Source organism: Gymnoscopelus braueri (assembly GCF_963280865.1).
Source record: "Gymnoscopelus braueri genome assembly, chromosome: 5".
Taxonomy (NCBI): domain Eukaryota; kingdom Metazoa; phylum Chordata; class Actinopteri; order Myctophiformes; family Myctophidae; genus Gymnoscopelus; species Gymnoscopelus braueri.
The window spans coordinates 47,293,890-47,365,978 of NC_137606.1; the positions used below are offsets into that span (position 1 = coordinate 47,293,890).

Here is a 72,089-nt window from a genome sequence, read left to right on the forward strand (position 1 = left end):
TAGGCTCGGTTAGCTGGTAATTTCACTAGAAACCCCCACAATGGGCTATCAGGCCAGACTCACTCCTGGAATCAAATAGAAATGAGATTTCCGGAGGGAGGGTTTACCAGGCTAAGTTTGACTCGGTTCCACAGATAAACATTGTGAAAATGGCCGATCTGCAAGCTCACAGTGCCTCACACCGCAAGGCGTTGTGAGCTTGTAGAAAGAGGCAAACATTTTCATATTGTTTGCTTCTTGCTTACGTTAATATTTGACAATTTGGCAGCCTATTAAAAAGGTCTTAAAAGTCATTCAATTGTAACTTTAAAAATGCAGATACCCTGTATACACTGTTGGTTTGTTTACTGTTGAGTGAGAAAAAAATGTTGCACATTAAGCTAATCATCTGGGGACCCCCCAACCTCAGGGATATTCAACTAGATTAGGCAGGGGGCCACAATTCTTCATACTGCATTCATGCATTTTGATGTTTGATAGGAACATTTCTGTGTCAGTTCTTGGTGCACAGGCTAAGATTTTGATATGAAGAAAATAGGAAGTAGATATTTCAGTGTGTTCTGTGCACGGGTCCCTGACATAGAAGCGTTTCGTATTAATGAAAGTGTTTTTCATTCGTTTTGAGCACCCAGGTGATAAGAGCACAAGCTCTTATGATGTGTTTGAAGTGGATGAAGATGGAGAAGATGGAAGCTGGACAAAATCCACACAAAACTAATCAACATAAAGGAACACAACAGGGGTTTTGAGTGCAGTTCATCCATCACGGACCATTCATTTGTAACTATTTAGAGTGGAGTTTAGAGTGGATGTTGTTAATAACACCAAATAAATGATTCTCCTGCATCCATTAGCGTGTATGCTTTAGTTTTGTGTGGACTTTGTCCAGCTTCCATCTTCATCCACTTCAAACTATCATCAACTTCAAACTATGAGTTGTGCACAAGCTCATCATATGAGCTTGTATGAGCACAACTCATAGTTCTCTTATTACCCGGGTGCTCAAAACTAATGGAAAAAAACTTTCATTCATATGAGACGCTTCCATGACAAGCAAAATTCAAAATGTTCATCCTGTACAACCAACATGCATTTAATTTTACATTGGAACATGGAATATGTGCAGGCACCACAGGAAAGCTCCGCTGGGGCCGCATTTGGCCCGCGGGCCACCACTTGAATAACACTGCCCTACCTCGTAGGGTGGGGGGGCTACAACATATATATAATTATGTATAAAATTGTGTTTCATGTATAAACATACCATGTTATTGTGCATTTAATACTAAGCTATTAAAATAATACAGATTAATATATTCATGCTTTTATTTTAAACATACATGTACAAGGTACAGTGAGTAGGGTGTCCGTACCAATGCCATTTATAAACATACCTTGTTATTAACAGAGAACCAATGTCAATACTATCAACAATCTGTCAATTGCACAATAATCATGTATAGAAGCTATTCAAAATGGACAGAATCATGATTTATTTTAAACATAAATATTTAAAGACAAATGGACATTTTTGAAAAAATTAAAAAGATATAATTGTTTTAAATAAATCTAATCTAACAACAATTTCACGGACCCCCTGCAGTACCTCCACGGACCCCCTAGGGGTCGCGGACCCCCTGTTGAAGACCTCTGATAAAGTATAAAGTAGGCCTATTGAAAAATAGACACTCAAGTAAAGTAAAAGCACCTAAAAATGTTACTTAAGTACAGTACATGAGTAAATGTGTAAAGTTACTTTCCACCACTGGTGAGGATGACAGTGGATGAACTGTGGGTGAACAATTACAATCTGCAAATGGCAATTAAGGCAATTTGGCAGACACTTTTATAGAGAGTGACTTACAAACCGCATGATCGGAGTAAATGGCATGGACCCTAGCCAACAAACGACTCATTAGAGTGCAAAGAAAAACAACGTAGTGCTTTAAAGTAACTAGGATACCAGGTACACATCAATGTACGGTATCTCTCCAAACAACAGGCTATCTAAAGAACATTATTAGCATTTGTGTTCAAACTAACAATATGTATTATATAAATAGCATAACATAGTATAACATCTATCAAATAAGCAACAGAAGTGATGCAAGGAGAGAGGAGTAAGATGAGGTAGATTATGAAGAGGTGAGTTTTCAGACCGTGGCTGTAAATGGTTGGGAGAGAGAGAGGCTGCAGTTCTGACTGAGGTGGGAGGTCATTCTACAGATTGGGAGTCGAGGAGAAGAGGGTGGTGATGCTGTCTGTGAAAGGAGGACTCGGATATTGAGTGAGCTGCCTGACGCAAATGTGAACGGTGAGGGGGAGGTGGGGTAAGGTGCCAAAGCACGGTGAGTGTGGGAGTTATTGAATGTGAAAGTGGAGGGTTGGGTGAGACGGCAGACGGGGGAACCAGCACAGACTGCTATAGAGGGTAATGGCGTGCGGGATAGAGAGAGACAAGATGGGTTTTTCATTTGCGGGTAGGGAGAATGATTAATGAATGAGATGCCAAACCTGGAACTGAATGTTAGAATGGTTACTGTATAGTGTGGGGTATGATGGAAAATGTGTTATTGTTGATGGTGGATGGAAGTGGCACCTCATTATTACTGTGATAGTTAGGTCAGCAAAGGGTGAGAGACTAAGGTCTACTGAAAAGGGAACGCTGACACCAAAGGATTAGAGACATTAGGGACTAAAATCTTACAATACATCAGACTGCATGTGTTGCACTTTAAAGGTCAGATACTGTGAAATATATCACCAACACTTGCAGAGTAGAGTAGGCCACGAAAAAAAAAAAAATTAACCAATTAAAGGAGTAGTTCATCCCCAAAAAAAGAAAGTCTATCAATTACCCACGCCATGAATCCTTGAATCCATGGAGATTTTTTATTTTTTTTCACAATCCTAAGCCAATAATTTAATGAAAATTCCTAAGACAATAATTCTGCTCAGTAGGAGACTCTTTGAATATATGTATATATGATTCAATTGTCTTAACCACTGAAGTCCTACAGTATATAATTGTGATAACATTATCAAACACGAATATCAAACTTCTAAGAAACAAGCAGGTGCTCTTCCTCTGGATGCCTTTTTGGTTAGACAGTGGGTGCTCAGCTATAGATGCAACTAAGTAAAAAATAAAAACATCACCGAAGTGGATAAAAGCGGCACTCCAAAATAACAAATGCAAGACAGGCTCAGATGCACATTCTTCTATTTATTGAGAACGCTAACGCGTCCTCAGAGCAGATTAGGTTAGATGTAGGGAGGAGCACTTTTTAATCTGCTCCTCTGAGGAAGGCTGAGGCCCAAAACGCGTTAGCATTCTCAATAAATAGAAGAATGTGCATCTGAGCCTGTCTTGCATCTGTTGTTTTGGAGTGCTGCTTTTTTTCCCACTTTAGTGGTGTTTTTCTAACTTATGAATATCAAACATATCAAAAGCAACTACTGTACACTTTAGAAACAAGTCTAAAAAACACAACCACCAATATTTACAAGCAACGTTGGAGAAAAACAAGCCCAAAGTTGCTTATGCTCCTGAAGAGCAAGTCGGTTGGTGCCTTTCATGGTCGCCCCCACCGTCGGTGTGTGAATGTGTGTGTGTGAACTGTGAATGGGTGAATGACAAAGCACATGGTCAAGCACTTTTGGATATAAAAGCTCTTTAGAAATGCAGACCACGCTATTGACCACAAAATGGGCTGTTGGAGGACTGAGGACCTTGAGTGAATGGGAAAAGATGAGTCACATAATAAAATGTATGGTAAGAAGGTGGAAAGACTTCCCTCGGTGGAGCATGGGTAAAGAGCTGCAACTATCCCTTAGTATTGATGAATGTGTTTTTCAGAAGAATAGTATGCTTTCAATAAAGTTAGACAAAAGCAACATAGAGTCAGGCGAGTGTTAACACTATATTCTCAAACCTTCAGAGTGGTCCTCTTAGTGTACAAGAAAAAAAGGCAATTACTTTCAGCCTAAACAACCTCTATTCATCATGATGATTCATGTTTCTTCTCCTATGACTGTTTGTGTAAGCCATCTGTGGACACTTCCACAGATGGAAAACGAGCATTCAGAGGGTAAACTGCATTATTGCACTTAAAACTGCAATCTGTTAGCCTGACACTCAGCCTGAATTTATTTCGTTTCACTCCATTATTGTCTCCGCCAGGCCGAAAGGCATGGCGAGAGAGTATGTTTTACCCCCTGTCCGTCCGTCCGTGTGTCCGTCCGTCCGTCCGTCCATCTGTCTGCGAGCGGCTAATCTCCGGCACTGTTGGCCCGGCCGCTGCGAAACTGCGCACACATACTCCCTGGATGCCAATTCAGAACCTCTGGCCCAAATATTTCAGATTGGCCTGTTATAGCGCCACCAGGAGGCCGATTTGTGCAAAATCATTTTTTTGATATTACTCTTTGACTTTGATTTTATCCATACATCACGCAAATCATTACACAGTATCTCTATAGTCATGTGATCAACACGGATCTGTCTGATTTTCCATATTCCATCCTGATTGGCTAAGGTTGGCTTCCAAAGTTTGCAGGATTGGTCCATTTTTAACTAAATGCCTCAAATCATGAACGCAGCTTGCGATTTCCGTGAAATTTCACACGCACATTCCCACTAGGCCGAGGAAGAAATGCCACTTGAACATTTTCAAATCAGCCTCATGGTGGCGCTATAAAAGGCCAAATTGCGTTCTTAACTGTAACTGCACCGATCTGAAACTTTGCACGCATACTCCCTAGAGGCCAAGGAAAAACATCTGCCCTGCATTTTTCACATTAGCCTTTTATAGCGCCACCAGGAGGCCGACTTATGTAAAATACATATTTTGAGATTAAGCCTTCAGATTTTATCCAAATGTCACGCAAATCGGTACACATGATCTCTATAGTCATGTGATCAAGATGGATCTGTTTGATTTTTCATATTCCATCCTGATTGGCTAACATTGACATCTAAAGTTTGCAGGAGTGGCCCGTTTTGAACAAAATGCCGCAAATCATGAACGCAGCGTCCGATTGCGGTGGAACTTTGCACGTACATTCGCACTACGTTGAAGAACAAATGCCACCCTTTTAACATTTCCCTATTATAGCGCCACCAGGAGGCCGATTTTTTTTTTATATTACTCCTACACATTTTGTCCAAACATCATGCAAATCAGTACACATTATCTCTATAGTCAAGTGATCAAGATGTTTACGTACGATTTTTTATGTTCCATCCTGACTGGCAAATTCTGAACATTGCTGGCCCACAATAACCTACCTGACCTGGCGGAGACCAGTGCTCCGAGGAGCACTTTTTCTAGTTCAGTCTGAAAGCCCTCTCAGTGCAGCCGTTTTCTGAGATGGGGGCGTAGCTAAAGTTGGACTCTTTGGCGATTGGTTCATACTGGATTATCCCGATCCCGATTCGGCGTACAGATTTTCAACCGAGAAAACCCTGCCTTCGACAGCGTCACCAGACGCTAAATGCAAGGCTAACGATTCAGGGGGTGGAGCCAGGCTAGCAATCTGTAAGATTGATGTCCAAAAATGGACTCCAGATAGTTGTGCTATATGATGTGCTATTACTACGTGTCTACCAGTCCTACCCAAGAGACCAGGGTGTAATGGAAGAGTATAGGGAGTCCACCTCCAGCCGCTGCAAATGTACTAGTAAGTGGTGGTAGTACTCAATCTTTTTACTTAAGTAAAAGTATCAATACTGCAATGTAGAAACACTCTGGCCCTCATTTATCAACGTGGTGTAGACCAAATAATGGACGTAAGGCGAGATCACCGCATCAGCATTTATCAATCTATCGTGACTTTGACTTCAGCGTACGGCCCGCTCAGATCTCACGGCAGGTCTGAGGGCGTGTAGACTTTGGCTACACCTGTTTGTTCCATCTTAGACCTGCGGAGCAGCATTGTCTGACCATCTGACAGGCATCTAAACATATGTATTCACTCCAAAAATGTATATAAAACTAATAAATAATAAATTTGTAAAGGCATACATCAACGATGTGTCAAATGAAATTGGTAATTTGGTAGGATATTTCCAAGTGTACAAGCAATTAAAATCGCGCAATTAAAACAATATAACATATTTGCAATGTTACAAGTTAGATGCTGTGTTAAGACATATGAGTGCATATATGCGAGAGGATTTTGGGGACAGCTCCGCTGGAATATTTCCATAGAGAAGTCTACCCACTGCCCAGCACAAGAGATCTTCATTGTAGATTTTGGCCACGGGAGCACAGCGGGAGATCGGAGTTAACCAGCCCACCACACACCAGCCTTCATCCGTTAATGTTTACGCATTCCTATATCACTCCATAAACATAGCACAGCCCCATGCAGGCTATCTACAGTATCTCTCATAAACATGGTGTGACGGCCACGGATCTTTATGGCTAAAATAAAAAAAAGATGCAGCTTTTTCTCTTTTTTCTTCCTCAGACCACATTCTTCTGACATACATAGTGTGACATATAGTTGACTGGACTTGCGCTTTTACGAATGCGGTTGTATATTTGTGTTATATTTTCTTATTGGATGTGTCTGTGTCAGGTATTGGATCTGTGCCCTGTGTATGCAAATAGCATGTGCCATTCGCCCATTCCCACGCATATGATAGGTGTGTGTGCTGTGTATCTGTGTGTGAATCCACGGAGATGATTGGTGGGGTAACTTCACATGTTGGAGAAGTTCTTCTTCTCGGCCGTATTCCGCTTCTTCATGTAGAAAAATAGGTGTGGCGGGGCTCTGCCACATTTATCAACAGCGGACAAATCTCACGCTCGAATTTACAGGGTAAACCAATTTGATATATCTCACGTGAACGTAGGCGTAAGCTAATTCCTGGGCTAAAATTTAAGCTGGTTTGTACACTCCATTGATAAATGAGGGCCTCTGTTAGTACAAGTAAAAGTCTGATATTAAAAATTTACTTGAGTAAAAGTACTAAAGTATCGGCAAAATAGCAGATCTACAAGCTCACAATGTGTCGCATCGCTTCGCATTGTGAGGTTGTAGATCAGCTATTTTCAAATGGCCGGAATATATGATTACTGCATGTTTTGTGATAATCAAAATCTACAAAATTAACTAGTAACTAAATGTTTTCAAAACTGTAGTGGAGTAAAAGTACAATATTTGCCTCTGAGAGGTAGTGGAGTAGAAGTAAAAGGACTGAAAATTGGAAATACTCCAGTAGTAAGTAAAAATAAAGTAAAAATAACTCAAAATTGTACTTAAGTACAGTACTTGGGTAAATGTACTTTACACCACTGGTACTAGTTTTATTCATATAATTATTGTATTAAAATTGTATAGGTCCATAACCGGGGATGTGTGCACTCTGCACTCTGCACGTCAGTCTGTGGCAAAAAGGCTTATGTAAACATTTTGGAACAACCACTTAAGGTTAAGTGCCCTGTGCTGCAGCACCTAAAGCCCTTCCATTAAGCCGGCACTGTTCTTGACCACACATATGTACATGTACATGAACAACAACACAGCATTGATATTGGTGTTCCAAGTCTACTGTATATAGCTCAGAATTGCTTGGTCTGTTAATCTTGGCATGCAAGGTCCTTTATCACGCTGCTCCGTTGAGGTACTATAAATTGCTCAAACTATCTATGCTGGAGTTCCCTCTGCCATGCGTGCGTAGCCCTGAGGTCAGCTCCACTCTACTACATAGGAGAGCGCAATTAGATAATTGGAAACACCTGCCGATCAATTAAGCCTGGAACAGCAGAGCCCAAATCACTCACCCCTACTACACTCACCCTGACAATAACGAGCAACCAATAACATCATGGACAGGCTATTGGACAATGACTACAGATCCCATAGTGACAAAGATGCTAACAAAGATGGTTAATTTTAGGAAGATCACAACGCTTCGCCACTCGATGCTAAATGGTACACAAATAATGGTATCCTCTCTCCAACGTCCTATCATTATTGTTGCTAGTTGCTACTAACGTTGCTGGGACAGAGAAAGGTCACCGCACATGTACTAGAAAGTTGAAAGTTGATTTTCTCCTGATTTGTCTCTCTGAAAAAAAGCCACTTTATTGTCAGAATGTTCGGAAGATATGTGGCTTGTGAAGAATGAGTCCGATGATTAGTTCAGTGACCATGGGGCTAAATAATTGGTCAGAAGCTTCACTCTCCCATTAATAGATCTCACTCTTCTTCTGCACTCCTAAAGAGGTGGCCACCGTCACACAGATACGGGAAGTAAAGCAGAGATGGTGTGTCTTGCTTTTCTCATATTTGTCTCAATCCCTTCTACAGTATATACCAATGGTCAATGCACATGTGCATGTTCAGGTCATTTGGTCAACCCAGTGTGGAGAATAATGCACGCGGGCAGAGACGGAAGTATAGTAGGATTAACATAGCAATACAGATTGGTTTAAAAAATGATGTCTTGTTCATTAAAATAATGTATGGATTGCAGCTTTACACTGCAACCCCAACCGATGCATTTCATAATACCCAGCAGAATCAGCCTTCTTCAAAAATCTGATTAGTTGGTTAATTATCTACGCTACAGCAATGTCTGACACACTCTTTTTTTTTTTTGCAGTGTCTACAGCAGAGACGTCCCTTTAACTCAGACAGTCCTGACACCATCGTCACTAATCTCAGGAATCGCATCTCATTTGGTCCCATGCTGAAAGAAGCAGGGAACTCTACCATACTGGAGAAGATAGGTAATCAATTGCACCTCCAAACTAATTAGATCAATCTGTGCTAATGAGATGTGCTAATGCTATCAGAGAGGACATGACAGCAGATGAGCATGTAATGTACAGTAATACTGTGTGGCTAAGTGGCAGGGTGTGTGTCTCTCTCCCTCTCTGTGCGTGTGTGTGTGTGTGTGTGTGTGTGTGTGTGTGTGTGTGTGTGTGTGTGTGTGTGTGTGTGTGTGTGTGTGTGTGTGTGTGTGAGAGAGATTGAGAGGGAGAGGGAGAGAGAGAGAGAGAGAGAGAGAGAGAGAGAGAGAGAGAGAGCTGCACTCACTAGCAGTGACAAAGTGACAGGCTACAAGTAATTTTAAATGGAAGCCAGCGACATGAACATACAAACGGACTTGACAAGTTACAAAAAGTTGAGCTGGTTTAAACTTTTTCCAGCGCTCCAATGGCACAGTGAGGCGTCAATCAATCATATACATATTGTTCACCCCTTCTCTCTCCACACAAGTTCTGCTTGTTATGGGGGGAAAAAAACTACCTACTGCATTCTTTACAGGTTTAAAACAGTGGGTGTTTTTTCTTTTTCTTTATGTTTTTCTTTCCCGTCGCTCCCAAACACAGATGCACGCTTGATGACGTCAATGAGCAGCACTTCAGCAGTGACTCTGCAGAAATGTAGCTGGCAATTTTGTAGCTTTTGTCACCGCTAGTGAGAACACAGAATTTTGAAAGTTACTCACCAATTCAGCAGTGTTTTGTGAGATAATAAAAGTACTGTACATCAATATAGATATGCCAGTAATTTTGTATTGTGACTGATGATGATAATATCATTTGCTTTCTTTCTGTCTTTTCTTGCTATTTTATTAATTTATGCCATTTTACGATATTATCGTATCCATATCCAAATTCCCAGACGAAAATAGAATATGTATCATATTTTAGCGACCCCAGTGAAGACCCGACCGTAACTCACTCCCCCAAGTCAGCTGGTTCGCACAGGCGGTTGCCTGCGCTTGTTCTGCTGAGACGGAGGTTGTGGGTTTGATTCCCAGCTCAGGGCACTGGTCTCAACAATATTGATATATTGCCCAGCCCTAATTTCTAAAGACCAAGTGACAACTGCTATACCTAAACCCTTGGTTCTCACAGGGTCCTTGAGGGGGACACCAGCTAAATGTGTTAACACAGCCGTGTAATCACAATCACATCATTTTAACCCATTTTATCCATATTTTATACGTTGGCTATTCATTCATTCGTGCCGCGCTGCGAGCTTGTGCATCTGCAATTTTTGAGAATTTTTGAAATATATCAAACAATTGGGACAACTGAATAATTTGGAATTTTTCTTTTACATACTGTAAATCTTCTGTTCCGGGGGTTCCTGGCACAAAACATTTTCAGATGGGGGTCTCAGCGGCCAAATATATATATATATATATATATATATATATATATATATATATATATATATATATAAATTCGGGGGTCCTTGGCACAAAAAAGTTTGAGAACTACATACCTAAACAATGACTGTAACTATGTGCTTCTGTGTGAGTTTCAGACCCGTCAGAAGAACTGGACCTGGTTCTGATCGTCCTCAGCCTGGTGGCCGGCTGCTCTGTGGTCACCGTGACGCTGCTGCTGGTGTGGCTGGCCTACCGGCGGCGGGCCTCATGGCTGGTCCCGTCCGGAGCGCCGCCGCTGACCTGCTGCTTTCCCCCCTACACCGGCTGCATGCACAGAGGAGGAGACATGATCCTCCCCTGAGTGGAGCCACCCACTATACCCCAGAAGTTATCACCTATAGCGCAGTGGTTTTCAACCCTTTTTCATATCAAGGTCCATTATGTATTGGGCATTTATTTGAGCCACGGACCACCATTTGCTGAGATTTCGCCTCTCAGACGCAAAAAAAAGAATATTTTGTTATCGTTGTTATCAATTTTGTCCACAATTCCATGTTGGTACCATAGGAGAGATGACAGGCACACGTTGATCACAATAACAATTCTTTAATTAAGTAATTCAGATGTTTAACAATAATTTAACTCTTGAGAGTGTTAAATTAAACCAAATGGACCCTTACGGGTCCATTTGGTTTAATTTTACACTCTCAAGAGCTAAAGATCTAATAAGGGTCCATTTGGTTGCCAACTCTCCATCCTTTAGCTGGGGACCACCTGGAACCCCCTCAAGGACCACTGGTGGTCCCCGGACCACTGGTTGAGAACCACTGACCTACCGTTGCGCAGTGATTTCCACCTGTGAGCCAAGGACCACTGGTGGGTTGCAAAGGTATTGCAAGCGTGCCCCAAAATAATTGATATTGATAATTAATATGAATTTATAAAGAAAATACACAACAAATATGTAAAAGAAATGACGTGGCATTTTTTTCCTTCAAAACCTTGAAAAATGGCTTTTCATTGTGATGGCGATAGGAATACTGTGTTAGTTTCGTCCCAAGCCAGAACACAATCGCTTTTGAGATTTTCAACATATAGCCCTGAGCCAGAAAAGGTTGCCCTCTGGCTGAACCACTGGCCTTTTGAGTCAGAAGTATAGTGACAGACAATTGCATTATTTGCATAATTCATCCTCTGTCGCACAATGGCGTCACGTGCCAAAAATAGCAGACCTACAGTATCCACGCTTTCAGGTCGGCTATTTTCAGCACGCGACATCGTCGTGCGAGGAAGCAGGAATCTGGCTACAGACAGCAGGCTGCGGAGCATATTAACCACAGCAAGGCGTGGCCACTAAGATCAGCTGGTGTTGATCAGACAAGACCATATTGTCGTTGTCGGGCAGAAACCTCCTATCTCCATATTCTCAGCTTTAGTTTTTTCGTAAATTAACGCCCTACTTGATCACACTACAGCGTCACACAAAAGCGTCCGAAGTAGCAGATCTACAAGCTTGAAACGCTGCGCAAAGCGACACGTTTTGAGCTCGTCGATCTGCTACTCGTGATGCTTTTGAATTTGACAGAGACGATATGCTATTGACATCTATCCAGCTTGCGGCTCTTCAGTTCTTGTGTCACATCTGCTGCACTCAAATGACACGCAACCAAATGCAATGTATTGTCATTTGTCTCGAGAAACAATAAACCGCTGTCAACTTTATTGTCACATCATAGCGCGATTTCAGATGTGAAAGAGTGCACGTGTGAAATTCTTTTTCGTACAAGATCTTCCCAACATGTTGCAGTTTCAAGGAAGCTAGAAGTTATAACGGAGAAGGAATTGGAACAAAGATCAAGTCAAATAGCAGGAGGGCAGAGGAGCTCGGGTGGTGCAGTGGCAATTAGTACCTGCGCACCACCGCGGAGTGTTAAGGGTTCAAATCCCCCCATGGTGTATCTGGATCTATACCGACACAATTGGCTAGTGTTCGGGGCAGGGAAGTCGAGCATATACTCACTGCACGACGTGCTCCTATACGAGCTGGAGGGGTCCGCTCATAATTTCTGACCTCCCATTATTCCGACGTCCCAATAGCCTGACGAAAACGTTAAGTTAGGGTGAGGTTAGGATTAGGTATAGGGTTAGATATAATGGGGCCAGTCAGTCCAACGGGACGTCGGGAATAATGGGCTGTCGGAATATAATGACATTGGCACCGAGCTGGAGCGGCACATGTCAGTGAGGAATGTTGAACTGGAGGAGTAGGACGGAGGGCTATACGTCCTCCCTGTGGGCGCTCCTCACTGAAAGGTGAGTCAGTGGGGTACAGCAGCAGTGGCAAGCACTCAGGGTTGCCAGATCTGCTTATTATAATTTCCCCGCAATATATTATTTGAAAATAGCCGATCTACAAGCTCACAACGCGTCGCATCGCGACGCGTTGTGAGCTTGTAGATCTGCTATTTTCAAATAGCTGATGTACAAGTTAAAGTACTCATGTGGCCCATAGTCGCTTCTTTTGGGCTGGTTTTCCTAGACCTGGTTGCTTGTTTCTCTCACAGAATCTGGCAACACTGGAAGCAGTGCGAGGAATTAGGGGGAAGGGGGGGGGGGATTATTGGCTGCTCTAAATAATAAAGTCACATCAAATGTACTATATCCACTGTACATAGATCGGTTATTTTAGCCGAATTTTTGCCTATAATAATAATATTATTCACTTATTGATATGCCCAGAATGGGGATGCTAGGTTTTAAGGGATTAAAAGCTTAAGGTCACTGTATTATCTGCCACCAATGGTGCCATTTTACAATTTTGTGATGATGTGTTTTTGCAATAATACAGTACATCACATCGGGATACAAAATGAATAATAAGTGTTTTTGTGCAAAGGAAAACTATAGATAAAGGACTCGTTCATTCTGAAACATGAGAAGTAATTTATGTTCTGCTATGAAACACAAACACTAGCATTTTGTCTCTGTCAAAAAAACTGTGTTCTAATGGATCCAATGTAGTTATTATTTTGTGACAAGCTCTTGTTAATACTTTTCATTGGTTAAATATTTATAGAACCCACAGACAGACCACTTTCACTGAAGGAGTAATCTCTCAAAACAGATCCTGCGGTTCTGTCAGCACCACTGCCCTCAACATGTAGTGTTGTTAGTAGGAACAAACACAGCAACACCCGGGAGGAGGTGGACTAAGAAAGGGGAGGAGCCAAATCAAGTTCCTGTTTCTGAAAGGGGGGAGTTTCCCCGGTAGGACGTAGCGGGTGGAAGGAACACGTTATTCCAACCAGTTCCTTTCCCCTACATCAGGCGCCCACGCTGTCATGGGGGAGGCGGTATAGCGACCACGATTACGTTTTTGTGAGGGTATTAACTACCCTAGGAGACACGGGGAGAACATGCAAACTCCACACAGAGTAGGCCCTTTTGCCAACCCCACCTAGGGTATGGACGCTGATGACGCGAAGGAGAAGACACGCCCCCAGCGCCCACAGCGTTCCCGGCGGGAATCGAACCCAGGACCTTATAGCTGTGAGGCAACAGCGCTACCGACTGCGCCACCGTGCCCCTAAGGGCATTCATTTTTAAATATGAAACATGGAGATACAAGTTTTGCTGCCTGGCAGCAATGACTTGTAACAATCTACAACAATATGTTGCAGATTATGCATTAGAATATGTAGCAGATTATGCATTAGAATTTCCCTCGAGACCCCCCCCCCCCCACACCCACCCCTCAGGTAGCCTATCAGGAATGTGATGGTGAGCAGCGTCTCGCTGGCACAACAAGCCATGATGTGTATTAAATGATAGAGTTAATGAAGCATGAAACCATGGCTGTCAATGAACAATGTGGGCTGTCTGTGTGTGTGTGTGTGTGTGTGTGTGTGTGTGTGTGTGTGTGTGTGTGTGTGTGTGTGTGTGTGTGTGTGTGTGTGTGTGTGTGTGTGTGTGTGTGTGTGTGTGTGTGTGTGTGTGTGCGTGCGTGCACTGTATTTGTATTACTATATGTAAATGTAATTGTGAGGACCAAAATGTCCGCCACACATTGTGGGAGACAATTTTCCTGGTCCTAACAAGATAAGTTGAAATTTTTATGGTTAAAACCGTTGTGTGTGTGTGTGTGTGTGTGTGTGTGTGTGTGTGTGTGTGTGTGTGTGTGGGGGGGGGGGTTTAGGGGAGGAAGGAACTAGTAGTGCTGAAGTGAAGGCATTCTGAGTCTACAGTCCATTGAAAAACATTATTGATGAGCAACAGATCCTGTACTATTAACATCTGAGGTCTGGGCTTTCAGTTGACCTGAATACTATGGACATCAAATGAACAACCACGCTCACAAGTTTAGATGCCTCTAATGTGCCACACCAGCGGTCAAGGAGCAACGGCCGGCTTATTATAGTATTACTAGAATTGAAGAAAAAAATGTTTTTTTAGTTAACTGTAGATCTGCTGTTTCTGCTGGCCTTGTTGTATCTGGCCCCTGACTAATACATATTACAAAACTAAACTAAAAACTAAAACCTAACACTAAAACTAATAAAAAACTAAACCAAGAGGCGTGAAAAATAGACCCGAGGTGGATTCTAAAAACACCTTCTAAATCCTGACCTAAACTAAATCTTTCTTCAACTTCAACTCTTCAAAAACATGTATATTGCTATATACTGCATTACTGCATAGCAACAACTAAAGTGGCACAGAGGTGTTCCTGGCAGGAAAGGTATAACAACGTATAGGTGTAATAGGCCTAAATGGGTTAACTAAACTGAACTTGAAAACAAAAAATCAAAACAAAATATATTTTTTCAAAACTAATGAAAATGAAAACTATAATAACCAGCGTTACTACAGGTGTCTGATGAAGGCCAGTATAGGTCAGTGTTGCCATGTCCAAAAAATAAAAATAGAAATTCACTTTTTTGTGAGCTTGTAGATCTGCTATTTTCAAAAGCCAATGTATAATGTTTAAACGCGTTGTGAGCTTGTAGATCTGCTGTGCACATGTGGCCTAGTTGCTTCTTTTGGGCTTGTTTTCATAGACCTCGTTGCTTATTTCTCTCACAAAATCTGGCAACAGTGGTATAGGTCAAAACAGGTCCGTTGTCTAGTAGGCCTATTGTTTGGAATGTGCACCTGACAGTGTTCAAAGACAAGTTGTTTTTAGTTGAGTGCCCCAAGTACATTTAAATATGTCACCACTGTATAATGATGAACGTCTTTTATCCATGTCTTGCTATGCTTGTGTCTTGTGTGTGTCTGTACATGCTTTTTGCATTTCACAGGAGAAATCCCAGAGGACACAGGGTATTTTTTTCCCACACTATTTCCTCACATCATAACAATGGGAGTTCCGTTCAAAATGAGTTCCTATCCCATGTTTCCCATTATGTAAAGCCTCACAGTTATTGGCCCTCATTTATCAACGTGGTGTAGACCAAATAATGGGCGTTGGCAAGAATTTTCGGCATTTATCAATCTATCTTGACTTTGACTTCAGCGTATGGCCCGCTCAGATCTCATGTCAGGTCTGAGGGGGTGTAGCCTGGTAAACCCTCCCTCCGGAAATCTCATTTCTATTTGATTCCTGGAGTGAGTCTGGCCTGATCCGCCTTTCTGCAATATTGGCTGTGTACGCCAAACGGACGAGCCTATCAGCGTCGTCGCTCATTGTTCTGTGATTGACAGCTTACGTTGGCCAATCAGGTGGCGAGTTCGAGTGAGCCCAAAACACGAACGGCAGCCATCTTTTTCTTGTCCGCTATATTCTCCGCTATTTTTTTACTTCAAAAAGCTCTCTAACTTCTATTTTGAGGCACGGAATTTACTTATAAGATATCGTTTGGATAGAATTTAGTTGTTTAACTTCATATTTAAAAATAAAAGCCTATTTAAAAATAAAAATTTAGAGAACCGGTAGGGGCGGGCAGTGACACCCATGTATCCGAATAAGGCAACCCATTTTGGGCATGGCTGTCTCAAAAGTCCCGTTGCGTCACATTAAGACTGGTGAACTGCTGATTGGCTGAAGGGGAAAAATTATCATTGGCTGAAGGGGTTGTCAGTCAACGGTATTACTCCCGCCCAACTCCATCACTCCAGGAATCAAATAGAAATGAGATTTCCGGAGGGAGGGTTTACCAGGCTAGAGGGGGTGTAGACTTTGACTACACCTGTTTGTTCCATCCTAGACCAGCGTTGTCTGACCATCTGACAGGCATCTATTATGTATTCACTCCAAAAATGTATAGCTATAAAACTAATAATTAATACATGTGAAACTTTTTTTTTTTGTAAAGGCATACATCAACGATGTGTCATATGAAATTGGTAATTTGGTAGGATATTTCCAAGTGTACAAGCAATTAAAATCACGCAAATAAACAATATAACATATTTACAATGTTACAAGTTAGATGCTTAGTCATTCAGCCATTTAAACAGTGCTTTACTGGCTCTGTGTTAAGACATATGAGCGTACAGTATATGCGAGAGGATTTTGGGGAGAGCTCGGCTGGAATATTCCCATGGAGAAGTCTACCCACTGCCCAGCGCAAGAGATCTTCATTGTAGATTTTGGCCACGGGAGTGCAGCGGGAGATCGGAGGCAATCAGGGAACCCATCGTCAAATAAAAAGGAAAAACAGCGCCCCCAGCGTTTTTCACTTTTGCATTTGACTCTGGGGGGAGTGATTAAATGGACCTACGCAGACTGGAAACCGGGGTTTGGTCCATGCCCTCAGCCCTCCACTTCCGGTGGTGCACCTATGTTTTCATTCCAACTAGATAACATTTCTTCCACCATGGAACACTATGGGTTCCGTGACACTATGCCGTTGGGGCCAGGCAGTGGCAACCAAAAAATGTGACTCTGTTATGCTGAGGCTGAGGCACACAAACTGATTTAGCTCTGTTCATAAACAATGTACTTAGGAATTATGTTCAATATGAGCGGGTGGCTTAAAAGAGCCATTTTGTCTGTTTTTGTCAGTCCGAGAGAGAGAGGAGTTAAATTGAGATCGCGATGTAACGTTACCGTTACCGACGGAGACGCCGGTTAGATCATTCTCACAGACAACCACACCAGTTACGAAAGGTTGCCACGATGGAGAAAAACTGTATTTATAAACATACTTGTGTGGATTACGGAGACATTTTAATTAAATCTCGACGTACGCTGTGCACTATTTGTGTCAGTCCGGGCTGCTCAAATTCAAATTATGCTGTCAGCCCCAGGCTATCTATCTCTCATAAACGTGGTGTGACGGGCCGGCCCCGGACTGACGGACCACAGGACTGCTCTATTTAGCTAAACAGCGGTGTGCGTGTCTCCACTCAGCTGCTCGCTGCTTGGGGGTTAAATTAATACCCAAACGTATTAATCATGACAATGAGATTGGTGTCATTCGACAACATAGGCCTACGGCAAACAGACAACGCATAGGGTATTTATTATTTAAAGGGGTAGTTCACCCCCCAAATAACGTTTTTTCTATTGATTACTCACCCCATGGAGCCTTGAATTCATGGATATTTATTTGTTTTTGTCGCATTCCTTCCTTTATTATTTGATTATAATAAATTTAGCCCCATTGATTCCGGTAGGAGACACAAATGCATTTGTGTCTCCTACCGGAATCAATGGGGACACATTTATTATAATCAAATTATTGGCTTAGGAATGTGACAAAAACAAAAAAATATCTATGAATTCAAGGCTCCAGATGGTCAGTAATCAATAGAAAAAAAGTTATTTGGGGGGTGAACTACCCCTTTAATTCATGATTCAGGTTTTCGTTTAGGATACATACACACACACACACATACACACACACACTATACTTCTGAGGACAGCAATATCTTAGGACAGTGATTTTAAGAATGCCTTTTTTGCAAAAACAATTAAGCCGTTTTAACCACATAACACAGTTCTTATATGACGTGATCTAAGATTTCCCTATGGGGATATCAACACAAAAAATAAAGCCAAGACCCAGGGGGACAGCGCCCTCTAGCGGCAGTGATGTCAGACCTCGGGGTGCTCTCGGTAAACTATGTTGTTAGCTTGGGTAATCTTGCATTCAAGAGGAATTTCATCATAATCATTTTGTTAATAATGTGTCAGTGTCATACAGTAATTGAAAAGCTGAACAAAGCTGCAACTGGGAGTGCAGAAAAAACAATTGTCCATTATTCTGCACTGAAATACTATTCCCCCTTCGGACACATTTTAAAGTATGAAAAAAATACTCTGCTATGATTAATATGCAGTTTAAAATAGTTTTCCCACATAAAAAGTAAAACAAAACAAAAGTGAAAATGGGATGGAAGCACATCTGCTCTTTCTCTTTCATTGTGAAATTCTGGAGCCATGAATATTAAAATATGTAAATATCACAGGCATCACACCCCGCCCACCACCTCTGCTCAAAGCAAAGTGCATTCAGGTTTCAGCAAATGGCTAATTTGCATATTATACTATGATGTTTTGGGGGATTATTTAGGGAGTACAGAGAAGCTCCCGTGCACCTCCAGTGAATGTGAAAACTGCGCTCTGGTGTCAAATGCTGCACGTAATTATAACAATTTGTATATAAAGTAACTACTTACACACAGTACATTTACTGAAGTACTACTTAAGTTCAACTTAAGTAGTCCTTCTCTATACTACTCCATTACATCTCAAAGGGAAATATTGTACTTTTTAATCCACTACAGTTATTTGATAGCTTTAGTTACTAGTTACTTTACATATTATTAACCAATATAAGCCCTATTTTATACTTGGGCTTGGAAAAGCAAATGCACACCTGATAAGCTCAGGGGCGGGTGTGTTGGTATTAAAGCCTTAATAGAAGTTGACCTTATTGTGCAAGTGAAGACGGTGTGCATGCTATTTCATTTTATTCTATACTTATTCCATAGCCCATCTACGAGCTCACAACGCATCATATCTGTTTTCGAAAAGGGTTGAGTACTTTCACTTTGGTACGGTAAGTATATTTTGATGCCAATACTTTTGTACCGTTACTCAAGCAGAGCATGTGAGCGGAGCTGAGCGGGACGATTTTTAACGTAGCGGGGAGCGGGTTCATAAAGAGGTTGGAGCGCTACTCGGAGCGAGGACCGCCTGCCTCTCCGACATCCAGAAGTGCACAGCGCACGTCCTTGATCAAGATTTCATTAATATTTCAACTTTTTTTTTCCTTCTTTTTTTCCGCTGCTGAGCGGCCCGGTCTGAGCGGAGTGCGGAGCGAGAGGTGCGCAAATCAACGTGAGCGACGGAGCGCGGAGCGGCGGGGGAATCAACATGAGCGGATAGCGAGCGTGACAACAGCCCCCTGGAGCGACGAGCAGCATTTCCCCCCCGCTCTGCTCCGCTCACATGCTCTGTACTCAAGTCAAATTATGAATACATGACTTGTCCTTGTAAAGGAGTATTTTGTGGTATTTCCATAGACTGTATAAAATGAATGGACAACGTGACGCCATTGGTCTCTACAGACCATACATGAAGCCGATTGTTCAGGAATCTGTAATCCACCATCTTTAATATATGCCAAAGAGCACGTCGGGAACAGGAACCGGAAAACAATCCCCAAATAATGCTATTGGTTGGGTAGCTTGTCAATCAAGAGCGGGGGCGGGGAATGAATGCTATTGGTTGTGTAGCTTGTCAATCAAATCATCCCGCCCCTCCTAGAGCATAGCCTACTTTATCGTATTTTTTTAAATAAATGAGACCATAATTTAGCAAAACGCATATCATGATGATTGAAAGGAGACTTTAAACTAGCGACTGGAAGCATATAATATTTATGACAATGTTTATTAAGGTAAGAAAATTAAGTCTAAAGTTCGTCAAAAACCCATCCGCTTACAATGAGAGAATATTCTTTCTGACGGCAGCAGGGGTAAAACAGCGAAACTACAGGATATTCATATCAACTGTCTCTTCCGTATTGGAGTCAATGTAAACATCTCAAGCTGGCCCCATGGGTACTTCACATTGTGGTACTGCTACTTTTATTTAAGTAAAACATTTTATTTTTGTAATTCTTCCACCACTGTGTAGTCAAAGTCATACCTCAAAGAGGAGTTCAGCGTAGAAAAAACTAAACCGGTTTATGAGTGGGGACTTTAACAGAGACGAGAGACGGGAGGCACTCTGTGAACCGGTGAACTGTGTGAACTCCCAGTAGGAGACGTGCTAAATCTCTATGTGCTATATGCTGGGAATGAAAGGCTTTAAGGGAGATGTTCCAAATATTTATAGAACTGCCAGACCTAATAGTGGCCCTCACAGTGATTAATGCACGTGTGTGTGTGTGTGTGTGTGTGTGTGTGTGTGTGTGTGTGTGTGTGTGTGTGTGTGTGTGTGTGTGTGTGTGTGTGTGTGTGTGTGTGTGTGTGTGTGTGTGATTTGTATGCACAAGCGTGTGTGCATGTCTAGGTGCACGGTTCATTATTTTTACTGAGCAAGGATTTATTTACTCCAAAAAAAAATAACACTTTTCGGTTTTCCAAGACGAACGCTTATGGCTTTTAACAGTCTCTGTGGAAGAGTCACACGGCTGACAAATGAACAGAGAAGAGATGAGACGAGTAGGAGGACAAATGGAGGAGAGGAGGGCGCTTTAACTTCCTTCATGAATTTCGTGACACCCCTCTGGGATCCTTCAGATTGCTTCTCACTTTTTCCTCATAAATGTATCTCTGCTTTAATGACGCAGGGATATTTGATGAAGGCCGTGACTCCGAGTCAGGAAACTAAAGATAGAGAGAGTATTGCAAAGCTGGTGCTTTATAACCCTCGACAGATACTGATATTTAACCCATTAAGACCGGGAACGCATCTGTGTCATTTTCAGATTTCTTTGGCTATTCAAAAATAGCAGATCTACAAGCTCATAGCACGGCACAGAGTGCTTGTAGATCTGTTGAAAAATCGTGAAAATGTGTGCAAATCTTTGAATATATGTATCTCTGCTGTCCGGCAGAAACTCCAAAATGTTCATTTTTCAGGAAATTACAAAAACAAAACAAAAAGTGGAGTTAGGAGGTCATTGATAAGAACAGCTAAATGGACCTCCAAGCTCACAATGAGGTTGGAGGTCAAAAAGGGGTGGAGCCTGGAGTCAGCAAAACCAGCTAACTCCACCCCCCTTTGGTAGAGTTAGCTGGTTTAGTAGAAAGTTTGAGGATCCAATGGAGTTAGCTGGTTTTGTCAGAAGAGCTTTTTAATACATTTCATTGGTTCAATATGTTTTTAATCAACACACAGACGTAAAGGGTGTTCAATAGCACTGATTTATGGAAAAAAATGCAAAAGTGGAAACATGCGTTCCCCGGTTTTAATGAATTAAGAGCTTGTGCGCAGTCATCACCAGGGCCTTTTGCCAACCCCCAGGACTCCCTGCACTATCAGCCTGCCAATGATGACAATCAATTAGTTTTGCGTCACATTTCCAACACACACACACACACACACACACACACACACAGCACAGCACTGCAGTCTGCAGAGTTAGCAGAAACTTATCGTTGCTGTCGGGCAGAATCCTCATACATGTTATCTCTCCATATTCCAATAGGCCTTACTACTTCATTGTACAAGTGTCGCACAAAAGTAGTGAAAATGGCAGATCTGCAAGCTCACAACGCGTTGCGAGCTTGTAAATCGGCTATTTTCACTATATTAAAATGTTTTTAAAATAATAGTAAAATATAATATATGGATATTGCTGTCGGGCAGAAACCTCTTATCTCCATATTCTAACTTTGTGTGTTTTTTTTGTAAATTAACGCCCCGCTTGATCATACTACAGCGTCACACAAAAGCATCAAAAGTAGCAGATCTACAATCTCTAAACGTGTCGCTTCGCGCCACAACGAGCTTGCAGATCTGCTACTTTTGCTATTTTTGAATTTGAATCCAGAAAATTAACAGTTTTGGACAGGTTTCCATCCAACAGAGACGAGATGCAAGGTTTCCACCCGACAGTGACCATAATTATGCAAAAACCCACCATCAGCTCAGAATAGTGTAGGCTGTAAGAAGAACAATGAGCAAGACAGTCTGTGCATGATAAATGTAATGGGGCCAGTGATTAATAATTACATTTCAGGCATTTAAGTAGATGCTCTTATCAAAAGTGACTTACAAGTGTGAGAACGGAGTAATGTAATGACATGTCTATTCAGTCTATTCAACAAATGACAAATGACATACTTCGGCCATTCAAAAATAGTCGATCTACAAGCCGATCTATTTTCGAGCATTTCTTAAATAACTCTTACACAATTGTGGACAATTCATCTGTCTAAACATCACGCTAAATAACTTTCTTAGCATCTGTGGTCAAGCCAACAGCAGATCCTACACATGATGTACCCATTTGCCTCGACAAAGTCTCTTCGAAGGTTAACTGTTCTCCAAGACATTATCAACCACTCAGCCAAAATTTAAAGTCCACAGACCATGTGAAAGTAAATGAAACAATTAATTCTGTAAAGTTTTGAATTATAAAGTCTCAAAGTCAATTTGAAGATGAATTGTTGGTTAAATTGTTAATTAAAGACATCAGTAAATTGTCACGTATGGTAAGAAGTGTGCAAACAAAAATAATTTGGCAGTACAGGTATCTAGGATACCAGCTGAACCTCGAACAAAGCACGATTATGTAAATACGATTCATTGTTGTTTTCTCTGACTTTCTCTGATAAAATGGCTGAACCTACTGTACCACCGCAGGGCATTAATCCCACACAGGCAACTGCAAAAAAAATGCTCCAATCTTTCTCCCACAAACCGCATAAAAGTTGGTAATTATTGAGCGATCTTGAAAATATCACAGGCAAGGTCACCACTAATAGGATCAAAGCAAGTGCTGGTTTGTTCTGTTCTGTTAGTCACACTAATAGCTTATGAGACTTTATAGTGTAAAGTCTGTATAACGTTTATACGAGAGAGAGAGAGAGAGAGAGAGAGAGAGAGAGAGAGAGAGAGAGAGAGAGAGAGAGAGAGAGAGAGAGAGAGAGAGATATTGTCCAGAAAGAAAAGAAAGATATGTCCAGACATATTGTCCAGAAAGAAAAGAAAAGAAAAGAAAAGAAAAGAAAAGATAAGCAAGCAAGCAAGCAAGCACGCACGCACGCACGCAACAAACAAACAAACAAACAAACAAACAAACAAACAAACATATTGTCCTGTTATTAGCCACTGCACTGCTTGGGATGAAGTGCCTTGCTCAGGGGTAGTAGCTAATGGTTCATTAACGGTTAAGCTCATTACGCACAGAGACACAAATGACCTCGAACATATCAAATCCTACAAAGCATTATGCAAGTGCTCTGGCACACCATATTTTCAGATGGGGGTCCGCGGCCAAATACATATCATTTTGGGGGTCCTTGGCACAAAAAGGTTTGAGAACTAATTGGTCCTGTTTTTTTCAGCTTCTCAAAGGACTATGGCCAGGACAGGTCAGCACAACAACTGACCTAATAGTCCTTCCGTAGGGCGGTTGTGCTCAGCAACAGGCAAAAATATGTTTTGACTTTGTGTTTTTTAAAATGTCAGTTAAGTTTTAATTATATCAAATCCTACAATGCATTATGCAAGGGCTCTGCATTGTGATGTATGCCAATGGTTCTCAAAGTGGTGTCCTTGTGAGCGTTAGACATAGTGTATAGCTCGAAATGCGGAGCAAATCTCGCCCCTGACTACCCAATATTACAATAAAAGAAAACAAATAAAACTAAGCATTTAAGGCCAAATAAAAACTAAACTAAACTAGCAAACCCACTTTGAAAACTAATTAAAACTTAACTGAAATTTAAAACAACACAAAGTCAAAACATATTTTTGCCTGTTGCTGAGCACAACCGCCCTCCGGAAGGACTATTAGGTCAGTTGTTGTGCTGACCTGTCCTGGCCATAGTCCTTTGAGAAACTGAAAAAAAAACAGGAACATCTGGACATATCCCAACACCTTCGAGATCCGCTTCAGTTTGCAAATAAAGGAGGACCTTGCTTGGCCTTTTTTTTTCCAAACACCTGGAGGACAGCTTAAAACTCATGCCTGGCTGCTGTTTGTTGATTTCTCATCAGTTTCCAACTAAATTCAAGGCCACCTCTTAGTGGATAAACTACTTTGGAGTTAGTCGACCCTATGTGTCCTCTCACCGCTGATTTATATTCTCTGTACAGAGGGCTGTCGGACCCAGTTCGAGAATCGATAGAGCAAAAGCTTTGGCGGATGACTCAGTTATAGGGTTTCAACTCATCAGTGCAGCAGGATTAATAGCAAAAAATAGCAATAAAATAAAAATGGAAGTAACACACACACACACACACACACACACACACACACACACACACACACACACACACACACACACACACACACACACACACACACACACACACACACACACACACACGATGAATGATGCGTAAGCTTCCTTGGCTCCTGACGGCTGCAACCTACACAGCCCTGGGTAGGCCACCCAGCCTGTCGGAGATAAGTGCTCCGCTGAGCACACACCTTTCTAGTTGGGAAATTGTCTTGAAAAATGTCTCGTCAAAAAGTGAGCGATTTCTGTTGGTCTGTGCGTCGACTAGTGATACGCGGGTTGAGACCCGTAACCCGCTTGGGTTGACCCGCGGGTCGGGGCGGGTATGTTTTATATGTATTTAATATTTAACTTTATCTTATAAATATTATTTTTAATGGAAGTCAATGGGCTGATTTCACATGTTTCATGTTTGGAAAAACTGCGTATATTGTGTCTGAATAATCCTGTAAGGGATGGGCTGTGAAAGGCAGCCGGACACGAAAATAAATCATTCATTCATTCATTCATTCCACCTTGGAAACCATGCCGTAGATCCAGAAAACCAGATGATCCCACTAGGTTGTCTATCCTTTGTCACTAGTCTGTAAAGGCTCAACAATAAAATAAAACTTGCAGTACCAACCTTTGTTTCATGTACTACACTGACTCTGCGGGGCATTTACCATTATCATACAAAGTAGAAAATGCTGTGCATAGTACATCTGTGAAGCTCATTGATCTCAGCTGAATTTTAGTCATCCTCTTCACAACATGCAAGCAATCTCTGCACGCTGTTCAAGGCAAGGCCGTTTTATTTGTAAAGCACATTTCAACAAGGCAAATCGATGTGCTTTTCACAGAACACCAAGCAAAGGAAACACAATTATACAATTGTAAAATTACATTAGGATGCTTTTTTTCCCCCACAAGAGGGCGCTCTAACGCAACTTAGGAATGTTCCTAGGACCCTTATAAAAGGGAATGGACGGATGTGACGTCATCCCAAAAAAAACTGACGTGCATCTGCCCCAATGATGGGATCTTGAGAAAAAGGTCCATATATTTTTTTTTTGGTCAAAACCAGCCCTTTTCGACGCACGCTCTCTCTCTTCAATGGCGGGCGGATCGCGGTAGAAATGTTATTGTTCCAGTCGTTAGATGGGACCCTTGGCCATCGCCCAGACACCTTTTGTTTACATCCGGGTCCTCGTTGTGGCCTCTGCAGCTCTAAAAAGATCGCCAATAAACGGTAATAACGCTGGCACTGGCTGTACCCTGTTTTAAAAAACCTCTGGCACTCAATGTGTTAAGTAGTAACGTACTTTTAAATTCTTGTTTTAAAGTATCTGTATTTTTAGTTGTCCGTCCGTCCGTATATCTGTCTCAGAGTAGGCCATTATAATATATCCCAAAATATATTAAACATTAAACAAAATCTGAATCATTGCATCTCTCTTTTTTTAATCCACTCAAGAGACAGACTGCATTAACTCACTGCACATTTGGCTGCACGCCATAACATCTTTTTATTGAATAAAATGTTATTTTAAAGGAGGAGTTCACCCAAAAAATTACTTATTTTCTATCAATTACACACCCCATGAAGCCTTGATTTCATGGATTTATTTTTGTTTTTGTGGCATTCCTAAGACAATAATTTGATGACCGTGTGTATTTCCGGTAGGAGACACAAATAATCTACTTTGTGTCTCCTACAGGATACATTAGCTGGTAGGAGACGGGAATCAAATTATTAGCTTAAGAATGCGACAAAAACAAAAAAGAATCCATGGATTCAAGGCTTCATATGGTGGGCAATTGATAGAAAATAAGTCATTTTTTGGGTGAACTCCTCCTTTAACCAATAGGGGTGGGACGATATATCGATATCGCGATATATCGCGATACTTTCTCCCGCGATAACTAATCGATATACTGCCGATATACTTAGTTTGTGATACGTTGTTTTTCCTACTCTGTATTTGTGTAATGATGATTTTGAACTGTTTGGTGCTATTTTATGTGTTTATGAATTGAATACAAGGACTATCGTGATATATCGTCGGTGAAATTTCATGCAATATATCGTGATATCGCAATATATCGATATTTTCAGATATTGTGATATATCGTTGGTGAAATTTCTTGCAATATATATTGAATATCGTGATATCGCAATATATCGAATATCGTCGAATATCGTGATATATATTGTTATCGTGGGCCTAATATCGTGATATATATCGTATCGTGAGGTACCCATATCGTCCCACCCCTATTAACCGATCTCTATGATATAATACCATAACAAATGTAATTAGGTTGTTTTACCACGATAATAGAAATGAAGATGTAAGTTCTGAGCTTTTCCATAATTATATGTAAGACATTTTTCAACTAAAAGCTTCAGCTCCGTTTGCAAACCATTAGTCTTCTGTAATTCAATTCAACAGACGTTCTGAAATGTAACTGTTAGGGCCATTTTACAATTGGATGGAAGTTTGTAAATATGCACACTTGTTGAATGTGAATACTTTCATGAAAAGCTTTAGGATTCGTCTAATCTGTGTGACTGACAGGAGTTATTATCAGAGGAGCGGCATTTTTACCATGATTGTTCTCCTCTGGACTGAAGCATGGATATAGTTTCTCAGTGAAGGTGCATCCACTGAAAGAGTAGAGATGAACTTGGGCCTCCACATCATAAAAGGAGATCAGACCCTCGTCATAATCCACAAACACTCCCACTTTCTGGCTCTCGTACAGGGAGGCGTACACGAGGTTCAGCAAGGGCCTTGTACTCATTTCCATTTCTCAACCATATAGTCCAGTGACCGTTGTTGGGTGATTGATCTCCTTCTGTAGATGGACTGTCTAACCACTCCTACAGTCCACTCAGTCTTCCCTTTAACCTGAACCTCATAGTAAAATCTTCCTGAGCAGAAGCTTTGTTTTCCTCAGACATCAAGCCAATGAGAGAATCTCTCTGCATTTGCTGGGATATTGTTCTCTATGTCACCATGATTCACTTGCTTTCCATCCTCAGACAGGATGAGATTGGTGTGTGCTGTATCAGGGTCCAGAGTTACATCCACTGCATATTGCTGGACCCTCCTCAGCTCAGCATCACGCAGTTTCTTCTCCATCTCTTTATTCATTGTCTTCTCCATCTGAGCCACAGCCATCCTCACAGTCCCCACATGTGAAGACTGATGGACTGATGGATGGTGGGTGGATGGGCGTGTATGGATGTGAAGTTCTGGAGGAGATGGAGGTGATCTTCAGTTCGTGAGAGCTGCTTCAGCTCAGAGCTCATCTTCCTTATCTCAACAATTTGCTGTTCCAGCTCTATAATGACGCCTTCAGCCTGTTTCTCTGTTGTTTTCTGCTTCTCTTCAATCACATCAATGAGCTCAGCCTGGCTCCTCTCAATACAGCTTATCAGAGCAGTGAAGACATGCACACTGTCTGCTATCTGTCTGCTATCTCTCTCTCTTTCTTTCTTGCTGAGCTCTACTGAGTGTTTCACCTCCTGAACTTTCACTTGTCTTCCTTGGATCATCTGCTGAACTTCAGCCTCTGTCTTTCCCAGTCCAGCCTCCTCTTCTTCATATTCCTCTTTCACGGATTTGATGTGACACATATCCTCTCCAGAGGTCTGTCGTGCTTCTTACACATAATCTCTTCCAGGTTCTTCACAGGGTCGATTAATTGATGTGGTTTTAAAGCTGTGAATCTCTGATGAAGCTCCAGGTGAGTCTCACAGTAGGAGGACAGACACACCAGGTAGGATTTCAGGGCCTTGATCTTGGTCTCAGTATAGACGTCACAGGACACTTTGTCTGATGTAGCTGGTTCTAGGTTTGTGCTGTAAATTATTTTCGGTGGCTTTGACTTCCTGAACTGATCAGCCATCTCAGAAATGAAAGTATTGACGAAGACTGACACACATCACTAGTGTCCCAGTAATTTGTGGTACAGGTTTTGCAGTAGTTGTGTCCACATGGAGTGGTGATTAGATCGGTAAACACATCCAGACAGATGGAACACAGGAACTGCTCTTCAGACAGGAGACTGCTGGAAGATTTTTTTCAGGCCAAGGACCCCCTTGCTGAGAGAGAGATGAAGCAGGGACCCCCTCTATATTGTATAAAATTGTGTTTCAGATTAAACTTTTTTTGTTTACTTGGTCGGCTCTTTTTTCCCTCTACACCAAACACCTCTTTGCCAAAAATAGCAGATCTACAAGCTCACAACGCCTCGCGCTGCGAGGCGTTGTGAGCTTGTAGATCTGCTATTTTTGGCTAAAGTTCTCCTCCTAGGGTTCAAGTGGTTAATGTAAAAAAAAAATCATATCACACAAAGATTTGGCGGACCCCCTGTAGTAACTCTGAGGACCCCCTAGGGGTCCCGGACCCCCTGTTGAAGACCCCTGCTTTAAAATGAGTAAAGTCAAAGTGCTTCACATAAAAACAACAAAAAAGTATGCTGATATACAAAGTCTGCCAACACTCCTATCCACCCACCCACACGGAACATCTCTCACACACACACACACACACACCCACACCCACACACTAACTAACCAAAGACCTGTTATTTGAAGATCTTAACCTGCTTTTAAAAGATGAACCAACTGTAGCAGACTCAAGTACCGTACTTCAGGTACTTTTACTTTACAGTGCTTGAGTATTTAAAATGTTCTATGTTTTATACTTCTACTAACTCCATACATCTCCAAAACGCATCACATTGCGACGCATTGTGAGCTATACTATTCGCAACATTTTTTTAAACATTTTAGTGCTTTGGTTCTTTAAGTATATTTTCATGCCCATACCTATGTACTTTTACTTACTGTAAGTAAAATTTGAATACAAGACTTTTACTTGTAAGAGTATTTTTGGTGGTATTGCTACTTTTGGCTTTTTGTTCTGTGGTGTGTATAGAGCATCTTACCGTGCTACCCTGTCAATGTATTCAAGGCCTTTCTGTTTATTAAAAATCCTGTTTTAAGTAGTACGTTTTAATTGTGTGCTAACCCTTTGCTGGCATCTATTGAAGTTGAAAAGTGCAGAGTAAAACTTTTAATATAATGTGCCGTTGTTGCGTTAAACGTTTTATTCTATTCTACTTGCTGCTCATACTTATTGCAAACTAGTTTTAAACATTCATTAGGGTTAGGCATCAGCTGTTCAGCTATCAACCACGTTTTCGAGTCTTTAAAATGTATTGCTTCATACTGTACATGTAGCACAGCTGGTTTGTACTGGAGGGAGACTGTCATGCACTGCATAGTTTGTGAGCTGTATTCTGGTCACAGGTTGGCCAATTTAAGGCAGCTACAGCACACACTAAAATACTTTTAAAGTCGTCGGGGAGTCATCAGATCGTTATGCATTTCACATTGCACAAGTCTCTTTCTTGAAATCGGCTGTCATAATATCGTGGTTTTCACACTACACGATTGATCGCCGACAAGGAATCACACACTGCGTTACGCAAGAGTTAAGCAGATGCGATCCAGACCTGATACATTTAGTTTTTTTATTCCAATCTATATTCCATGCCATTATATTATATTATCGTATCACCGACGTCTGTCTGTTCACGAAAGCATGCAAGGTTCCTGTGATATGAGCGCGAGAGTGAGACAGGACACAAATGATTTTCATTAAATAATTCTGTCTCTCTGCGTCTCTCTCTCTCTCCGCGCGCATGCACACACACACGCACGTGGTTCTATATGTTTCCATAATAACATTTGCGCTGCTGCGTAGCATGCCTGCGGCACGGTTTTATTAACATATTCAAGTGAGATGTGTTGGTTTTATAGACTATATTTAACATCAATATTAATATAGCTACCAAAGCTACCGATACAGGCTGTAGCAGGCTGTAGCTGTAGCATGCTAGCTGTAGCATGCTACAGCTACGGCCTCGGTCGGCGTCGCCTGGAGGAGGGTGTCTGTTACAAGACCCGAAACACCCAGTGACTCCAGGTAACAACACTGATGATCACTGGCGTATGGTGAATTCTAACTTTGACCGGGCCAGAATCTTAACCGCCACAACAACGGCTGATAAGTCTATTGAGAATTACCGAGCCATTCCGGGTGGAAAACGGAACGCCAAAACACACTGCCCCATTTTTTCCGCGGACCGAGGCCGCCAGTTTAGACCCGGGGCAGGGTGTTTTGGGACGACGGTTCGTCTTCTATTACATTTCTGAATGGAAAGAGTTGCACGTCTCTGCGCAATGGGGAACCGGTTTGACGGCGAAACTGGTTTTCTAATGGCCACTCATTAACAATTCGGCCGAATGCAAATGAGCGCCATTTGAAAACAAAGGCGACTTATAGGGTGAGGGGCTGCTAACGTTGTTATGTTGATTTTTTGTTGTTTCCCCCTGGCGGATCTGGGTTTACACAGACCGGGCCATGGCCTCGTTGGCCCCAATGACCGTACGCCTCTGCTGATGATGTGTCCAAGTTTGTGCATTAGTTGATGTTTTAATAACTATTCATATTGCACTCTATATTTGAAGCAAATCTCAAAGTGCTAAGGTACAGAATGAAAAAAAAAAAACATTTGCATAAAAAACATAGTGGACACTGACACACATCACTATATGTCCCAGTAATGTGTGATGCAGGTTTTGCAGTAGTTGTGTCCACATGGAGTGGTGTGGTGATTGGATCAGTGAATACATCCAGACAGCTGGCATATGGAACTGCTCTTCAGACAGGAGACTGCTGGCAGATGCCATTTCTACACACTGAGAACAAAAGTGAAAGTCAAGTCACTTTATATGTGCTTATCGCATTTCATACTAGGTAAGCTCAATGTGCTTCACATTTAAAAAACAACAACAAAGAATGATGCAGATATACTGTACAAAGCACAGCCACCCACCCATCCACACAGACACAAAGCATATTATAGACTCTAGTGTAGCCGGAATAACTACCCTCATATACGGTAACTCTCCCCCTCACGCACACGCACGCACACACACAAGTAGCTTCACACAAGATTAGATGAAATAATCAAATGTAGTTCTTGAAGGAAAGAATCAAATGTAGTTCTTGAAGGATAATTCTCATTTATATAAATGTTCATGAATACCATATATACATGAGTATTTGAATGCAGGCACACTCAGACTTAAACTAACTGAAACACTTAATTCAGACAGATGTATAGGAATATTGAAATGTGGAACTTAAAGCAAATTAAAATGATGCATGTTTTCTATAGAAAATCGTTTACGTACTGTGCTGTCAATGTCTTGAATACTTTTCTGTTTAATAAGAATCCTGTTGACTTGAAGTTGTTGTAGAGATCGTGTGTCCTGTTTTCACACTGCTGTGCCTCACTCTTTTGGCTTCGATCATCATCATTTTTTTAATCAATATTCTGCCACATCTTGTAGAAGTTAATACTTCAATGGTATCCTTCATGCTGTGAAAAAGTTGAGACTTGCATTATTCATTTATTCGATGTGTTATTTTATTCTATTGTGTGGCTTGGATACAATGTTATCTGAACAGCCAGAATTGTTATCCAACAGTTATTTTTCTCTGAGTCCTTGCTGATACTTGAAAACTAGTTTTAAACATTCATTGTGTTTAGCCAAACCTTGTTCAGTTAATTGATGTAAAATATTGCTTCATAGCACACTTGTTTATACTGGAGGGAGTCTGTCATGCACTGTGCAGTTTGTGAGCTGGGTCTACACAGATTGTCCAATTAACCTAACAAAATAATAAAAATCACCTTCCTCCAAACAATGGCATCCTAAAATCATGTCTCGCCACCCCAGTTTTCAATTTATTTTCTCGTTAGTTTGTTGTTGTTTTTTTGCAATTGGCACTTGGCATCAATAATAGACACACTGTTTCTTTGAGAGTAGGGCACAAAATACTGCAGTATATTTTGCCTCAAAGCAAAAAAGAAAAGAAAGAAAAAGTCTTTGGGAGATATATATGTCCTACTGGAGCTGTGCTCGTACACACCAACATATTAGTGGCTCTCTTCGCCAGTATTAGGAGTCCCAACAGTGATGATTGGGCCTTTTCATAAACTTTGAAGAGTTAAGGTTTTTTCACTCGGGGAGCGATTGACGCACCAATTACTTTGTTTTTGATGAGAAACAAGCATAAAGGTAGGGAGGTGAGAGCACAATCCTGTGAAACTGTTTTTATGCTCATCTCATGCACATCGATTTTTATTTATTTATACAGTTTTAATTGGGAGTTTACCCTGTTATTTAGATTCTCTTTTGCAGTGGAAAACTAGTGCCTCAGGGCTGTTTGATGCTTGAGATTCCACGTGTTTGGAAAGTCTGCTTTCAAGTTCTATGCCCCGCGTACCTGGAACACCTTAAGTATCATTCATAGTCGGACGTAAGGATACGTAACTAGCGCCAGCGCTCCTTGCGTTGTCGTTTTTGTCTCCCCCTCCGTCACTTACGGCTCCAGGATTTCCGTCCGTGCAGTCGACATTCACCGTCAGGCCGACGTACGTTCGTTTGTAAAATGCCTGTAGTACCAGTGGAGCCCGTTGGCAGTATAAGGAAAAAAAGTTTTCCTCAGGCCCTCTTTCTCCAAAAAAAGACCCACGTTGGTTGGTGGAAGTACTTGAGTAAATGTACTTAGGTACCCGTCGATCCACGGTCTGTGACAATATATAGCACAGTGCAGTAGGGGTCGAAACTCACGTTTTGTAGACAACCATTGTTTTTGTCTAGTTTGTGGACTAGTTTGTGTCTTTTATTGCGTTGTTTTGGCTAGATGCTACAATGGTAGCTTCATGTTGTTAGCTACGCTGATGCCAGCAGCTGGCTGTGTTGCCAGGTTTTGTGAGAGAAATAAGCAACCAGGTCTATGAAAACAAGCCCAAAAGAATCGACTAGGTCCTAGGATATAGCAGATCTACAATATATGTTTGAGAATCACTGGTTTAAATAATAATTGGCCCAAATAAGCAACTACACTTTAGAAACAAGCCCAAATAAAACCGCAACCACCAATACAAAATTGCTTGTTTGTTTACAAGCAACTTTACAGAAAAATAAGCCCAAAGTCGCTTATAATAAGTAGACATGGCAACATTATGGGTACGGCGGTACATACTAGTGGCCATCTAGTGGATGGATAGGTGTATTACGCCTGTACACTTTAAAATAAATAAAATAACCCCTAAATAACGTGAGCGACTATGCATGCGTCCGTAAAGAACGGACGGAATCCCTCACCCCCTGACGCACGTTTTAGACCCATCTAGGGACTATGAACGGGCCTTTACAGGTTTTGTTTAAGTACAGCTCTCTTTTTCCCCCACCTAGGTCACTTTCAGTCGGATATATATCAACAATGAGCTTTTTTCTATACATGCCCCTATTGACTATTCACATGAAGACAGCTCGACCCTGCAGATCCAAGTGAGTACACAGGCGTAGTGTAGTGTCGCTCCCCCGTCTGAAAAGACCTTGAGACACAATTTGAATGTGTTTTTTGTTAGTTTGCACCTCATGCTGCAAAACCAATTGCCCTTTGGGCACAAAAAAAGTTGAACTTGAATATCAGGTTTCCCTTCTAAGACGTACACAGCCATGTCAGCAGTCTGTGGCTGCCAGACGGAAACCGGTCCTGTGACATTGTTATGCAAACAATTCACAGCTCCTACCATAAATCAACCGAGCCGCAGACTCCACCTGCCTTCCACCCAGCCACCAATTAAATTAGTTGTCACTCCTAGTGCTGCGCTGCAGTTCACCTTTTCCTGTGTGACACCACCTGAGGATGGCGAGTTCCTGTGGAACTGTTCGACGGTGCGCAGGCTAATCCCTGTTTATGGGATTATTATAGACGGCAGCTTGTGACAGAGAAGATCATTCCGTCATCATGGATTGTCTCGACGGAGCTTCTGGGAAGTTCAAGAGCTTCAGGAAGGATGACTTTGAGACGGACTGGATCAAGGTGTCAGAGGGCAGGTGTGGGCTGGTGTACCGGGTGAAACTCAAGCTCTGGCGGGAGCAGTGTGCCTTGAAATTGATTGACCCAAGCCTGTCTCCACACAGCTTTTACAGGTATACTTTATCCTGCTATAGTAAGTGTGTTGCTGTGCTGTAAGTGAATATTGGGTATATTGACATCAAACACTGTTAACTATATGTTATTTATTCAATTATTCTTTTTACCCTGAATACCACATTTTACCCACAATTTGACTTAAGTGGAATTCTGACCGTTATTATCTCCGCCAGCCGCCAGGCCAAAGGCAGGTCTGGAACCATGTGTTTTTTTTTCATATTCCATACTGATTGACTATGAGTTGCCTTCCAAAGTGTGTGGGTGGGGGACTATTGTACAAAACAAATAATGCCCACCTAATCCACTTTACCCCAAAATTTTAATCACTCAGCGAGGGGCCTCTAAACAACGCAGAACCAAAATCTATTTCACTGCTTGCAGATTGGCTTAAGCATAAAATAGGGTTAAAGTGGTTAAACCTGTTCCTCATTTTGCTGGGGACCCTCTCAAACACAGATTTTGCTGTGGTTCAATAGGGTTTAGTTGGTCAAAATCAGAGGGCAAATTCCAGGTATGTGCAATGTACCCGGACAAAAAACGTTCCATTCTTCCTTCCCTCCTTTTCGGTCAGAACAAAGAACTTCGGGCTGGCAAGGTTCCAGTGTGTATTGGCCTCTTTTCACACTTGGCAAATCAGGCACGACAATGGGGAGAAAGGCACGACAATGGGGAGAAAAACATGTCATGTGTGTACACAAACAATGGAGAGAGGGGTAGGGGCTTTCCACTTGGCGCCCGTTTCAAATTGTGTTTGTTTATTTGTTTGTTTTCAAAGGAGAAAGCTAGACGAGGCCTCCCAGATGGCCGCAGTGAAATTCAAGTACCTAGTGACCATTTATGGACTGTGCAGTGAGCCAGCTGCCTTGGTGATGGAGTACATGTGTAACGGCTCCTTAGACAACCTCCTGGACACTCACACGTTGATGTGGGCCAAGAAGTTCCAGATGATCCACGAGGTGACCATGGCCATGAATTACCTCCACAGCATGAAGCCTGCTCTGCTGCACCTGAACCTCAAGACCTCCAATGTCCTGGTGGACGATCATCTCCACGTCAAAGTGAGTGAAACGGAAGATATCTTTCATACCACTGGCGTGAATACAATCATTCAGGATATCTCCATTTTTATTTATTTTTTAGTATTAATATTATTATTATTATTTAAAAAAAATTAGTCCCTATTTTGGAAAATGTTAAAGAGTCTACACCATGAATAATACAAAAATAAATAAAAATTATATCATATTGTTTATGTCCCTCAAACGTTTTTCAAAAGGTTTGAGCCTAAATCAAGCCTCAGATATACTCATTCCAACTAACTTCTCTCTGGCTTATAAAGCACTTTCACCTGCAATACCACATTGTACTGTTTGGCACGGGCGCTATTGAGCCAGTTTGTTTGCATGTTATCTCCTGGTTCTGTGTGTTTTTTTTTTTTGGTTGGAACTGAAAAACGGGAGGGATTGTACCCTGACGTGACGTCACGTCAGGGTGCAAATCAGTTTGGCCTGTTTTGAGACCAATTTACAGAAAACCCCAGATTTGCTGTGAAAGCCTGAGTGTTCAAACTGGGGTATTTTTGGGGATAGAAGAGAGGTAGGGGAGACCAAAAACACACACAAAAGAAGAAAAAGTTAAAATTCATGGTGTAGTCCCTTTAAATTCTTCAAAAATGGCAGGCTCACAATGACATATTCTATCAGACCACATTCTATCCTTTAAATTCTTCAAAAATGGCAGGCTCACAATGACATATTCTATCAGACCACATTCTGGCACACATCAGAATGAACAAGCAGGGGGAAATAATAAGTTCTCTTCACAATTAAATTTTGACAGAAGACATTTGAAAAGGCCATATTTGTATCTTCATCTCCACATCAAAGTAAGTTAAACGGAAGCTATCTTTCATACCACTGGCATGAATACAATCATTCAGGATCTCAAAATGTTTTTTATGTCTTTATTTATTTTTTAAATGCATTTATTTATTGTATTTTTTGATTGTTTTGACAGTCCCTATTTTGGGCATCATTTTGGAAAATATTCTTCAAAAATGGCAGCTCACAATGGCACATAGACCACATTCTGGCACATTCTATCAGACCTTATAAACAAGCAGAACATTTACAATTTACTTTTGACAGAAGACATTTCTGGGGGGGTGGATACCGATATGTCTATTGAGAAAACAACTATTGCAGCGACGTAATACAAGAAAACTAACGGGGGGGGGGGGGGGAATACAATAGGCTAGTATAATCAATGTAGCCTATGATTTATATTATCAAAGAAGCACATTAGCTACATAAAGGGAAGATAAAGGCGAACATGATGTCCTGCACAAATTGTTGACTCATTTCAAAATTGCGATTGCAACAGCCAAGTTAACAAATCAAATAATGCTCAATTATGTAGTCTACACACTTGCACTTGAAAATATCTATAATTGAATCGCAGCTCAAACCGTCTTCAGTTAAATCTCTCTCAAACACTAGGAGACAGAACTTTTTAGAGACGTATTTCAGTGAAGGTGTTGAGGGCGTGGATTGCTGCTCTGCCTGCCCTCTTGCCCAGTCAATCTTTTGTAAAGCAATATCAGTAGCCTAATCACCACGGCAGCACTCTTAACCCTAATCCATTAAAACCAGGAAAGCATCTGTGTCATTTTAGGAAAACTTTTTTTAGAACAGTGGTTTAGAACAGTGGTTCTCAAACATAGCAGATATGCAAGCTTGTACATCTGGTTTTGATTTTTTTTTTTCTTTTTCAAATCTTGAAAGTGTTGGAAATTTAAATATATATATATACAGTATGTTTTTATACTAATCTTCTCTTCTGGGAGTCCCTGGCACAAAACATTTTCAGATGGGGGTCTGCGGCCAAATACATATCACTCTTTGAGTCTCCTACCAAATTATTGGTTTAGGAATGCGAGAAAAAATAAAAAAATCTCCATGAATTCAAGGCTTCATGGGGTGTGTAATAGAAATTAAGTAATGTTTTGGTTGAACTACACCTTTAAGCAGAGACGTCAGGGGGTTAAGTGTTTTTTTGTTTTTTTCTCCATTCGGGGCAGGCAAGAAGAGCTCACTTAGGCAGCTGAGTGCCTTATTGCCTCTATGGTGGCTACACTTCTGGAGCTATTCAAGACATTTTCAAGACTCTTTCTTCTTTTTTGTCAAAAGATTTCAGATTACGGTTTCATTGACTGGGAACAATGCCTGAATCATAAGAAGTTGATGGAACACCTGATGGCCAGAGGAAACATCAGCTACATTCCTCCAGAGACCTTCACCCAGTGTCCCGAGCCTCCGGGAACCACGTTTGATGTTTACAGGCCAGTTGCCAAAACCTACAACACTCCATCACCACAGTGGCATGCTCTACTTGGCTGTGGTCCACTGGCATTGTTTATTTTGTTTTAGCACGCCTTCATACTCTCTCTCTCACACACACACACCACACACACACACACACACACACACACACACACACACACACACACACACACACACACACACACACACACACACACACACACACACACACACACACACACACACACACACACACACACACACACACACACACACACACACACACACACACACACACACACTGCACAATCCCTTTGCAATCTGTCTTTTAGGTATGCGGCATAAAATATGTCTTTTAGGTATGTTGCCATACTACATTTTTGAATGGAGAATGGTGCCACATTAACTCCATTCCACTGCAACCCTAGAATCCCTATCCTGAGGTGAACATTTAGAGAAATATTAGGTGTATATAGGGGGGGAAGGGAGTGGGCCAACAATAGTATATAGGGTTTACGCACTATACGGTTTAAGTGGTTACCGTGGGCTAAGTTAAGTTGGCAAAAACACAGTATATTTACCAGTTTTTTTTCATATGAAAAGATGACACACATTTCTATCAGCTCTAAAATACACTAAACAGGTGTTGACCTTCCATGTTGATCTGCTATACAACTGTCCATTTTACACTCTTATAGTTAAATTGACACTGAGGATTTTGCTGTGTGGTTAGAATACAGTATAGGATAGGTTAACTATTTTAGACCCTGTACTATTTGACTGGGGTCCAACAGGGCTCTATACTAGATCCTGTACACCACATCTCTGCGCAGAGTATCGGCTCAATTGGTTCAATCAGTTCAATTGGTTAAATACAGAGAGAGAATTCCAGGAATGTGCAAATGGAGTCATCCCAATGTTCCCCGGGTTCTATGTTCCCCCTATGTTACGTTAGGGTTAGGGTTAGGGCTACGGTTAGGGTTAGGCTGCAAATGTACTCGGCCAGTAAAACTTTCCATTCTTCCTTCCCTCCTTTCCTAAAGTCCTGCTACTATAATATCACCAGGAAGAATAGTCTCCACTACGGTGTAGACTAATGGGGATCCTTAATAAACTGTTCTGTTGTTGAGGTCTGTGTGTTCGTTGGAACAAATATCTTTGTCAGACCGAGGGCATGGCACCTAAAATACACAGCCGAAACGAGTAAGAGTTGGAGTAGTCCTCTTGGGTATGCGAGTATTTTCGGCTGTAGTCAGAGACTTTACATAAGAGGTCAAGTGCCTGATTAAAAAATGAACCTTAGTCTTTTGAGCCAATCAGCATTGAGCAGGAGAAGGGGCATGGGGTGGAAGTACAAGTACAAGTCAACACTCCGTTATGTTTTAACATTTCAGTGGTGTTTCTGATCAAACAGGATGCCACTTCATAACCTTTCAGGTCAGGTCTACTGCAGCAAAAATATTTAGGTCTAGGTTGTAGCGAGAAACGTGCATGTTTGAGTTGAATCCTGATTTGTTCTGGTAGCGACCCATCGGTGCATTGTTTTTCACGGTGTGGCTCTGCAGGTGGCTAGCAGTGCGTGTGTGTGTGTGTGTGTGTGTGTGTGTGTGTGTGTGTGTGTGTGTGTGTGTGTGTGTGTGTGTGTGTGTGTGTGTGTGTGTGTGTGCTCTACATGCTGCTTGCTGTGTAATAATTTGATTCAGGCTATTGCTTTGCTGTTGTGTGACCGAAAAGGTCCAATGATGTTCGGTGACTGGTGTGTGTGTGTGTGCGTGTGCGTGTGCGTGCGTGGAGCTAATCTCACAAACCACTGGACCAATCAGTCCCAAACTTCATTATGCACAAGTACCTTTTATACTGTTTGAAATATATAACTTTACATTTGATATGATGGGGCTCGGATCAGGCTGAAGCCTTGCCCAAATCTGGAGTCATATGTCATAGATATTTGACAGATGTCACAGATTCAGCACAAATAGCAGATCTACAAGCTCACCCTATGTCGCAATGCGATTTGTGAGCTTAGATTATTATAGACTAGACTATTTTTGGCAAAGAGATTTGGTGTAGAGGGGTGGGAAAAAGGATGGGGCCAAGTGTAGACCCCTGGGGGACTCCGGGCAACAAAGTATCCAGAAGATTCCTAGGGCATGGGTGGGCATCACTTCCTGTTGATTTTATCAGGTATCAGGGATCAAATCGACAGGAAGTGATGCCCACCACGCCCTATAGGAAACTTGTGGATAGCATATAGGATTTAAGCAGTGATGAAACAAGTACTCACATTTCTTGCTTAAGTAAAAGTATCAATACCCTACTGTAGAAATAGTCTGTTACAAGTACAAGTTCGGTAATTCAAAATCTACTAAAGTGCAAAAGTCTTGGCATCAAAATGTACTTAAAGTACCAAAAATAAAAGTAGTCATTATGCAGAAGGTCCCATTTCACAAGTTTTCAAGTGTGTAAAAATCCTTCGAAAATAGCAGATCTTTGCAACACGTTGTGAGCTTGCAGATCTGCTATTTTCAAATTGCCAAAGTATACTGTATAGGTCTGAAGGGGTTTTGCAGTAATAATCCAAAACAAAGTAACTAGTAACTGAAAGTGCAATATTTGCCTGTGAGATGTAGTGGAGTAGAAGTAAAAGTATTGCAAATTGGAAGTACTCCAGCAAAGTAAAAATACCTCAAAAGTGTACTTAAGTACAGTACTTGAGTAAATGTACTTAGTTACTTTCCACCACTGAATTTCAGTGGTTAATTGACGTTGACATGCAGGACTCTTCATGAGCATGGAAATAGTATAATTAATATTAATAATTAATAATATTAATAATATTAATAATAATATTAATAATATTAATGTGGTCTTATCTTCTCTGATCTGTAGCTTTGCCATTGTGATGTGGGAGATTCTGACACAGCAGAAACCACACCCAGGTAGGAATAACTTTCACTTGGAACACTTTCACGTTTCAACCTTTAAACGTTCTGCTGAAATGCCTTTTCTCAAAGACTTTTTTTTCTTTCAAAGAGATTGCTGTATACGTGAATATTGCCATTATTCAGCATGGTGGTGCCTCAGGGCCACACAGCAGGGAATTAGAAACAACCAAAGTATATAAATAATTTAAAATAACCACTGTGTATTACATGCAATATCTCCAGTGGTGGAAGTAGTGCTCAGATTGTGTGTGTTTAGTTAAGTAAATGTCACAATACCACAATGTAAAACAAAGAAAACTCTATTATAAATAAAAGGACTGTATTCCAAATTGTACTGAGTAAAAGTACAAGAGTATTGGCATCAATATGTACTTACAGTTCCATAGTAAAAGTGCTCTTAATGCAGAAAGGCCCATTTACCAGCTTTTATTTCCCGAAAATAGCAGCTCTACATCTATGTGACGTGTTGTAAATGAGCAGATTGTCTATTTTTGAATAGCAAACAGCAGTTTTGTAATAATAGCCTAATCTAAATCTGCAAAGTAATTGAAGTTTTAATTGTAGTGGAGTAAAATTATTAGCACAATATTTGCCTCCGAGATGTAGTGGAGTAAAATCATACGTAACAACGAATGGAAGTACTCAAAAAAAAGTGAAAGTACCTCCAAATTGGACCTATTTCTTTTTCTACCCCAGATTTGAACCATGGTCTCCTGCGCAAGTGTTACCACAGAGCTAATAGAGCCTGCCTGCTTGCTTAGAGGAGAAATAGAATTTTGACCTTCAGGCAGTACCACTTAAAACAGTGGTGGAAAGTAACTGTACATTTAATCAAGTACTGTAATTAAGTGCAATTTGGAGGTATTTTTACTTTAACCCATTAAGGCCTGAGGCGATTCTTAAAAAAAATTATAATCCTAAAAAAAAAAAAAAAAAAAAAATGTTTGCTATTATCTGCCATTTTCTATTTATTTATTTTTGATCTTTTTTTCAAATTCTTTTATTAACACTCCACCATACATATTGGACAAAATCACTCCCCCACACACACACACACACACACACACACACACACCCCCCCCCCCCCCCCAGTTACATAGTGGAGCTTGAGTAAAGGTATTTAGTTACTTTCCACCACTTTAAATAAGTTAAATGAACCACTGTATATTCCATGCCATGCTCTGACTCCATGTCTAATATGTGCTCCTCTCTCTGTGTGTGTGTGTGTGTGTGTGTGTGTGTGTGTGTGTGTGTGTGTGTGTGTGTGTGTGTGTGTGTGTGTGTGTGTGTGTGTGTGTGTGTGTGTGTGTGTGTGTGTGTGTGTGTGTGTGTGTGTGTGTGTGTGTGTGTGTGTGCGCGCGCCAGGGAGTAGTGTAACCACAGTGCTGGTCCAGGTATCGCTTGGCAAGAGGCCGAGCGTAGACATGCTGCCAGAAGATAAACCTCACGAGTGTGACCACATGGTGGGCATCATGCAACAATGCTGGGACCAGGACCTCCGGAAGAGACCACCCTTCTCTGGTAATGCAGGCCAGACATCCCGCCAGGTGCTATTCAGTAGCAACGGGCATAGATAACAGCTCAGTGGGTAATCATGGACACAGAAAACAAACATGGTGAATGCCATTATTTAGCATACAAGCAATCTATACACGAGCGTGCATGGGCACACACCCACACCCACACACACACACACACACACACACACACATATTTGACATTTTTATTTATGTCCACATAAACAGAAGTACAAGAATGCCTTGTACAAAGGACATAAACACTGCCAGTGCAGTCAGATAATGGGAAAACAGCCAGTTACAAAGTGCATATGAGGCAGAACACACACACACGCACACACGCACACACGCACACACGCACACACACACACACACACACACACACACACACACACACACATTCCCAACTTAGCGCTCAGTATCTGGTGATAAATCTATCACCAAATACTGAGGGCTAAGCTGGGATGTACAATAGTGCATTATACTGTAGGCCTACCTGTGTTTATATTTATATTATACCTACATACAGTATACATACATTTGTTAATCATGGCTGGTCATTCCAAGTGCAGATGGCCGGGTCAGTTTCAAAGGATGAGTTCACCCAAAAAACGGTCATCAAATTATTGATGACCGAATGCGACAAAAACATCGCCACAAATTCAAGGCTTCATGGGGTGTGTAATTGATAGAAAATAAGTCACTTTTTGGGTGAACTACTCCTTCAAGGTCCTTAAAGGAGCCACACCATGAATTTAATTTTGTTTTGGGGGGGGGTATTTTTTGGGCTCCCCAGTGTTTTTTTTAACATTCAGTCATTCATTCTCATTTCAGAGATTTTCAGAATGGGCGTGTCTGAACAGGCCATTTCAGAATGGCAATGCAAGTGACATCACTTGCATTGCCATTGCATTGATTCTGGCCAGACAGAATTGCTCAGTAGCCCCCCCTGCCCAAGAGGACGTTTTGGTATTGCAGCTGAAAGTGCTGTATAAGCCAGAGACAATTGACTTGGGATGAGTATATCTGAGTGATGATTTAGGCTCAAACCTTTTGAAAAAGGTTTGAGGGACATACACCATATGATATTAAATAAAAAAAAAAAAAAAAAAATCATGGTGTAGATCCTTTAAGTCTATCTTCTAGAAGTATATGCCGCTTATATTGGTGATAAAATGCACACGATATACCTACCATACATACGCTACTCCTCTATTTCAATCTATACTGATGGCTTATACATTATGCTCACCTGACCACAGGTCAAATGTTAAGTCATCTTTATACCGTGTTTTACATTGTTACAATATCCATTTTAATCAGTGTTAGCCTACTACTTATTCTGGTACATGTTCTCTACCCTTACCTGTGTCTTTGTTTCATCCTTACTGCGGTGCTGCTATGACAACTGGAATTACTTTGGGATTAATACAAGGTTTTATGTCTGCTCTATCTGTCTGTCTGCATGGATTAAAGTTCTTAGTCGCCACGGCTGATTTCAGTCATTTGGATTCCATAATGTCTTCAATAGAAGCATGTTGCGCAGCGAAAATAGCCTATCAGCAAACTGTCAATGTGTCGAAGACTAAAATAGCCTCTCAGCAAACTGTCGATGTGTCGAAGACTAAAATAGCCTACCGGTATCTTCAAACTGTCAATATGTCTCAGGCGCATCGACAGCTTGTAGATAGGCTATTTTCGGTTATTATTTAAAGATTAGAGCATTCGTAGCGGTCAATATCTTCATCTTCCATGAAATCTTAATAGTCTCGAATCAGAGCTAGTGTGTGTGTGTGTGTGTGTGTGTGTGTGTGTGTGTGTGTGTGTGGGTGGGGGGGGGGGGGGGGCGGGCTCCATTCATACTGTTTCTCAAATCGCACATTAGGACGTGGCCATGCAAACATTTTCAGTCATGAGATTTTATTTTGCTTTAATCCATGTGTGTGTCTGTCTGTCTGTCTGTCTAATTATGAAGTCATTCAGTGTGTTGTCACTTGCTCGGTGTGTGTCCTTAGAGACTCCACACACTCTGTTCTGCTCTGCATAATGGTTCACCAGACTGAAATACAAATGACATTTAAACCATTTTACACAGCAGATCGTGAGTCACCTTTAATTAGACGACAAATTGGAAGTCATCATGTTAATGAGTACAAATCTGTGTGTGGACTACATACTAGTAGTAATCTCATTTATTTGCGTTAAGACCACTCACGCAGAGAGTGCTTTTCACCAACCCAACAACAGTGTCACGTTTATTCACACAAACTGCTGGACCCATTGTGATTCGGGAGGTCGTGAAACAATTTACTGCTAGCCATTAACTCATTAAGACCTGAGGCCAATTCTACAAAATGCCTGCTAAATCAGTAGGGTCTCACACTACTGATTTAAAATAAAAAATACAAACTGTTAAAAAAATAGGAGATGTACAAGCTCGCATGTGACGCGCTGCGAGCTTGTATATCTGCTATTTTTGAATAGCCAACACACAAAATCTAAAATGACAGATGCTTTCCCGGGTTTAATGGGATAAGTAACTGCGAGTAACTCATGCATGTAAGGTTGTTTTTAAATAGGATTTGTGTTTCCAACATAATTATATTTCCATCTGCTGATAAAACTTTCATTTGTATTCCGTACAGGTTAACGTTATGAATATACCTTCATATAGAGCTTAACCACATAAACCCTCTAGACTTAGTAAAGTGGCTGCGTGCTTAAGCTGCTTTTTCCTGTCAACAACACCCAAAACAAATGCTGATCTACAAGCTCTACAAGCTCACGAATGCGTCGCAACTCGTTAAAGCTGCAATCTGTCCTAACCTTTATGTCCTACCTGGGAATCGAACACCGGCTACCTGTGTGAGCACCAAAAGTTCTACTGTTGAGCCATAATGGACAGCCACAGATGAGAAAAGGCATCTTGTAATTCATGAAATAGCTCGTCAACCAAGTACAGGTCCTAGTCTATTACTGAATGTACATTTCTCTATAGAAAATGAGTGGCGCAGTGGTGAAGTATCTGCCCACCACCACGGAGGTTGTGAGTTCGCATGCACCGGTGGTACGTTAGAAATGTTTCCAAGCGTATATACGAACACAATTGGCCCGTGTTCGGGGGAGGGAAGCCGGGCGCGGGAAGGTGATATTTGTCACTGCAGGTATTCCTAGGGGCTGGGGCGGAACCTGTCAGCTGCCAGTGTTGTGGGGCGGGAGGAGTGGGACGAAGGTTCTACGCCTTCCCGGTGGGGGCTCCTCACTGGCAGGTGAGTCAGTAGGATATAAAAGCAGTAACAACACACAAGTGTGTGTGGGGAGGAATTAATTGGCATGATGACTAAATTGGGGAGAAAAAGGAAAGCAAAAGGGAGAGCAGGTAGGCCAACTTTAACCACAGCAGTTCATTGGATGAAACAGTGACATGCAATGTGTGATCACATGACCTCAAGTACAAGTCACAAAACTGTGTTACAGAAATGTTTTGGGAGATATTGAATACTGTATGTCAAAGAAACTGTGCTGGTCTAGTAGTACACTCTCTACTCTGCTGGATGAACACAGTGCGTTGTTGGGTTGTTCATTTGTCCTGTGCTTTTGTGAACAATATCTGTTGTTCCGTCCACACAGACACTGTGAGGAAGACAGAAGTTCTGAGTGAAGTGCTGAAGATACCAGGAGCTGTCCCATCTCAGGAACCGCAATACCCCTGGATGAATCCAGTCAGTGACACTCTCACTCTATCTCATTATAAAACATACACTAACCACTTTAGCCCTATCTTATACATAAGCTATTTGAAAATAGCCGATCTACAAGCTCGAGGATCAGAGCTTGTAGATCTGCTATTTTCAAACATTTTAGAACTTTAAGTGCTTTGATGCCAATACTTTTGCACTTTTACTAAGGTAACATTTTGAACACAGGCCTTTTATTTGTAACAAAGTATTTTTTATATTGAGTAGGCCTACTTCTTCCACCACTGCTCTCCCTCTCTCTGTTTGTTACAATTGCCCCCGTGACGGGGGCAATTGTAACAGTGGTTGGGGGCAATTGTAACATTGGCAGAGAGAGGACCCTGCTGAGCATGTGCACAAGAAGTCTCACCCCTCTAGCTTATTTCTGATTAGAATTATTGAGTGTGTTAATACGTTTGCCCCCTGTTGCTTTTGACCCCGGTCTCCCCTATGCATAATAAGTAGTTCAAACAAATCTATGTGCAAATCCAAATAAAAAATCCTAAAACTAAATGGTTAATAGTGAATTCGGCGCTGCATTCGCTCTGTCCATCCATACATTAATTCAACAGAGTGCTTCAATAACAAAATATTTGCATTTTGAAAAGGTTGTACCGTACGTATATGTATCCAGTCGTTGCACACACAAATATAGAGCTTCTGGCCTCTTGTACTGGATGTGTTTAATAACCAAATTTATGTTGACTGACGTGAGAGTTATTAACTTCAGTAACATTATTTTTCATCCTTTTCCCCCATTTAGATGGCTGTGCCTGAGCTGCATGACATCCCCTCGGGTAAGCCTTGTTGCACGGGTCCCACAGCAGCCTTGACATTTTAAGAAGTGACTCCGCGTTAGCACACTTTTAATGGGGTCTTTTCGGGTGGAAGAGTTAACCAATCAGGGAGGAGGAATAAATGCGGCATTAATTCAACCTCTCAGATGCATTTAGCCTGAAACGTTGAAACCCTGAAGATATTTATAAGGCCTTTATCGATCCATCTATAGTGCCGGCCAGACTGCATTAGATAGAGCACGTATATTTCTCCCAAAACTCATTCCCACTGATCACGAATTTATAACTTATGTCTGATGCATTTAGGGATGGAAGACCAGTTCTGATTGCCACTGAATAAAAGAAAAGGCCCGAATTGTATTTATTTCACTCAATTGCGACCATATATCTCACAGTAAATGTTGTGAGGTACAGGCAAAATAAAAACAACTGAAGTTTGACATACCCAGTGGTGGAAAAAGTACTAATTTTTTTTACTTAAGTAAAAGTATCAATACTGCAATATAGAGATACTCTGTTACGAGTGAAAGTCCGGCATTCAAAATGCACTTGAGTAAAAGTATAAAAGTATTGGCATCAAAATATACTTAAAGGACCAAAAGTAAAAGTACGATATACAGAATGTCCCATTTATCAAGTTAAAAAAAAAAAAAAAAAATTTGCCTCTGGGATTTAGTGGAGTAGAAGAACAAGTATTGAAAATTGGAAATACACCAGTAAAGTAAAAGTAGCCTACCTAAAAACTTTAATTAAAAGGACAGCCTAGTTTTTTTTACAACAAGTGTTCTTTTATTAGTTTGTAATGATAATAATTAAAAGATGAGTGTTAAAACATTTTCATTTATTGCTTTCTATCGTTATAGCGATTTTTAACTGGCACATTCAGGTAATTGGTAAAAAAATAAAATGACACAATAAACAGGCTATTTTTATACCTAGTGGGGATGTGCGTGCAAAGTTTTACGCTAATCGGATGCTGCGTTCATGATTTGAGGCATTTTGTACAAGACAGGCCACTCCTGCAAACTTTGGAAGCAAATCTTAGCCAATAAGGATGGAATTTGAAAAATCCAACAATTCTGTCTTGATCACATGACTAAAGAGATACTGCGTACCGATTTGTGTGATGATTGGACAACATTTGTAGGAGTAATATCATTTTTCTTTTTGCAAAAATCTGTCTCCTGGTGGCGCTATAACAGACCGATGTGAAAAGTTCCCGCCAGAGGTTCTGCCCTGATCTCCGTGTCTTCGGCCTTGCAGAGCCAAAATTGTGTAAAATTCGGATTTCTACCAATTACCCGAATGCCCCCGCTCCCCAGTTAAAAATTGATTTTAACACTCATCTTATTATTATCATTACAAACTAATAAAATAACCCTTGTTGTAAAAAAAACTAAGTTGTCCTTTAAGGGATATTTCACTTTCAAACATGTTTGGGGTCATACTCTGGGGTCTACTCTGGCTTTTGAGAGGACCCCAGACAGTTTTTAAGTTGCTTGGTTCAGTATTTAGACATTTGATATTCATTTGATCAGACACGCCCCCTTCCTATACAAACCCATTGAAACATGTTAGATTCGTCGAAAACACTCGTCCTTGGTTCTAGTGACTCATACTGCCCTCCTAATACGTGAGGGGGCCATGTTTTAACCCTAACCCCCAAAAAATGTAAAATTAAATGAAAAAAGTAATTGAAAGAACACAGCCCCCTCACGCATTAGAAGGACAATATCAGTCACCAGAACCAAGGACAGGTGTTTTCAATGAATCTGTCATTATTAAAATGGAGGTTAAAGTTACAATGGGTTTGTATAGGAAGGGGGCATGTCTGATACACTTAATATCAAATATCTAAATACTGAATCAAGCAATTTAAAAACTGTCTGGGGTGCTCACAAAAGCCTGAGTAGAGATTAGAATGACTCCAAACATGTTTGAAAGTGAAATATCCCTTTAAGTACAGTACTTAAGTACATTTACTTACAGTCGTTACTTTCCACCACTGCATACCTCACATTACTCAGTTTCTTCTCACAATTGTGAGTTACATATCTCTGAATTCTGTTTCATTTTTGTTCTGTTCTGTTCTCTCACATGTGTGAGGAAAAAGTCATTTTCATTTCAGTGGCGGAAAGGGGCTTCCATTGGTAAGTCACCAAATGAACAACAAGCTTATTATCAACTATCAAACAGACAGTTAACCTTTCCTGACTTCTATCTCTCTGGCACTGCCCTTGGTGTCTGCTGTGAGATTAAATATTTGAGCCATGTAATCTCAAATGACCTTTCTGATGACAAGGGCATATATAGACAGCGTCGGAAGCCTTATGCTCGAGGAAACATGCTGTGTCGGAAATTTTGCATGTGCCCAGTACCTAGATCCTTCTGTACACCTCTGTATACTGCCCACCTGTGGTGTGGCTACAAACAAGGCAGCATCAGACCACTCACAGTGGGCTTATAATGACTGCATGAGGCTGCTTCTGAGAGCTCCAAGAAGCTCCAGTGCCAAGCCAGATGTTTGTTAGTGTTGGGGTACCCTAGCATGGTTCCAGACGAATCTGCCATTGCAACAAAACAGTCACCTGCCTTGCTCGTCTTCATCACACAACCCCCCCCCCCCCCCCCCCCACCCTTTTGTTCTGGCAGGTCACCAGAGCAACGCGGAGGGCGGCCTCCTCGCTCTGCTGTCGCGGAAAGACTTTGAGCGTTTCAGACAGTCGCTGAGGAGCGAACACGCCTCCGTGGTCTTCCGAGACGGCAACACTCTGCTCCACCACACCGTGGCCAGCGGTGACGCGGAGAGCGTGCGACGGGTCCTGAGCCTGGGCGCCGAGGTTAACCGGCCCAGCTCTAAAGGTTACACCCCTCTCATCATTGCTGTACTGCACAGGTCTAGTTGGAATCACTTTCAAGTTCATTTGATACGCACGGACAGTGGTGGGGAAAAAAGTACTTGGATGTTTTACTTAAGTAAAAGTGTCGATACTGCAAGAAATACTCTTTTTACGTTAAGTAAAAGTCCTGAAAATGTACTTGGGTAAAAGTACAAAAGTATTGGTATCAAGTACCAAAAGTAGAAAGTACTCATTATGCAAAATGAGTTTCACAAGTTTTCAAATGTGTAAAATGGCAAAAAATCATTTGAAAATAGCAGATCTACAAGCTCACAATGTGTCGCAATGCGACCCATTGTGAGCTTGTAGATCGGCTATTTTCAAACGGTCGAAATGTATATAGGGTTGAAGTGCATAATGTATGTTTTGTAATAATAAGCAAAGTAACTAGTAACTCAAGTTTTCAAATAATTGTAGTGAAGTAAAAGTACAACATTTGCCTCTGAGATGTAGTGGAGTAGAAGTAAAAATACAGAAAATTGTAAATACTCCACTAAAGTAAAAGTACCTCAAAATTGTATTTAAAGGTAGGGTAAGTGATTTTAAAAAGGTTAAAATAAGTGTTAAATAGCTCTATATTCTGATAGTACTCATTGCTATAGAGTGTTTGTTCAGTAAAAGGAGTCTCCCATGTCTCTCCAGCTCTTTATAAAACAGAAAAATGCCGTTTCAGTGCTCTCTCCTGATTGGCTTAAAATGTGTCACCTACCTGAAAATGTACGTATATTCTGTTTACTAAAGAGCTGGAGAGACCCCTGTGACCGAACAAATGCTCTATAGCAATGATTACTATCAGAATATAGTACTTTAACCTTTTTAACAACAAAAAAGTTTACCAAAAAATATCACTATTAAATGTACTTAGTTACGCTACACCACTGCAAACGGATATAAGCATTAGCTGATTTGGTATTTTGATGACTGCAGTGTCTCAAATTTGCCTTTAAGGAAAATGATTCAGCCCATGCATAAGGAATAGAAATAATATCAACAACGTTATAATAGGGCACGGTGGCGCAGTCGGTAGCGCTGTCGCCTCACAGCTACAAGGTCCTGGGTTTGATTCCCGCCCGGGGGACGCTGTGGGCACTGGGGGCGTGTCTTCTCCTCCGCGTCATCAGCGCCCATACCATAGGTGGGGTTGGCGAAAGGGCCTCCCTGTGTCTCTCAGGGTAGTTAATACCCTCACAAAAACATGTAGTAATCCTGGTCGCTATACCGCCTCCCCCATGACAGCCGGGGCGCCTGATGGAGGAGAAGGGAACTGGTTGGAATAACGTGTTCCTTCCACGCGCTACGTCCAACCAGGGAAACTCCCCCCTGTCAGGTGACAAGGTGGTCAGTTGGCTCTCATGCATTGAAGGAGGCATGAGCTCGGCCCTGACCTCCCTAGGCTGGTGAGGGAAGTGTAGCACCCAGGATCACTTATAAAATTGGCACTGGGTGAAAAAAAAAGTGTTACAAAATCGTGGGATAAAAAAACGTTATAATTATATTGTAATATAATTAATCGGTTCTTCTTTCTTTTGTTTTTTTTCCTTTCTTCAATTACAACATTTGAAGAAAAGGTGACTGTACATATAGCAGCATGGAATTGTACAGTGAAGGAAGTTGGCAGTTGTACATAGTTTATTGACTGTACTACATTGGCCTATAAGTGCACATTGCATTAGTCTAGCATTCAAAACTAGATATACTTGCAAAGCTCTGGAACCCATCGGCCTACTTGTGAAATTAAATGTATATTGATGACATAAGCATCCTTGAATTTGCTTATACGGGGCTTGGATTAGTTTACCAGGTTGGATCGTCTTCCACTCGTCCTGGCATCACAGCTTGACTATGCGAAATGTGAGGGCAGGGTGGATTTTCCTATTAGCATCACAGCTTGACTATGCAAAATGTGAGGGCAGGGTGGATTTTCCTATTATTAGCATTTCCAGCATTTAAAATGATCTGTTGCCCTCTCTTTGAACCATTAAGACCTGAAGCCGATTCTACAAATGCCTTCTAAATCCTAACAGTTTTCAGAAAAATTTAAGTTGATAAATATATTGTTGCTTTCGGGCAGAAACCTCGTATCTCCATATTTTTCTCTATCTTTTTGTGTTTTTTCATAAATTAATGCCCTGCTTGATCATACTACAGCGTCACACAAAAGCATCAAAAGTAGCAGATCTACAAGCAATTTTTTAATTAGAATCCTGAAAAGTAACAGTTTTTGACGTACAGTATGAGGTTTCCACCCGATGGGAGATGATACATAGCTAAAATATAAAATGACTGCTTTTCCGGTTTTAATTGGTTAAAATGTCATCTTTAGAATAAGCCCAAGTCTTTCTCCATCAGGCTCTACGACATCGTCCCCCTGCTGCTGCAGCACGGGGCGAGCGTCGCGCAGGGGGACGAGGACCAGTGGACCGCGCTCCACTTCGCCGCTCAGAGCGGAGACGACAGGTCCGCCCGCACGCTGCTGGACGGCGGCGCCGTGGCCGACGCGCGGGAAGGAGCCGGCTGGACGCCCCTCCACCTGGCCTGCCAGAACGGCCACGAGACGGCCGCGCGCGTCCTGCTCTCGCGGCTGCCCGCCGGGACAGAGGAGGCGCGGGAGGAGGCGCGGGGGAGGACCCCGCTCCACGTGGCCTGCGCCTACGGGCACGACAAGATCGTCAAGCTCCTCCTGGCCCGGGGCGCCGATCGAGACGCGGCCGACCGCGCCCTCGCCACCCCGCTGCACCTGGCGGCCGAGGGGGGCCGCAACACGGTGGTCAGGCGTCTGGTGAAGAGCGGGGCGGAGGTTTGATTGATTGAATTGAAATTTTTATTAGGCAAAAGAATGTAAAACAACACAGTTACATTTATAATGCTTTTGTCTAAAAGGTCCGGCCAAAAAAGTCCTTGCGGACTTGTTTCCGTTGGGGTCCTTGAGTTAATTTCATAGACATATATAGTAGCAACCAAACAGTTCAAAAATCAACATGAAAATACAGATAATACAGAAAAAGTACCACTATGTACAAAAAAAGCATTTAAAAAAAAATATATGTACAAAAAAAAGGGGGGGGGAAGCATGGAAAAAATAAAAAATTATATACAAAAAAAGCATGAGGAAATACAAAATATGTACAAAAGGAGGAGCGGGGGGGGGTCGTCTGTCTACAGGGAAACTGGTACTAGCTCCTCTTTCGGCCTCCAGAAAGATGGGTTTTTAGGGCTGTTTTGAATGAGCCCAGCGAACTGCATTTTTTGAGGGATGGGGTTAGACTATTCCATTCCTTGGTGGCTGTGCTATAGAAGGAGAATTTGCCCATGTTTGTTACATGTTTGTTAGGTGGGCGGCGTGGACGCCAGGGGCCGCACGCCGCTGCACCTGGCCGCTCTGAACGGCCACACGGGCATCTGCAGGCAGCTGCTGTCCAACGGGGCCGGCCCGGACCCCAGGACCCCGCAGGGCTGGACGCCCGTCCACCTGGCGGCGCTCGGGGGCCACGGGGACACCGTGCTGCAGCTGGAGAGCCAGGGGGGCTGCGTGGACGCGCGGGGGCCGAGCGGATGGACCCCGCTGCACCTGGCCTGCCACCGCGGCCAGGAGGGAGCCGTGGCCAAGCTCCTGGCCGCCAACGCCGACCCCAACGTGGTGGAGGACAGCGCGGGCTGGACGCCGCTGCATCTGGCGTGCAGCGGCGCCCGTTTCCCCAGCGTCCTCCGGCTGGTCTCGCGCGGGGCGGACGTCAACGCCGCCGACTGGCACAGAGCCACGCCTTTGCACCTGGCCGCCCGGCGCGGGTGCGCTCCCGTCGTCAAGGCCCTGCTCCTGAACGGCGCCGACAGGAGGCTGAGGGACCAGTCGGGGTCCACGGCGCTCGCAGTGGCTCAGTCGCACGAAAGGACCGAAGTGGCGGAGCTCCTGCTGAAGGAATGTTCAGCGTGACTGCAGCTATGGAGATGGACAGTGGTGGAAAAAGTACTCAAATTCTTTACTTAAGTAAAAGTACCAATACTGCAATATAAAAATACTTTGTTACAAGTAAAAGTCCAGAATAAAAAAAATACTTGAGTAAAAGTACAAAAGTATTGGCATCAAAATGTACTTAAAGTACCAAAAGTAAAAGTACTAAATATTTGAAAATAGACGATCTACAAGCTCACAACGCGTCGCGATGCGACGCGTTGTGAGCTTGTAGATCTGCTATTTTCAAATAGCATAGGTTTAAAATAGGTTTAAAGTTGTTAATGTATGTTTCATTATATCATAATTTATATCTGAAAAGTAACTAGTAACTAAAGTTTTCAAATAATTGTAGTGGAGTAAAAGTACAATATTTGCCTCTGAGATGTAGTGGAGTAGAAGTAAAAGTATTGGAAATTGGAAATACTCAAGTCAAGTACAAATACCTCAAAATTGTACTTAAGTACAGTACTTAAGTAAATGTACTTAGTTACTTTCCACCACTGGAGATGGAGAATGTAAAACCTGAACATCAATCATACCATCATCATTAGCATCGCTTTGTTTTGATCCGTTTTTTTTCTTCACACCTGACATAGACTATGAATTTATTATATTTGGCAGAGGTTGTGATTAAAAAAGACAGCGGATCATTGTTAATGGTATGATTGCAATATCAATGCTGCACCTCCGGGACCATGAATACTGATACATGATGCTATGAGAGAAGCTTTGATCATTATTCACTCTCTTGACAGCCCAGCTTGTGCACCACTCAGTTACCATGGTGACAAATCATATTCAATTGAGATAAAAAATGCATGGATTCTAGACATTATCTCGATACTGACATGTAGGCCTGTGTGTTCCCGTGGCCCAATATGGAAATGAGTGTTTAGTAATGCTGACTAGGGTTGGGATCCTTTAGAGTGTTTAGTAATGCTGACTAGGGTTGGGATCCTTTAGGATCTTAACGATTACGTATTAACGATCTGTTTCCTTAAAGTTGTACAATGCAGAATCCCAAATAACGATTTTTAGCAACCTCTGCTGGTCACTTCCGTCACTGCATACAATTTCCGTAATCCTCGATTACCCAGAATTCCATTTGTTTTCACCGGAAGCCGGAAGCGTTTCAAAAAGCGATCTTTTAATTGTTTTATACTATCTACGGATCGTTTCTCTTAGCCAGTGGAGCATTAGTTACCATGAGCTGTGCTTTGTTTTTCTGTTCTTTTTCGATCTTCCAATCCTACATTCTCACATCAGCGTGAGGTTCCTTTTTGCTATTACCGCGGTAGTTCCTGGCCAAACAGGAAACCGTTGCGGTAGTTCCTGGGGACGTCGGCCACGACGTCATGACGTTGGCCAGGAACGTCATTTTCCCGGGAAAGTCCCCCCCTTCACCGTTCAATAGAAAATATATAAATAAAAGGCTTCCGGGGGTGAAATTCATGGAGTGGGTGTTGTGAAACTTTTGCCACTGACAAAAGATATACAATTTAACTTTAGTTTTGTTGAAAACGTTACCTAGTATTACTTTAAAGGTTCCCTTTAACGTTTACTAAAGGGGGTTCCAAATGGACCCTTATCGGTATGCGTACAGTATATGTGTGTAAATATAGACACACTGCTATACAGTATTACATTGTATATGCATGCACTATAGATTGCTTTATGTGTATGTATGATTGTGTATTTCTTCATTCTTGGTTTGTTTCATGCTAAATTTGTTGACGAAAGTTACCCTTCAAATAGGGTAGGCTTCAGCCTACACCTTTACCTTTTCGGTGCCACCTCTGTATTTGTAAATCAAACTGTTGTATCTATTCATGTTATGGTAAAGAAAATAAACAATTCATTCATTCTTTCATAGCAGCTCTGAGTGTGTGATTAAACCGATTCCGGAAACGGTTCCAAATGTGATATGGAACCGATTCCGGTTCCTCAATGTTGGATCCAGTTCCCTAATGCTGACTGTAAGGCATGTACACTCATCACACCACATCGCGTATTGCTGACAATAACTGGGCTTCATGATAACCGTGTCATTTTTAAGATCAGTTCTTGTGAAAGTGTCTTCCTTTGTCATGCCCAGCTGATAAGGCCACATTTCAGGCTGAGAAGTAGTGAGTGAGATACACTGGTTTCTTCTTTGGCAGCATGAATACTAATATAGAAAGTTCTGTACACTACATACTAGGGCTGCAACTGTCTATTATTGTATTAGTGATGATTCTATAGAATAATCTTTCGATAGATCTTTATAACAGACTAACTTGATTAGTCTGATTAACCGCTTAAGCCCTTACTTGTACTTTGTTGTACTTTGGTGTCATGTAATAATGGCAAAAATAGCCAATCTAAAAGCTTAAGTTGTGAGCCCCCCACCCCCCCAAATCAATTGTTTTATCAAAACGTAATATGATTTATAATCTATTAAAGCGATTAGTTTGAAAATTGTTGCAACCGTTAACTGGAAATGAGTCAAATCACTGTGACTTGGGGAACAGATTGACTGTCTAAACAGTCCTGACCTACATATTTGTGGCATTCATCCCTGCCATCAGCTTCCTGTTTTCCGAGATAGAGAGCCGGTTGGACAGCATTTACTCTCCTTCCTGCCAACAGTCACGTGTTGTTGTGGGAAATCTGCCGGCACAACCTCAGAATACAAAGACTCAGAAACAAAGACACACAACTTGTTCTTGTTCCCGGATGACTCAGCTCTGCTGATCTCGGACAGGGACAAGTTGCAGGTTGAAAAAGCCTGTAGCTCTGAACTCTGGCTCGCTGATAACAAACTATCATTACACCTGGGAAAAAACTGAATCCATTCTCTTTGGGTCTAAATTTAACAAGGCTGACAGCTTCACACTAAAAGTGGGTGACAAATTGTCACCCACTTTTAGTGTGAAGCTGTCAGCCTTGTTAAATTTAGACCCAAAGAGAATGGATAAGATCTTATCACAAGAAAAGAGGAAATTACCTACCTGGGTTCCATTTTAGAGGCAAATCTTTCCAGTGATAAAATGGCAACTAGAGTAATCAAAAAAAGTCAACCAAAGAACAAGATTTTTGTACAGGATCTCAGCTCTCAGAAAGAATACTTTGAGGACTCTAACAGGAGCACTCATCCAAGGTTACTTCGACTATGCATGCACCTCATGGTACCATAATACCACAAAGGTCTTAAAAACAAGGCTCCAGACATCCAAAAACAAACTGGTAAGGCAACTTCTTGGCCTCACATCTACAACTCATTTATCCCCTCGTCACTTTGCTTTGCTCGGATGGCTCAGGGTAGAGGAAAGAGTACAGCAACCTGCAATGGGGCCTGGTCTACGAGGTACACTACACCACAAAGACACCCATGTACCTGTCAAACTACTTCAAAAACGTCAATCAGGTCCACAATCACAACACCAGAGGGAGCTCCACTAATCACGTCCAACCCAGATTTGGCTCTAACAAGGGGTTGATTCTGCCCGTCTTAGCCTCTGACCAAACCCTCAGCACCTACAGTATATGCTGAAGCTATCATCCCATGTGACAACACATTCTTTCTCAAAGGCAGATATAAAAGGCAGATGTGAAAAATGCAGGGCAGAGGTTTTTCCTTGGCCTCTAGGGAGTGTGCATGCAGTTTCACGCCGATCGGTCAAGTTAAAGGTAAAATCTGCCTGTTATAGTGCCACCATAAGGCCGATTTGAAAATGCCATTTCTTCCTTGGCCTAGTGGCATGTGTGTGCAAAGTTTCATGGCAATTGCATGCAGTGGTGGACGCAGAATGTCTTCGTGGGGAAGGCCTGGAATCGTCATGGTAGGCCCCCCAAGGGGGAGGGGCAGGTAGGCTGGTAGTGCAAGCTGTCAGTCGCGCATGCCGCATGACGTGCGATTGAAAGACAGTTGGAGAGAGCTGAATAACCTCTTGAAATATCCTGAAATAATAATAGGCGGTGTATATTTATTTATTGTTTTTACACCTTTTAGCTTAAATATTACAATAGGCTTTGCGATGAATATGGCCATAGGTCACCGGCGTCACCCTACTTATATGACTTATATTACGAGATCAATCAACATAACAGGCAATACAAATTACACAGGGCAACGTAAGACAAAAAAAAGAGAAAAAAAACCCACTAAAACAATAACAGGGTAATTCAAAAAGTTTTAACCCCTGATAATGTCATCGTAATCCAAATAGTGTGTAGTTATTTTTAAGTCAAGTTCTTTTTAAATCAAGTTCAATAAGCAACCAGTCACGGTGATCTCATTCTCAGGCGCTTTCTGTATTATTTGTATTTCTATTTGTTTGAAAAGTCTCTCACACAGCAGGATGTTAGAGGATGGTTAGTGGTTAGATCCAGGTAAGAAAAAGGCCGAAGCTATAATAATTCCATGGAATTATGAAGCAGCTAAAGTGGAGGTGCGTTGTCCTCCTAATGTCCTTCCACCTGGATAGCGGAACGTTTTTTTTCGGCAGCGGCATTGCTGTGTTGTTTCAAGAATCAAAAAACAAGAATGAGGGGCCTTGTTGTTGTGTGTGTGCTATTTATACTGTGTGACTGTCATGACGTCGCAAAGCGGGTTTATTTGGGGAGACGAACAGACACCTTCACGCCTAATGACAAAAGAAGCTCATAAAGTCAGAATACACATTGACACTCACAAAACAAACGACAAGACATCCACCGTCAGCCGTCGGAGGCAACATGCAGGATGTATAGATGCTGTCTTGAGTGCCTCGAGTGAAGGGGTGATAGCCTTTATATCAAATACACAAACATCTGCTCATGGCTGAGGGAAGGCACAGCTTCACTCAGGTAAGGCCTTAAAGGGATACTTCACTTTCACATAAAATAAACATAAAAAAAAAATATTAAAAATAAATGAAAAAAGTAATGGAAAATTCATGGCCCCCTCACGCATTAGAGTGTCCTACTAATGTGTGAGGGGGCCTTTATTTTGCCATAACTTCTTTCATTTTTTTTAAATATATTTTTTTAATGTTTATTTTATGTGAAAGTGAAGTATCCCTTTAAGCCTTGCTGTGCCTACAGTAGATCCGCCACTGATTGCATGCTGTGTTCATGATTTGAGGCATTTTGTTCAAAACGGAGCACTCCTGCAACCTTTGGAAGCCAATCTTAGCCAATTTAAAAAGAGAACAAAAAGAAGCGCTATAGGGATTATTCAGTGGCTCTGATAAATAGGTGCTCTTTGGTGACACAGGTAGGAACATATGAACAAAAAACGATTTCCAAAGAAGTACTGCTTGCCAAAAAAGGTGTGAAATACAGACTTGCAAAGAAAATAATTCAAAGGCACTCCGTCTTAAGTGAAAAAATATATCATTTATTTAGAGCAAGGCAAATGAGTATGACCAACGCGTATAGACCTGGAAGATCTTCATCAGGGTCTGTCTAAAATGTTGGCTAATCAGTCACTTAAATACAGCCGTGGGTGATGTTCCAATCATGTCAGTATGTTATTACGTCATTATGACATTTGAATAACAATTCAAGTGAGCACAATTGCCCAAATAAATGAAAAAAAAAAAAAAAACAGACATCAGAGAAACGGCAAGTAATCGACCTCATCATTTAAGCCTGGTAATAATGTGGCTTTTAAAGTAACGATCCAAAAGGTTTCTCTTTGGAGCAATCTTTTGAGTCTGTCGCCTCCTCTGCTGCCAGTGGGGATGACTTCTATGGCTATAGCTTTTAGAGAGGAGAGGCTGCCATGACCTTTTTCATGGTAATGGACAGCCATCGGATAACTGGGATTATTTGTGCGAATTGCTGTTTTATGTTCTCCCAATCTATCTTTGAATTTACGTTTTGTTCTCCCCACATAAAAGCACCCGCAAGGACATTCAAGGCGATAAACAATTTAAGAGGTGTTACAATTTGCAAAGTGGTTAATTTTGTATATGTGATTAGTAAACACATCAGCAATTATGGCTGATAGAAGGTGGTTTTAGGAATATTGGTTTTAGGAATATTGATACAATGAGTACAGTGACCACAGGGAAAGTTGCCGATTGGTTTTTGAAGCCAAGAGGTTTTTGGTGGCCAATCTTAACCAATCAGAATCTGAAAGACCAGTTTGGTTTAATGACTAGATACTGCGTATAGTATACCAATTTGCGTGATGTTTGGACAACATCTGTAGGAGTATTGTAAAAAAAATGTGTTGCAGAAATCAGCCTCCTGGTGGTGCTATAACAGGCCGATCTGAAAAATTCGGAGCAGAGGTTTTGCTCTGGCATTCAGGGAGTGTGCGTGCACAGTTTCCACAGATGGACAGATAGACGGACGGACGGACGGACGACGGACTGACGGACAGACGGTGCAAAACATAGTCTCTGCCACGTCTTTGGCTTGGTGGAGACAATAAGATACTTATTCAGATATCCTTAACAGTGATCCTTCCTGCCCCATGCCAGCATGTTTCCTCCTCACAGATCTGCAGCTGTGATTAACAAGCAATGTCTTGAACGTTCACAGACAGAGGAGGCTGCGTTCAGCCGTATCTATAACCTGAAATATTAAACCCATCTCAGCAGCATCTAATCAGGGCTCATCATCCATGGCTCGATCTTTTCACACACACGTAGATGCGCGCACACACTCTCACACACAAACAAACACACGCACGCACGCACACACACACAGGAAATGGCACATCGGGTTGGACACCTTCTATCAGCCATAATTGCTTAACCTAATTTCACATCAGAACAGGGAAACCATGCAGGAAGAGGCTAATGTGATGTGAAAACAAAAATAGCTAAGTAGTGTTAGCAGTAAGTGGTTATTATATTAGTCTTTTGTTGTGAAATAACATGCCATGTATTCAACATGACAAGTGCACTGAATATGTAATAATAAGAAAAAAAAACAGGGGTCGATCTAGAAAGAGAATGTGACGTCACTCCATTGAAAGTAATAGCTGAAAACCTCCCAACATGTCCGTTGAACTCCATTGAACGGTTCCTCAAGCTATATAGTGGTTCCCCTCCTTTTCCCAAGCAATTTCCGGCAAATGTTTGTCGAATGTTCATCTATGTCTATGATATGCCCAGAATAGGGACGCTAGGGTTCATGGTGGTTAAACTAGCCATTGTGAATGTGAAATGAATCAACACTGAGCAGCTGCATAGCCTATTTCTAACCTAAAATGTTAGCAGAAACTATATATATTTTTATATCATAAGTGGCAGTGTCGTGACAGTGCTTGGGCCGTATATGTGCCACAGTGCCAGCTCTCTAAAGATTCCACCCACTGGTTTCTCTGTCGCTGTCAGGTGAAAATCTTGTATGTCCAAAACGGTTACTTTAAAAGAAATGGAAAATTATAATACAAATAATACTAATAATAATAATTAGTTTTTGTCACTGTATATTTGCACAAAATTTGTCCTCTGCATTTACCCATCACCCATATAACTACTAGGAGCGGTGAGTAGCCATTCTACACGCTCTGGGAACTGTGTTCCAATTGATCCAATGTAGAAGTCCTAAGCTTTACTTTTCATTCGTTTAATATAAAAAAAAAAGACAAAATAAGAAAAACCTTTAAAAGTTAAAATATGGACATACAAGGTTTCTGCGCGACAGGGACTATACTGTATTTAGCTTCTCAGACGAGAGCCGATCCATGTTCTCTCCAGAGCCTCTCTTAAGTGGCATGGGGTTTAACCCTCCACTGAGCCCTGCCCCTGCAGTGCTAAGCAGCCGCAATCATGACTAATGTGTCTTCTGACCCAGGTGTGCCGCCGCGCCGGGAACAAGCCGTCATCTGGGCGGGCACCTCTGGCACGATGCCAGGGTAATTGATTGTAAGTGATCTATCAAATCTCCAGAGGGGCATCGTTTCTTTATCTTTTTTTTTTTCCCACAGAGATGATGTAGAAAACATGTCTCACCCCCACAACATCTCTAAGGAACCTCTCACTTTGCAGTTTGAACGCTGGAAATCGTTTTTTCGCTACTGTTGTGCACTCTATTGCACAACGAAACAGGGCATTGATTTACGGAAAAAAACATTTAAAAGTTGAAATATGGAGATACAAGGTTTCCGCCTGACAGCGACAAAATACAGCTTTTCTCAGTCCCCAAGGTTGCTGCTCGCTGAAACCAGTAGTCCGCATTTCCACTGGGGTTGAACCGGTTACGTTCCTTTTTCCCCGCCTAACTTTGAACGAGTCCAGAGTGTTTCCATTGAAAACTAATTGGTTCGGAACTGGAACCATAAAATACTAATTTTTTCTTGCCCTGAACTGGGAACCAAAGTGGGCGTGTCACTTTTCTACGGGTTGGAAAATGCAGATGCGATGTAAACAATGGCAAAAGCAAGCGAAAAATCATCATTTAAAAAAACAAAAGAACTGGGGACTCCTGCTCCCCAGGCCGGCTCTCTAACCATTCAGCTATGCTGCCCCCAATTAAAATGATTCCGGTTCGCGGTGGGTTCCGTGAAAGCACCACGGTTCCAAGAATCTAGACCGGAACCAGTTGTAGAACCAAAGTTCTTTTGGTGGAAAAGGGCCGCAGCACGTGCTCTTTTCCTGGACCAACTTCTAGTGGCTGTACTGAACACTTTGAAATGTGAAGCCTCATTCATACCCAACCCACTGAGAAGAAAAATGCATGAGAACGTCTGCGTAACTCTGTAAGTATCTGCCCGCCGATTGTCATCATGTCACTGGAGCACTGAGTGCTATAGTGTGGGTTATTGCAGACACAATTGAGTGCTACAGTAGGGTTGATGTCATCCTCACAGCAGCGGTTTCGTTACTGTTTTGTAATGAACCCGTTAAAACCGGGAAAGCATCTATGTAATTTCAGATTATAGCGTTGGCTATTCAAAAATAGCAGACGTACAAGCTCACAGCGCGTCACTTTGTGCCGCGCCGCGAGCTTGGTACATCTGCAATATTTTTTAAACATCTTTAAAGTGTGAGAACTACTGATTTAGAAGTCATGTGTAGAATCGGCCTCAGGTCTTAATGGGTTAAAGCAGTGCCTGATTGACCACAGACACAGGTCAGGTGTCTACATGTAGCCCAGCCTTGCTGGATCTGCTGCTTGTTATTAGTTAAAAGTGTGCGTGTGTGGCCCTGAACCCATGTAAAGCATACTACAAAAAGCTACTACAAAGAGCACAATAATAAACACCCGCTGTGCTGATCATTTAATCCTGGCACTGCTTGTGTGAGTCACTTGCTGTCCCCATTCCCCAAACCACAGCAGTCTGTATTGAGTGAGAGTTCACAGACATGCTAATAAACCGCTTACATTTAGGGAAAGGTGCCAAATTAGCTTCCTCACTGAGTCTCTGCATAATGCTGGTTCGGAACTGGAACCAAAAAATACTTGTTTTTTTCTTGCCCTGAACTGGGAACCAAAGTGGGCGTGTCACTATTCTACAGGTTGGAAAATGCAGATGCGATATAAACAAAAGTGGCAAAAGCAAGCGAAAAATCATCATTTAAAAAAAGAAAAGAAAAGAAAAGGGAAACCGTAACTGCCATTGACGATTGAATTTTCCCAGTGAAACAGACACTTCAACCGGTTATATTCGACACATTGCTGGCCAGGCCTGGAATCAAACCTTGGGCAAATGGGGACTCCTGCTCCCCAGAAGGGCTCTTTAACCATTCGGCTATATGCTGCCCCCAATTACAATGATTCTGCTTAAAACGTGTGGAAACGCAAACCGGTTCACGGCGGGTTCCGTGAAAGCACCAAGGTTCCAAGAATCTAGAACGGAACCAGTTGTAAAACCAAAGTTCTTTTGGTGGAAAAGGGCCGCAGCACTGCTCTTTTCCTGGACCAACTTCTAGTGGCTGTACTGAACACTTTGAAATGTGAGGCCTCATTCATAGCGTTGACATTTGGGGTGCATAAGTCTACATGTACAGTTCAGCCTTTGCTGGATCTGCTGCTTGCTATAAAAGTATCAATACTGCAATTTAGAAATACTCTGTTACAAGTAAAAGTCCGGAATTCAAAATTTACTTGAGTAAAACTACAAAAGTATTGACATCAACACTTACTGTACAAAAAGTAAAAGTACTCATTATGCAGTATGTCCCATTTCACAAGTTTTCAAATGTATAAAATGTCAAAAAATTGAATTTATCTAAATCTAAATAGGGCTGAAGTGGGTAATGTATGTTTTGTAATAATAATAAAAATCTAATCTTTTGTAATAATAATCTAAATCTAAGTAACTAGTAACTAAAGTTTTAAAATAATTGTAGTGGAGTAAAACAATATTTGCCTCTGAGATGTAGTGGAGTAAAGTAAAAGTACTGACAATTGGAAATACTCCATTAAAGTAAAAAATACCTCTAAATTGTACTTAAGTGCAGTACTTAAGTAAATGTACTTAGTTACTTTACACCACTGCGTGCGTGCGTGCATGCAGCCCTGAAACCAGGTAAGGCAAGCTACTATAAAGAGCACAATAATAAACCCCTGCTGTGCTAATCATTTTATCCTGGCACTGCTTCTGTAAGTTACTCGCTCGCTGTCCCCAAAAAACACAGCAGTCTGTATATTGAGTGAGAGTTCACAGACTTGCTAATAACCAGCTTACATTTGGGAAAGGTGCCGAATTGGCGTAATCACTATGAGCCTCTGAATAATGCTGCAGAGAGAGAGAGTTATGCCAAATGGTCCATGCCCATGTGCAATTTAAGATCTGCTGGTCAACCCACCAGGGAGAAAAATAGATGAGGGCATTTCCACCCCATAGCAGTCTTACTCTTAATTGAGTGAGAGATCACAAAAATGCTAATTTTGTAGATCTACTATTTTCAGTTTGTGAGACACGATGCGCCACCGTGTATAAATCAGGCATAATATCCCCTACAGGCATACTATCATTTTCTCACACACACACACACACACACACAGGCTGATATACCCTTCCCCCTGCCCCCATTCTTCGGTGCTGCTGCCATCAAACTGCAGAATGATTAATGTTGGATCTCCCTGCTATCGCACATGTCCACAGCAGAGCAGTCTAGTGCTCAACATGCAGCCCTTAAGAACATTGCAAGCCCTCACATCTGCTGAGACGAGAAGCAATCAAATGTATCTCCCAATTATCAGGCTCTCTACAAGTTCTCCCTTTTCCTCCAGGCTCACAATTATTTCCAGCAGAGGGAAGTAACTAAAGTACATTTACTCAAGTACTGTACTTGAGCACAATTTTGAGGTTCTTTGACTTTCCTAGAGAAGGCCTTTTCCCATTGTTCAATACTTAGATACACTACATCTCAGAGGCAAATGTTGTAACTAAAGTTTTCAAATAATTGCAGTGGAGTAAAAAGTACAAGTTACTTTGCAGATTTAGATTATTATAACAAAACATACTTTTACCACATAAGCCTATATTAGCCACATAATTTGTCTATTCAATTGTGAAAAACTTTGAAAACATTTTAGTTATTTTTCTTTGGTAATTAAGCATATTTGTGATGCCAGTACTGTTGTACTTTTACTTAAGTAAAATGTGGAATACAGGCCTTTTCACTTGTTACAGAGTATTTCTATATTGTGGTATTGCTAACACAGCAACTGCGCACGTCTTCCGCCACTGATTATTTCCTGGAGGTCCTACGGAAGCCAATCCCTGTAATGTAAGTGTCTGTTTTCCTGCAAAGATTGGACTGCGGGGGAAAAATTTACAATTATCCTCAATTTCTCAAAGAAAACATTTAATCAAGGACGCTCTCAGCCTTTGCTGTGACACATGCTGCTGGTAATTTGCTGCACACGGGGCCAGTTCCTATCATGGAAGCAATCTTCTAGCATATACCCGGAGCTGTCACACGCTGAAGATGGCTATGGCTAGCAATCAGGCCGGGCTTCTTCTCTCTGTGATGACGGCATATAGTGGAATGTTCTCATTGAACCGGGGCCATTTGAAGAGTCCATGCACACGCTTCCCCTCTCCTCGCAAACAATGGAGCAGAGTTCAACTCTGGAGTCAATTACCACGAAGTTCAGGCTGAGAGATTCTCACACACGCGCACACACATTATATATATATATATATATATATATATATATATATATATATATATATATATGTCATCTCTGTGTCGTCTCTGTGACCTTATGTCCAAAACTGTAACTCTTCAGGATTCAAACTCAAAAATAGCAAAAGTAGCAGATCTACAAGCTCAGATCTGGTCTACTTTTGATGTTTTTGTGTGACGCAGTTGTATGATCAAGTAGGGCGGTAATTTACGGGGGGGGGGGGGGGGGGAGTTAAAAAGATAGGAGGTTTCTGCCCGAAAGCAAGAACATGTATATTTCTGTTATACCGATCCAGTGCGTGTCCCCTGTGTGTGTCTCATGGCAGAAGGAAGAATGATCCTGTCAAACAGTATGGTTCATGTAGTAGTTTATCTTTACCGCTCCTATTGAAATTTATTGAAAAATGTCTGGCACAGGATGCAATCCTCTACGCCAGACTCAACACAATTTGTCTTTCATTCACAATTTACAAATGTACTACCCTGCAACCCACCAAACCCACCCCATCCCACAAATACTCCACAACCAACATGCAATCCCATATATACATACAATACACATGCATAATTCCATATTTCACATTAAACTTACATATACATACAATACACATGCATAATTCCATATTTTACATTAAACTTTTAAAATCCCTTGGTTTACCAGTCTATGAAAGTACAAGCCAGCCCTATAAGTGTACAAAAACTAATTTGTTGACCAGAATTTGTCAAGTCTAATCTTAAAGGTATTGACTAAAGGAGCCTGGACCACTTCCTATGGAAGTTTGTTCCATGTTCTTACAACTCGAAGTGTAAAGAAATGATTTCTCTTTTCAGAGTGACAGTACAGTGGTAACAGTTTTAGGAAATTCCCTCTCAACTCGTACTTATTATCCCCGAAGTGGACAACAGGCTTGGCTGTGAAATCTTATATCTGGTGAACAAGTTTATAGACCTCAATCATATCTCCTCTCTGTGTCTCCTATACTAACGTGAGAAGTTGGAGTGTAGTCGATCTTCCAGATAAAGCCATACTGTTGTTACTAAAGACTTCATATGATCTACTACGTGTGCCCTAATTATTTTTTCCATTGTTTCCATTTACATAACACAGATGTCAGACTAACAGGTCTGTAATTCCCTGCTATTGCCTTACTTCTTTTTTTGAAAATTGCACTGATTTGTGCCTCTTTCCAACCCATGGTAAAGTTGCTTCCTCCAAAGTATTATTAAATAACATTGTTACTGGTTCAGCAATCACACAAGTTCCTTTACAATCCTAGGATGTATTGCATCAGGCCCTGGAGATTTAATGTTCATGCTCTGTAGCAGGTTTGTTGTGTCCTCAGTGGTTATTATAAAACGTTCTGTATGCTGAACTTCCACTCTTGGCAGTTCAGGTATAACGTGCCCTTCAGGTTCATTCACAAATACACTGCTAAAATAATCTGAGAGTATTTCTGCTTTTTCATAGTCTCTCTGTTTTTGGAAGTCCTGCTGGTTTCCTGTCCTATAAATGATCCCCTCCCATGCTCCTATAAGACCCAATTTAGACTTATGTGGGCACAGCTGTATTCCATGATCAAATATCCCATGTTGTTTTGTCTTTCATGTGGAAATACTTTTTTTTTCTTTTTCTTTTTTCTTTATCCCCTTTATGTGAAAATACTTATTTTATTTTTAGTGTTTACGCTTTACATGGGGGGAAATGTATAAATAAAAAAATAATTCAAATTCTAGTTGCAGAACTAGTGACCCTCCCAGTAACCTCCTGGGATGGAGTGTGGGTCCACATACAAGCACGAGATGAGTGAATCAAGCACACATCAGATGTGTATCAGTTTTCATTTCCTCTCAGCATCACCCACCTGCCCTCCACGCCTCCGAGAAGATTGACGACATCAACTCTATACCATCCACATCCTGTCATTGTACTGTATAGGTGAACACTGGGCGAAAATAGGCGAACATTTGGGGAAAATAGAAGATCTACAGCCTCACAATGCCGTGTGAGCCAATGTGTTTTGTGAGGATGATTCGGAAAGGCTTCAGAAGACTTGAAGATTTGTCAGGTCTTCAGATGAAAAATGTATGTATCCTATATGTTTTACATTGTACAGCGTTTTCAGTAGCTCTGCTTCCTTGAATAGATTTGTTTGAATAGAACCTTTTGAATAGAGATTGAGATATCACATTAGTGTCTGCAGCAGTGCAGCCAATTATAGGGAAAGAGGCAGTGGTGGAAAGTAACTAAGTACATTTACTCAAGTACTGTACTGAAGTACATCTTTGAGGAATTTGTTTTTTACTGGAGTATTTCCTATTTTCACTCCACTATAATTATTTAAAATTGGTTACTTGGCAGATTAGTGTTATTAACACATTGACTGCCAGAGTTTATTCATAATGTACTCACCCCTGTGCCAGCAATTTGCGTGTTTTTTAATTTTTTATTCAAATACATTCTCTGATTGTGTTGTCAAGCACCTACGATTGTTCCACCAGTAGAGAGCAGCACATCCAGACATTGATCACCTCGCTCGCCCCCTCCCAAACAGGCCCACGTCATATCCGGTCATTCAAAGGATGTGACGTTTTCGACAATTCCCGGCCGGCTGATCGGCCTGAAAACGATGTGATACACTACGACGATGACTGTTAGTCACCCGGACCAAAGAAAATAGAAGTTGAGCTGTCCGTTTGTCTTTTATACCGTGTGAAAAACCGCGTTTTTCCTTATTCTGGCCGAAAATCACCGGAGAAAAACAACGTGACCCGGAAATGAATTTCTTTTTTTACATCCGGCTCCGGGTGAGTGACGTAAGTGGAAAACGAAAGTGTTGATGAGAAATAAACACAGCCGTGCGATCACAGATTAAACAATGAAAATTCAAAAGAACGCATCAATGCGATCCTGGCACTCAAGCGATGGATTTGAAAGAACGCATCGATGCGATCTTGGCACTGTATGTGTTAAGACAAACCATACATTAACCAACTAAGGCCTATTATGTACTTCAACTATTTGAAAATAGCCGATCTACAAGCTCACAACGCGTCACAACAACGCATTTGTATACATTTTGAAACCTGAAATGGGACTCTCTCTGCATAATGAGTACTTTTACTTTTGGTACTTTAAGTACAATTTGATGCCAATACTTTTGTAGTCAAGTAAAATGTGAATACAGAACTTTTTTTTTACCTGTAACAGAGTATTTCCATATTGTGGTATTGGTACTTTTACTTGGGTTAAAAATGTGAGCACTTCTTCCACCACTGGGGAAAGAAGACAGCACGTGCAGATGGTTTGGTGGAGGTTAACGAGAAGAGTCCCTGACCTCAAGCAGTGACAGTAATGGGGTGTGTGTGCAGTTCACCACTGAGCAGTACTCAGTTCTGTGCATGTCACTGTGCTTTTACTGTCATCTCTGTTAGGGCTGAGCGACAGGACTTTAAATAAATCAACACCACAATTATTTCAAATGGTATGCCTCAATTTAAGATTAACCCATTAAGACCTGAGGCCGATTCTACAAAATGCCTTCTAAATAGGTAGTTCTCAAACTTTCAGGATTTTTCAAATAAATGCTCAAAAAATAGGGGTTGGGTAAATTTTACCCAATATAATATATTCCATAAAAATACCTCTCATCAAAATGTATTTAAGTATAGCAATACATGGCAAATTGAGGTACTCATGTTTCAGTATAACATATCACAAATAAAGGAAAAACATTATCGGGGGGGCCCTATAAAAAAAGCAATACCATAATAAGACCTCAAGTAGGCAAAATCTGTGAACAATTTGGGGAAAATAAATTAATAATGGAGCTGGGAACTTCTTTGTTGGTCCACCCATTCCTGGGACAAGTGACCCTTGTCCAGTTAAGTCTCCCTGCATGATTGACAACTGTCGGAGAGCCCTCCCCTCCCCCCTCCCCTCTCTATCACTAACGTCGGGTGAAAATCAGCCAATCACCCAAAAACCAGGGATGGGGGCAGGGAAACAAGCCTACCTTTGATGATGTCGAAGGGAGCACAATGAAAATCACCCGACGTTAGTGTTCTAGGGCTAATCTCTCTTCCTGGTTGTGACAGAGCCTCTGATGGCTGCTTCTCATTGACACATGAGAAATACATGATTCATGGGCAAAACAAAGCAAGAGCGGAGATGTCACATCAATAAGGAGAAAATAAGTCAGGGGCTGGCAGGAGCTCCTTATTGTTGTAAATGATAAAAATTACTTAGGTTAATAACATCATTGGCTTGCATTTCGCAAAGCTGAGCTTGGAAATGATGAAGGGAACGATGTGTTCTGTAAACACAAACAAACAAACAGATCAATTGATCCAGGCTGTGAACTCAGTACATGTGGTTTGTTTGCCAGAAGGATTAGAACACTCAAGGTCAGTGCTGACTTGTAAACCTAAACAACAATTTATGAAACCAATAACAATGAATGAAAACATATTTAACAATCCCAATAAAGGCACCAGATTAGTGTCAGATACCAGACAATAATAATAATAGTATAAAACAAGGTGTGTGTGTGTGTGTGTGTGTGTGTGTGTGTGTGTGTGTGTGTGTGTGTGTGTGTGTGTGTGTGTGTGTGTGTGTGTGTGTGTGTGTGTGTGTGTGTGTGTGTGTGTGTGTGTGTGCATGCTCGTGAATTATGCGTGTCTGTGTATGTGATAGCAAAATCTTTTTTATGTTTATGGTGGATATACTGTAGTTTAAGAGCTTAGCTAATATCCATGATCTCCATAAACATATTTCTTAGAAAGTAAAAAAAAAACCTTTGACTAAATCCTCTTCACGAAAAGAAATCCTGAATACCCTTTCCAGCACACAGTGGGAATTCACAAAAATAAATCCTGAATACCCTTTCCAGCACACAGTGGGAATTTAGAAGGTCATGAGTGATTATGCTGCTGGACCGCTTTATGCCTCTACAACTACAGGGAGATGTGACTTATATTCATTGAAATGCCTTCTGAGGGCAGCCCAGAATTGAGTTGAGAAGATGAATCACAACCGAAACTGTATGAATTAGGATTAAGATAAGATGAATATTTTAGACTCTTTAAACTCTTGCCGACTACATGCTGAGGGAAGATAAAACAGCCTGTTGTTGGCAATTTTCAATACTTCACACTCAGAGTGCTTGTGAGCATAGGCCGTTGAATCTTCCACACAGTTTTTTTTACGGCATGGCTCTTTACAGGGGTAGTTCACCTAAAGAAATTACTTATTTTCTATCAATTACACACCCCATGAAGCCTTGAATTCATGGATATTTTTAGGTTTTTGTCGCATTCATAAGCCAATAATTTGATGACCAGCGGTGTCTCCATAGGTGTAACGAAGGTTACGCCGCCTAGCATGAGAGCACCTAATTTGGGCACAATGCCAGCGTGGCGTCACATCTCTAGTTATAAGTCAGCCTCAACCTAGTAGAGAGACCAGTGCCATATTTGTGCACACTGCCAGGATGCCACCAAAGTACCTCCATCAAGATACTGTAACTAGTAAATGCAGAGTAAATCGGAGTGAAAAGTACAATATTTGCCTTTGAGATATAGTGGGGTGTTGAAAAATGGAAAAATGCAGAAAATGAGTTGCCGGACAGCAACGTTATATACTTGACCCTGATCTGAACGTGAATGAATGCATGAAGGAAAATAACTGGAAGATAATGTTTACCACTCATTCAAGGCAGGTCACATCTGGTCAAGTGCTTGCTGGAAAATACCTTGACATATCTGAAAGCCGCACTCCTGAGGCTGAATCTCAGATGTGCAATGCTTCTCGTGTAATTTTTTATCTTTCCATTGCTGTACCCAAGTAGAAAATAAAATGGGATCGGTATTTCAGATAGTCAAAAGGGCAGTGCCCTCAATACCCTCTTACCTGACTAACTACTTATCCAAAGTGAGTGACACCCACAGCCACAATACCAGAGGGAGCGACAACAATCTGGTACTACCCACATATACTGTAGAACAAACATGGGAAAATTCCAATCCATTAAAAGATGCGAATCACTGGTTTCTTTCAAAGCTGGCCTGAAAAAACATCTATCAGGGGAGATGAATGCAATTTTCCATACAAAGGAGACTGTCATTCACTGCCGCCGTTTTTCCTTTTTCTCCTTTGTACATAAAGTGTTTTGTGTCAGGGACTCTGGTGTTTTTGGACCCATATGCAGCAACTCAACTTCAAAGTAAAGGCAGGAAACCAAGGAGGACAGTCTAACAACGACTTTACT

The 72,089-nt window shown here is 41.5% G+C and overlaps 2 protein-coding genes across 3 annotated transcripts; one reads left to right on the top strand and one right to left on the bottom strand.

Annotated features, from left to right (window-relative positions):
- Positions 1-27,055: 27,055 nt before the first annotated feature.
- Positions 27,056-34,114, bottom strand: LOC308085948 (tripartite motif-containing protein 29-like; the record flags this gene model as incomplete). The annotated part of the gene is made up of 5 exons (XM_080429263.1): positions 27,056-27,151; positions 27,526-27,588; positions 28,136-28,338; positions 28,476-28,570; positions 34,107-34,114. 5 exons carry the CDS (start codon positions 34,112-34,114, stop codon positions 27,056-27,058), a joined length of 465 nt encoding a protein of 154 aa, XP_080285389.1.
- A 105-nt stretch (positions 34,115-34,219) lies between these two features.
- Positions 34,220-53,923, top strand: ankk1 (ankyrin repeat and kinase domain containing 1). Of its 2 annotated transcripts, none has more exons than XM_080428673.1 (10): positions 34,220-34,589; positions 35,369-35,651; positions 37,782-37,933; positions 40,803-40,852; positions 42,224-42,379; positions 46,006-46,097; positions 46,876-46,909; positions 49,562-49,805; positions 52,159-52,606; positions 53,141-53,923. In XM_080428673.1, the coding sequence occupies exons 1-10, from the start codon at positions 34,405-34,407 to the stop codon at positions 53,738-53,740; spliced, it is 2,244 nt and encodes a 747-aa protein (XP_080284799.1). In that variant the 5' UTR covers positions 34,220-34,404; the 3' UTR covers positions 53,741-53,923. The 2 variants fall into 2 exon arrangements, with proteins under 2 accessions (XP_080284799.1, XP_080284800.1); XM_080428674.1 differs by having other exon boundaries at positions 34,503-34,609.
- Positions 53,924-72,089: the final 18,166 nt, after the last annotated feature.

Excerpts from the sequence above, each read along its gene's own strand:
- ankk1 (XM_080428673.1), top strand. The coding sequence starts at position 34,405 with ATGGATTGTCTCGACGGAGCTTCTGGGAAGTTCAAGAGCTTCAGGAAG. Across the intron at positions 34,590-35,368 it reads TCTCCACACAGCTTTTACAG|GAGAAAGCTAGACGAGGCCT; the intron begins GTATACTTTATC and ends TTGTTTTCAAAG. Across the intron at positions 35,652-37,781 it reads ACGATCATCTCCACGTCAAA|ATTTCAGATTACGGTTTCAT; the intron begins GTGAGTGAAACG and ends TTTTGTCAAAAG.